The sequence below is a fragment of the Urocitellus parryii genome, chromosome 3 (genome assembly GCF_045843805.1).
Source record: "Urocitellus parryii isolate mUroPar1 chromosome 3, mUroPar1.hap1, whole genome shotgun sequence".
Classification (NCBI taxonomy): domain Eukaryota; kingdom Metazoa; phylum Chordata; class Mammalia; order Rodentia; family Sciuridae; genus Urocitellus; species Urocitellus parryii.
In genome coordinates, this window is record NC_135533.1 from 9,190,779 (window position 1) to 9,262,867 (window position 72,089).

The window sequence follows — 72,089 nt, forward strand, 5'->3', positions numbered from 1 at the left end:
ATTTAAGTTGAGGTTTTCTGAATGCCAAGGAACAGTATAAAACCCAATAGTTAATACAGTTTCTATTGTTAAAAAAGAAATATAAATTCCCAGGAGGTATAGAGAGTAAGGGCTCAGTAATCATTGATTTATAAATAGACAAGTGAATGGATAATTAACCTGGAAAGCTATTCCACCCCAACTCAAGCCTCTCACCATTATGTCAGGCATGACAAATCCTGTAAATCTTTGCATAGATGCCATTGGATCACATGATAATTCATGAACTGCTCACCAATTTTGGTCATGAGGTTTAAGTCAGCTCTATCAGTATGCATTTCAAAGTTAGGCATCTGACCTGAACTCTTGTCCACACAGAAGAAAACACAACTTGAAGGTGGGCTGGAAGGAAGCTGAGTGTTTGAAGAAGGCTGCTTCAAGCATACACATTTGGGTACTTCACAGGGCTCTTCATACACCGCCATATTTCACTTGATAAAACTCTGCCTCAGAGTTGACTGTCATTTTTAGATGGTCACCTGTTCTGTGACATTATGGGCATTTTAATCATTTTATATTTTGTGGTGTAATTGAAAATTTTAGTTTTGACTTATGAAATGTCCAATATCCGCAATAAAGAGAGGGAGGGAGGGAGGGAGGGAGAGAATTTCAAATTGAAAATAGGTCACCGAGGAGCATTATTAACATTGATGCACAAAGTTGGTGCTGCAGGAAAACATCAAGGGGAAAAATGACATTGGAACTAGAAATAGAACGCAGAATAGAAAACACCTGTACTCCAGCATTATTAGTTTATATTTAGTCACTGTTGCTCTTTTCATAATTCTGTGATTTTATGTCTCAACTGTCCCAGACACACGTTCACCTTAAATCCAGGACTTTTTCCGGGAGGTACCATTGGTTGGCTTCCGGATCACACTGTCACTCTTCTTCCTTGTACTCAATTTGCATTGCTTCTCCTGCAGGTCTGGCCCAGGCTTTCTTTGTTACTCACTAATGGAGGATAATAACTGCTTATTTTCAATCAGCTAATAACCTTCCTGGAATCATAGAAGTTTTTAAAAATACTTATCCATGGTTTTGTCTCCTATTATTTTTTCTCTCATTCCCTACTTTCCAACCTTTTGACATTTTTGCTGTTCTCATTCCACCCTCAAGGTTTTCACACCATGCCTCAGTCTTTGATGCCAAAATAGAATGAGAATTTTAATGGTTATAAAACAATCTGTAATGATGTAATCACATTCTTACTCATGAAGATGTTCTATAAACCCACTTAGATACCACATTTTGAACAACCATGCTTCATTACCGATTCCTCTTTTCTGAAGATGATGAGCTAAATTCTTGGTTCTTAACTGATTTCTGAAAACATCTATATCAGAAAACATCTGCTTAATATATTACAAGAGTGACATCCTTGCAACACTATTTAGGATCTTTGTTGGAAAAGGTAGTGGAGTTAAATTTCGTGTTTCTTTCCTTTTGTGCATCAACATAAGAATTAAAAACAATCATACACATAATTTTGCTTTGGGGGCAAAGATATTTGGATTTGAAACTGATAGAGTGATATTCTTTTGGAAAGCAACCATTTTTCTCTAAGTATCAAATATCTCAAGGTATATTTGTTCCTCAGAAATGTTAATGGACTTTCATAATCAAATAAGTCTGGAAAATTCTGGGTTTAAGAAAGTTAGACTGGTAAACACAGGTTATCACAGAGCTATAAATAGGCTAACATGTTTGAGAGTCACAAAAGGGCTTTAGGTAGCCCTAACATGGGTATTTCTTAAATGCATCTTACCTCAGAAATTCATGGCCCTGATTATGTGCTTTAGACAATGCTACTCCAGATACTTGTTAACATGGGCCAAGAGAGATTACTCACTGTTATCTCTTTTACAGTATTTCATATATAAATATCATATTACTTATGAATTGCTCTAATACACTCAAGGTGCACGGTATGTCAGCATTATTTTTTTTTCCTAAATCATATTATGATGCAAAATACCCATGCACTGAAATTAGCCAAAATTTCAATACTTGTCATTTCTTAGGCCTCTTTTTGCCCCATTACGTGTAAAGCTGGACAGGCCTGATCAGTTCCTCCTGCTGAGGTGCTATTTGCTCTAAGTAGTGGCTCCTTTGGCAGCATCCCTCCCTGCATCAACACTGCCTGCAGGGATGGTTGCTAGGGTTCCAGATTCAAAGTGTCAGAGATGGTCAGAGCGCCTCCCCACGCAGGGCGAGCCTCTTGCTCAGCAATGTGTATGTTTACCCTTTTGGAAAACACTGGTTCTTATAGCCCTAGTCCAAGAGCATCAAATGGCCTTTCTTCATTTTGCCTTGCATCTCTCCCTTCTTTTATTCAAAATATAGTAGCCTTAGTACTTTCCCTTTGGACAATTCACCTAATTGTCTAAAACACAGAAACAAATTCCCTCATATTCTGTCTTGACTCTGTCTAAAACATGAAAGATCTGTTAACTTTTTACAGAAGTGAGGTAAAAAAAAAAAGAACTCTTTTCTCTGAGGTGAAAACACACACACACACACACACAAATCACAGAATAAAGTATGCAAGAGACCAATTAGTTAATTATTAAATGTTCAATCATGTTATCTTGATATGTAATATGGTGTTCAGATACTATGGTATCATTTCCACTTGCCCAGAGAAGAAAATATTTGATTAGTTTGATGAATTTTCTGCTCTCACTGGCTAAATAAAAGACAGATATAAACCCTACATTGATGATCCTATAAAAGGAAAATGTGAACATCTACATCAAACATCTATTTCTCATGTTTTTATGAGTATGCAATGTCCATATGTTGTCATATGGACATCTATTTGTTTTACAAAAAGAAAGAAAACAGATATTAAAAAGTGACTAAATATGTAGCATTCCTACTGAAGGCTTATAGAACAAAGACTTACTTCCCCTTATTAATTCATGTAGGACATTTTTCTCCGCAAATGAGAACTTTATTTACAAGTTTATATGTTTTTAAACATGTAGGCAGAATAGTGCATATAAATGCTGTTCTCACTCATATTTTAAACTGTTAATATAACATGAATGAATATTGCATTATCCAGTGCATTAACCCATAGGTGATAAAAATAAAAGTCTCAAGTTAAAAAAAAAAAAAGTAAGTTTCAACACAGAAACTATTCTGATGATTTTGGCTGTTAGGCTTACACCAGATGGCACTATTATTTTTTGAGTTATCATTGAGAAGTGACATAGTGCATGGTCTGAATTTCAAGCTTACGCAAATATAGAATACCCGGAATAGTGACATTTTACAAACACACCCAAACACTCATACACAAATTTTCACATGACATGTGGATCAGAAAAAGTTGATGGATAATTAATAAAGTCAAAAACTGGGTACGCAAACATCCATATGCTAAAGCCTTTGCTGATTCAGGTTTTACAAGGTAAAAAAAAAAAAAAAAAAAAAAAAAAGCAAGATGGGGGAAAGAATTTTCTGTGCTTTCAGCAGAACCATGACTCTGCCTGCTCCTCAGTAGAAAATCTCTTTGTACTGTATTCCTGGCTTCTGACTGGCTGAGGCTTTCCCAGGTGACTCTGTCTGCAAGCCTGGAGACACCACATGTGGAAAGTGCAAGACAGATAAAGACCCCGGAGCAGCAGTAAGTATTAGAATAGAGGTAAATACCCTGGAACCCTGTGTCCCAGAGGAGACAACTTTGACTATTCCCTGTTTTCTATCAGGATAAAGGCACAGATCCTTAGACTCCAAATTGGCTTAATGGTGCTATATTTATTATTTCCATCTCACATCTCCACTCCCCTGCCAAATAAAGTTCCTCCCCTGGAGTTCTTGTCTCAAGGATTGCCAAATGAAGCCTGGTCTCTAAATGAATGCCAACGGTGAGATCAGTGAGAGATTTGGGTGCGACATCTACTTTTCAGGGACCTAAACAGAGAGCAAAGACCAGGTTTGGGAAAATTCCTCACCCTCCCACAATATGCAATTCTGAGATTCCCAAATAAAGAAGAAGAAGATGGAGGAGGAGGGGGAGAAAGAGGAGAAAGAGAAAGAGAAGGGAAAGAATAAAGCAAGGAATGAAGAATAAATGAAGTTACCTTGCTTCTCTACTGCTTTTTTTTTTTCTTATTTCTTTTGTAGGTTTGATCCCTGACCTCTTAGGACATATTTTCCGTCTCTGTATAGTCATTTCAATGTGCTTCCAAAAAAATCACATGTCTACTTTTTTCTTCTCTCCTTCCCATTTATACTTTTCCAGCCCTACAAACAGACTATATGGAAAGAGGTGCTTTTCCATATGTTTGCAAAGGCTTATTGTCTACAGATCCAACTCTCCTAGAAATAAATACAATTCTTTACCAGCGTGATGTTTTCACAGACATGCTAAAGAGGAAAGCAAAAGGAAGGACAACTGACCCCTTGCCAAGTCAGAGGATAAAATGCTCAGTTTCTCAAGGAAAACTCTAGGGTAGACAGCAGTGCTACCTGGTGAAGATCCCAGTGTAGGTACATGGTTGATGTGTCAGAGCATCCTGCGAAAACTGAGGTGTGAGTTTTCAAGTTTTTTTTTTTTTTTTTTTTTATATTTCATTACATTTACCATGTATAATATGAAAGGCTTCTATTTCTCAACTAGTGGCTTGATGCTTTAGCATGTTTTGGAGTAGCATCTGGCTTGCTGTTAGCTTTGAAAAGCATTGGTCTATTCATAATGTAACACATTTGTTTAGGAGGTATAATATAGTCAGATTATTGACAATTGTTACATTCTGAGAATTAAAAACCTAAGATACACCCACTAGGAAAGAGTCAAATCTATATAAAAGTTTTCCTTTCCTGAACTCTATTCTCAGATAAATTAAAAACCCCTCTTCTTGGACACATTTGGTAATTTGAACACACTACTGTTCTGTTTACAGCATTTTATTTCAGATTATTTTTTCTGGAAATGGTTGCAGAATGAGTCAGGGTTATATACTCTAATATATAGATTAGGTTTAATAACATTACAACCCTCAATTTGATTACATTTTAATTATTATATAATAGCATAAGAATGGATAAACTATCTGGGCTCTTGTCTATCTGCCCCTACTAGACTCTAAGGACCAAGTCAGCAAAAGCAATGATATCTGTTTTCTCTGAGATTCCAAGTGTCCTTATGGTGCCAAACACATTGCAATTACAGAATAAATAAGTTTTGGAATGTATGAATTAATAAATACATAGAGTCATTAATAAGAGAGAATAGTTTTCAAACAAGTTTATGCCTTGATTTTATAGTACTTATATAAATAATGCAGAATGCACTTGATGGCATGAGCCATATTCATCAACAGAAGTCTAGAAACAACACATTCTTATGAGCTGATGTTGAAGATACATATTTGACTCAGAGAAAGAAATGATTCTGGCCCAAAGACTCAAGAATCTTCCAGGAGTTGTCCCTTCAGGTAGTTGGACAACATATTTAAAATTATACACATTTCTCAGTTTCTGATACATCAAGTAATCTACAGTTCTTAATTTATTTTTCTATAGTATTTCCTGGTTTTTCCATGGGAAAAAAATCTACAAGTCATGCCAAAGAATAGATTGTTAAATGCAATTTTATGTATGAATTTAAAAACAAAATTAAAAATATATACATAGATAGGCTGAGGGAATTTTTATTTAAAATTGATATTTTGTCTTTTTTAAGATATATACTTACTTTTGAATCCAATTCCTGTGAGTCTTTTCATGAGGAAAATCAACTTCCTTAATCAATTATATAAATTTTGGTAGCTTAAGTCCAGACTCAAGAGCTGTAGAGAGTCTGTCTCTGGAACCCCCTTGGAGAGAGGATCAGCCAGATTCTTTTATATTCTCTGGGACCTTAGTTTGGGTGTACAAACCACAACAGAAGGACAACTATTTTATTTTAAGGCTATGGAACAAAAGTGGGAATTAGAAAATAACTGTGTTCTCATGGTTTGTTCTGGCTTTAAACTAGCCCTCTTACTGCATTAGTACTCAGGCATCTTGCAGTACAATTATTTAAAATGCCAAGCTGAATAGCAGTCACTCCATGGGCAGTCCCTCTCCAGGAAGTTCCTCCAGCACAGTCAAAACATCTTCACTCTCCTAACTCTCACCCTGCCCACCTTATCTCAGTTTTAAACTGAGAAAAGTGCATGATGCAAAGATGGTACACGCATCCCAGATGAACCCCCTCAGAGCACTTATAGCCTGGTCAGCATCTTCTCCAGTGGAAGAGCTCTGCTCAAAAGGAAACTAGTTGTGAATAAAATCCATCCGCTTCAGTCTGGAGGAGTCGAACAGGATACAAAGAATCATTGACCTATTGATTGGTCAGTAGACAAAAGAACAGTCTCTGCTGGTTATACTTAGTTTTTCTTCCTGACTGCATTCATATGTCTGTACCTTGCCTTCTCTCAAAGCCAGCAGATGTGTGAACAACCAAATACTGTAAGTAGATTTTCAAAGCTGAAAAGCATTCACCAGAGGATGAAGTGACTGGTTGCTAAATACGGGATTGGTGGATGCTGAGCTCGAGTGGAACCAGTGGCAGCAGGAAGAGAGCCCTGGTTCATTCCTGGTCTCACCAAGAAGATTTGGTGGAGGGTACTACTTTAGCTTTATCTAGTTTCTGAACCAAAATTTAGATACACCCAATTTTTGTGTTTCCATCAAGACTTGTTAGAGAGACAGAGGTCCAGTTTCCTTAATCCATGGGTATCTCCATTGCCTGAGATAACTCAGATGAATCTCTATCTCTTGCAATCATAAGAGCTTAAAGAACCCACTAATAGTTGCTAATTATTATATACACATACTGTTCCAGATATCTTCTAGGATATTTAAGATATATCAAATATGTTTTTATTAATATTTTAAAATATTCAATCTTCACCACTGCATAGCTATATGGGAATTGCTTTATGTGACTTGTGCATATGTATATAGATAATAATATGGGAGTCAGCATTCAAAGCCATGGCTACACTATTCCAAAGACAAACTCTATTCAGCAGTTAGAGACAATTATTACAATTATTTTTTTTTCATTTTCATTTACTTGAATTCTTCCTTCTTCATCTATTCCAAGGAAGGAAAATTTAAAACACGTTTCCTATCTATAAACTGTAACCTAATTTAATACACTGATTAACATGGAGAAATGTGATGGGGTATTTCCTAGAAGTGTGTAAGATAGGATCAGAAAATTTCTAGACAGGTGCCAGATTACTCTTCAGTCAAAAATGTGTTTGCCCTTGAGATTGATCAAGGGTAACATTAATGGCTCCCTGCTCCTGCCAGGCATACTCTGAAGTACAGCGAACCTTATGACACTTCCTCATTACAACAAAATTTCTAATGCCAGAAAAATTTGTACTCTTCCCTGCATTAGTTTTAGGAACTAGAGTATCCCTAGGTTCAATCCTTTGGTTTGAAGTACCTTCCAGTTGCAATATACTAAGTCTAATCTAAATTTTTATTATGTCAAAATTCAACAGTATTACTTCTTAAAATTTGAGAAAGACTCATTTAATCTTTTGTTTTCAATGAAGGTCTTCTTTTGGAAAAATGCCTTTTATCCTTTTTTTATTTTTCCATTTCATAAATGTTTATTTTTCTTTTTATTTATGTTTGTGGAATTCCTGAGAGATGCCATGTGCTTGCTGATTTAGTAAAGCATAACAAAAATATTCATATTTAACCTTTACCTGCTGAATTAGGTTGAACTTTATTTACCTTTTGAAAGGAATAAAAGGTGGGCAGTAATGATTTTGAAAAGAAAAAAAGTATTCAAGAGTAGGAACTGCAACCAAACTAATTTAAATTTTGATTGTATGTGTCTCATTTTTAAATTTTCAAAGTGAGATTTTTTCCTACATTAAAAATGAAAATCTTTATGAGTTAAAAAGTGAATTCTTAATATGGAAGTTTAATATCAAAAGATGAACACCAGATGTAGTAGTAGCAGTGCTGGGAGGTGGAGCTTCCACAGCTGTGACTGTATAAAAGTAAAAGGTTTTATGTCACTGCATATTCTTCCTCTAGGGACAGCTCACTGCATTCTATCAGGTCACCACATGCAGCTCTGGCTGTAACCCTGCTTCTCCAGGTCTCTCTACCAGGCAGGGTTTAGCCTGGGATGCTGTCACTCAAACCACTACCTGGAGCAGGAGGGCTGCCACGGCAAAGCTTTGGGAGCCAGGTCATGAATTTGCTACCCCAGTACCAGTGACTGTCCTCTACAGTAGTTATTGATCTTAAAAATCAGGCCCTCGAGGAAGATTTTCTTTGAAAAAAAAGTTATGGCTTAAGACAAACAAGCAAATTTGTGTACCAATGGATAGAGATCCTTAGACTTTTTTTTTAACATTCTTATAAGCCAAAATTATTTTTTTTCAGATTTTGTCACCTGTCTTTTTATTGAGATGAGGGTAAAAATGTGGTAACGTGACTATTCACTGAATTAATCCTATTCAGTACTTCCATTATTGAGTGCTAGCCTTCTGTTTTTCCTTAAGAAAGTCTACTATGAGGAGACAGGCTGAGAGATATAAATTTTTATGAATATTAATCTTTTTAAAATTGTGTAAAATGGTTCAGTGACCTAATAGATAGTTTTATTATACTGATGCATGTGTGATCCTAAAGATAATTATATAAGATTAAAATCCTCTTCTCAACCAATCAGAAAGGAGATCAAATTCATTTTACAATCCACAATAAACTTTGTGGATGAGAAATTGTGCTATTAATCTCAAGTCCAATGACAGAAATAAAATATTGTGAATAAAATTTTTCCTTGTGCTTCATAAGCAAAAAAAATATTGTCTCTATTTACAAGAATCATTAAAATGCTGTATTCATTATTTATAGAATAGAGCCATAGGAAAATGATGAAACAATAAGGAAATTGCATAAGAGATGAAGTGTGAATCACATCTGTCTACGACAGGAATTAATGTTGGTAATATTTCCATAAGAGAAAAATGCTATAGTACTCACACTGAATAGATCTGGAATTTCAGCAAAGATTACCTGTGTAAGACTAATGCATGAAAAACCTATTTGTAGAAATGAAAAATCAAGTGAAAATGTAATATCACCCAGCATTTACATTTGCTTTTATCAAGACTGTTTTCTAAGTCCTTTTCATATACTAATATAGGTAACCTTTATTATAACTCTGGTTTTCTACTATTATTGTCCACATACAACAGGTAAGATGACTGGAAACCAATGAGTTTAAAGAATATGTCTAAGTTAGTCACCTAGAAAAGTTAGATTGTTTGGGGTTTTATTTAAGCCATTTATGTTACTAAATTGTTCCATTTGCTATTATCATTTAATTCTCTCTCTCTCTCTCTCTCTCATCTGTATCAGACACTTATCTCCAGTTATCTCCTGGTGGTTTGGGTCCCCACCCCCCTACCCCACCCCAGGTAGAGCCCTGTGTTGTTAGCTTTTCATTTCTGTGACCAAAAAACCTGACAAGGACAACTTAGGGGAGGAAAGCTTTGTTTTCAGTTCATGATTAAAGAGGTTTAGCCCATGGTTGGCTGAGCCCATTGCTCTGGACTCAAGTTGAGGCTGAACACCTTGGCAGAAGGGCATGGTGGAGAAGCCCTGCTCCACTCATGGCAGCCAGGAAGGAGAGAGAGAGAGAGAGAGAGAGAGAGAGAGAGAGAGAGAGAGAAAGAAAAGAGGAAGAAGAAAAGGAGGAGGAGGGAGGAGGAGGAGGAGGAGGAGGAGGGAGGAGGGGGGAGGGGCATAGGGAAGTTGAACCCTTTCAGGACTTCCCCTGGGTGACTCACCTCTTGCAGCCATGCCCCACCTGCCTAGAGTTATCGTCCCATCAGTCTATCCAGTTAGGCTACAGCACACATAATCTAGTATTTCATCTCAGAACCTTCCTACATTAACATAGAAGACTGGGGACACTTCATATCCAAACGATAACAATATCCACACTTTGTACGTCTCTAAAGGAATCCTGTAGACTTCCAACACTTTCCACCCAGACAAACATTGATATAGACAAGCAGTTCCCTTCTGGAGCAAAGACAGAGCATGTGAATTGTGGGAAATGTAAAATAATAATGATAAATAAAGTCAATTTTCTCTTTACTGTCACCCGGGATGACAGTTCTGAACTATGTCAGTGTTACAATCCACATCTCCCCTGAGGATGGATGCTCTCACAGCCAACCTCCCCTTCAGCTGCAGCAACTCTAACCTGCAATTTATGCCAAGCCTTCTCCAGTATTGCTGATTTCTTCAGCAGTTGTGCCATGTCATCAGCCCAAAACTCAGAGCTGTCATAGTTGCCTCTGCCCTCTTTATCATCCCTGAGTAGTCAACAATCACAAACTTTCACCTGTTTGATCCTTTCTGTGTTTCTGGGGCCTGCTCTCTGCCTTCCACTGGTTATTTTTATTAATACTTGATTTAGGAACTCATCAACATATTTTTTAAATAATTTAGACCCGATTTCCTCATTACTTAAAAATTCTCATGAATTGAATTTTCTGTATTAGAAAAGAAGAAGAAAAAAATACAAATTACTTACAGTATCAATAAGAGTCAGCCAAGGTAATGCTTTTGTCTATCTTCCTGTAATTTTTCTTTTCCCCATTTTTTTTCTCCCTTTCCCAGCCCATCTCTCTCCAAAAAGGATATTTTATAAAATTGGACTCAGACTTCAGATCTGGTTTGGTTGGCTGCCTTTTTCATCCATTTAGGTTTAAATAACTAGCAAAAGAATTCAATGAAAATGACTATATTTTGTTTCAAAAGTAGCATTTCCTAAAATAATGCCATGAATGTGTGCTCATTATAGAAAAGTGAGGAAAATGAAAAATGAAAAAGCAATTCAGAATCCCCCAACTATTTCACTGTACTGCAGCCAAAACTTCCTGTCACCGTTTCTCATCAAGATTACTACAAATTATGTCCTCATTTGCATCCCTGTCTCAGTCAATGTTGCTATCCCCTCTCAACCTGCCATCCACAGCGTTTCCAGGGTGACGTTTCCAGTTCACCAATGTGATGGGGTCTCCCTCCTGCACTGCTGTCCTCAACTCTCTGACTTGCGGGCTGTCGGGATTTACTATGATGCCAAGCTTTCTCAAGTAGTGCTCCTTCCCTTAATTTGCTTCAGTCCTCAACCCAGTGGGAGTGGAAGGAGGCCTTGTGTTGGGTGAGGTTAGGAACCTCAGTAGGTCTGAGGCAGATTCACAAGCTAAGATTGGCTCTCCACAGCATGAGAGTACATGACCTAGACATTTCCTGTTTTAAGACTGGTTCTGGGAAATGAGGTCAGAGCAAAACCTCTTTATAACCCAGTCCCACCCTTTTTAGCCAATCTCAATTTTATCCAAAACTCAGGTACCAAGGATGGGACTGTGCTTTTAAGTACTGAGGTGCCAAGAACTCTGAATTTATGATGGTAGCAAATGTCTTAGTAGGGTCTCAACCTGGAGCAGACTTTATAAGATTGTTTAAAACATGCCAGTTTTGTACCACAGGCATATATAATCCCAGCTACTTGGGAGACAGAGGCCAGCCTGGGCAATTTAGGAAGACCCAGTCTCAAAAGAAAATAAAAAGAGTTGAGAATAGAGCTCAGAGGTAGAAAGTGTCTGGGCTCCACCTGCCAGTACCCCCCTCACACACACACACATACTAACAGTGACCTCCAGATTAAGTGACTGAATGAGGAGATAGAGTGTCACTTCAGAGGAGCCAGTTTGCTGCTGTAGTTCTCATCACACGTGGGGAGGACAAGAGACAGGACAGGACAATACCAGGTCAGGAAACATGCATTCCACTAGGTCAAAGCCTGAATGTGTGTGGGCACTGACAATGCCCTAATTTCCCAGTCGATTAGTAGACCTGCAGGAGGAAGCTTCTGAGCTGGTCATAGATAGATACTCAAATTTAGTTTCCAAGCTGAATGCTGAGTCTTCATCTCAGTATCTGTTTTCGAGAATTTCCATTGATACTTGGTTTATAAACAGCAATCAAGTTGACAGTCCCGTGCAGTGTAGACCTTTAACAAGATTTTTTTTTCAATTTAAAGAGTCTATGTAAGTAAAATAATTGTACTTGAGTTTAAAAAATTCCTCTCGGGTGCTATATGTTTTCCAGCATCTTTCTCTATATACCTGGCAAATGAAAGCAGATTTATTTTTATTTGCCATTATTTGATGTACTTTCTGTTTTCAAAAACTACTACTCATGGGTGTTTGGACTTGTATTTTTATCTAAGTCTCTTTGGTTTATTTCATTGTTCTTCATTTTGTTTAAAAGCATGATGTAAACTTTAAACAGTATTGCTAGATATCTGAAGTAATTTTTAGCTTTCAAAGTGCCTTTTTAAAGCCATTTATTTTTTCTCCCTCAAAAAGTGTTCTTATACTTTTAGATTCTTTTTTCTACATCTACTAATGAAAAAAAATCAGTAATAGGATTCCTTATTTTTTCTTTTCTAACCAGAAATTGATTGATCAATCACTAATAAAAAGTATCATCATGACAAGGGAACATTTAGATTATTTTACATAATCCTACCAACTTAAAGCCCACTTGGTGAATTATTTTATATCTGAGATGAGAACTCTCTATGGATATCAAAATGAAATATGCAGAAATTATCCATTTTTTTTCCTTTGGCACTGAGAATTGAATCCAGAGGCACTTAATAATTGAGCCATAGAGAAACATCTCTAACCCTCTTTTATATTTTATTTAAAGTTAGGGTCTTGCTGAGTTTCAGAGGCTGACCTAGAACTCATGATTTTAGTGTCTCAATCTCCTGAGCTTCTGGGATTACAGGTGTGTACCACCACACCTGGAAAATTATCCAATTGTTATTAAAGAAAAAATAAAACTGTTCCTTGAGATCCAACTAGTTACTTTTTACAAGGTAAGAAAAATTAGGGTTTGGATGAACATGTGATATCTTTATTGTGTTAAATAAAAGTAATAGTATAACATCTTGTAAGAATAACCAGAAGCACATGCCACAGTTCATTTCCAGACCAGCATATGGTCCCTCTTTATTCTTCTGTCATATAACAGGTAGAGATAGAGGACGTTTTCTGGAAGTGTGATCTTATGGTATGGATATGAGGTTTCCTCTGAAAAGCTTGTGTGTTAGAAAATGAAGGAGTGTTCAGGGTGAAATGAATAGATTATGAGAACTGCAAGCACTTCAGTGGATTAATCCATTTGATGGATTAATAATTTAGAGGGATCACTGGGTGGTGACTTGGGCAAATGTGGCATGGCTGGAGGACATAGGCCACAGGGGTCTGCCCTTGGGGATTGTGCTTCATCCCTCCTTCTCACCAGTGCGCTCTCTGTGTCCCTGGGTACCATGAGCTGAGTAGCTCTCCTCCACCACATCTTCCCACCATGATGCTCTCCTTCACCTCAGGCCCAGAGCAATGGAGCCAGTTGACCAGGGACTGAAACCTCTGAAACTGTGAGTCATACTGAACTTTTCCTCCCCTAAGTTTTTCTTGTCAGGTACTGGTCACAGCGACAAAAGTCTGACTAACACATCTGACCTTGGCATAATCATGACAGTGAGTGTACTTAACGGCTTCTTTACTCATGTGAGAGCTCTGATTGGAAATATCCTTTAAAAAAGTGAGGACCCCAAATAAAGTCATGCATACAATTCTACCAGCCCCTAAAGAGATATTCAAAAGAACAATTTGTGCCAAAGTATATTATGTTCTGGCTACCGATACTGATGGAAGGAAAATGGTTTTTAAATGTTTAACAGATGTTCACAGGGTTTACCATTATCATTACCCACAAGCCATTCTACATTATGTAAATCAGTCTTTGAATGTAAGACATATATACATGTTACATTTTGCATTATTTCTATTTGGTAATAAACTCCAAAGTCTAAGAGCTAGGTTTGTCCTTTTTACTCATAAGGATTCTTTATTATGACTGCTATTTTACTTACTTTCTTTACCCATCTTTATTTGATACATTATAAGAACCGAAATAAGAGTGGGGATGCACAAGCACATTTTTATCTCATTTTGATTGCCAACGTTTCATCCCTCTGCATTCCACCTAGGCTTATAGTAAACATTATTCGTGGAGGTTCAGTGAGAAAACCAGACTTCTCCTTCTCACTTGTCCATCAGACTAGACACAAAAGTGCTACTGCCTCATCCCTATCTCAGGTCTCATCTAAGTTAGTGATTAGGGCTTGACATTCCTGCTACCCCTTGAAATGTTTCATCAAGGACCTTTTTTGTCATCTTGAGCTACAAAATCTGTCCCAGGAAGAACTGTCACGGCAATTCTACTCACTTCCCGCAGTTAGATGCTGATACATGTGAGCAAGGTTGTCATTAGCATGTTTTGTATCTCTCTGGTCTGGACACTGTGGCATGGAATAGAGGACTCTCCACGGACTGGCTGGTTCCAACTCTTGCCCCTGTTCCCAGTTATGTGACAAGAGCAAAGTGCCTACATTATTTATGCTTCAGGGTGTTCATCACAGCCTAGAGGTCACAGGTGAGTGTGTGTGTTCATGTTTTCACTAAGTGAGTGTGTATAAAGCATTAATGCTGGTGGCTGGAAAGTTGTGAGCACCAGACAACATTATATGTAGTTCCAATTGTTATTATCATCTGAACCAAGTCCTCTGATGTGGGTAGTGAGCCACACAGGTCCATGTCCTAAAGTCTTGATCCTAAGGTGCCACTGCTTGAAGGTGCCAGAAACTTTTAGAGGCTGGGTCTAGGGACAAAACCTAATGTCTTAGGGGGATGCTGTCTAAAGTGACTGTGTGGCCCTAACCCTACCCGTCAATCTGTCTGCTCTTACTTATTCTCCTACCATGATGTGCACCATCCATCACCCTCACCAGAAGCTAAACCAATGGGGTAGTCTTAACTTTGACTTTAAAATTTCAAAATAGTAGCTTAATAAATCTCTTTGACTGTATAAATAGACTGTGACAGGTACTTCAGTATAGTGATGGAAAGTTGACCAAATTACCTTCTCACTCTTATTTTCTCAATTGAGAGATACATGTGAGGAAGGTTGGGTTAGGGTTAGGGTTAATGCTTGACATATGAAGTTAATAAATACACACTCATATTATATACAGCAATGGGCATGTGCATTTATTTACATGTTACCTCGCACACAGAGCCTGTGCGTGAGACCTCTTAACTATTCCAGTTGCCACTATTTTCATCTGCTATGCTTTCCTTTTAACTTAACTATCAAATTCCTATTAGATATTCAAAATGTACCTCCAGAAATTCCAAGTTTATTTTTCCTAATACCATTTTCCAGGCTCCTTCCATCATTTAACTATAGCATATGATATGATACTTATAGAAGATTATAGAACTATGATACTTAGAGAAGTTTATAGAAATTTGGAAAGTATTCAGTTATTATGATTTGAATTCATGTTAGGAAATATAGCCATGTTCAGAGGTAAAATGATTAGATGATGAGAGCTACAATCTCATCAGTGGATTGATCTTCTGATGGATTAGTAATTTAATGCATTAGTGGGTGTTACAACTGGAAGCAGGCAGGGTGTGGCTGGAGGAAGTCGATCCCTAGGGTTGTACCCTGAGGTTCCTCATGCACACACTCTCTCTCTTCTTCCTAACTACCGTGAACTGAGCAGCTTTCTTTCACCCTCCCTCTGCCATGAAGCTCTGTCTTGCCTCAGGCACACAACAAGGGAATTGGCTAACCAATGACTGAAATTCTTTTACTGTATGTCTGGAATAAACTTTTCCTCCTCTCAATTGTCCTTATCTGCTACTTTGATAACAGCAATGAAAAACCGAGTCACACATCTGTCCTCTTACTGGTCTGTGGATGTCTAGAAAATAGTTTTATTTGTGTTATTACCCCAGAAGTGTCTGCTTATAGCAACATGTAGAAAAAATGACTTGCTATTCACCACTCCTAGATAACTTAAGCATTAAAAAGTAGGCATTAGGTACAGAATTAGAGGTCAAGATTCACAAATAAAAGCCCTACCTCTGTCTCTTGGCATGCTGTAAAAAGACCCCCTCTTTCCTTCTTTTGTCCTCCTTCTCTCCATAAGTTGTTGAAACAAAATCATGAACCTGGCTGCACACTGGGCACTGAGGAGGTATCAATAATAAAGGCATTGCTGTCTTTTCCTTAAATTAATTAAAAACTTAATTTTCAAATACTTTGAATTAAATTGAGGAAAATGTACATTTAGCAATGTAATTCTTCTTTGTTATGTCACAAAAAAACACAGTCTTTGGGGAGACATTAAGTTGTCTAAAGTTCTAATCACATTTGCTCTTCTAAAATTAATATTGTGTTAAATGGGCTTTCACACATTATTTTATTTCAGTAACTCAGTAAGCTGCTAGATGTTGAACAGTTTCATGGAACTGATGCTCTTTTTTTATATTGTACCTGTGATTTTACATATGGGATCCTGGGCCCTTTATCTGATTGGTAAGAATACAGGAAGAAGAAATAAAATCATAAAGAAAATATTTAATTCCATGAAACTTTTTCTTAATAAAAGTATTGATTCTTATGGATTCAGATTCCAGATCTATAAGATAACCAATAATCCTAATGTCCAGCAGATTGAGGGTCAGATTGAGGATCTAAAACAGAATAATTATATTTGATCTCCATATGAATTGTTTCAGTTATTGACTTATGTGTGAGCTTTATTAGGAAGGAAACAAAGAGAGGAAATTGTGAGAACTAGGGAAAGGAAAATCCCAAAGAAGCCAATGTCCCAAAGGAGTTAATGTTGTAGGAAGGAGAGCTAGATCTTCTGTACAGAAAATACTTGTAGTGATACGGTCCAATGGCAATGTCTAATCAAACCTCAGACATAAGCTCTAGACCAGACGCTGGTTGTTCACTCTATGGGACTAAATTCTGAAAAATACTGAAAGCCCAGGAGGAAGATAGTGAGAATACAAGAACTGAAATCTAATCTCATATTCTCTGTTCAGTTCCAAGTCATTTCTACTAAGATTCTGTATCTGGCAGCTTTTTTAGCTTCTAATAATCCCAAATCTCAGACAAATTGCCTCAAATGCTTTTAACTAAGATTTTTATTTTAATTTTTTAAGATGTTTAAAAAAATTCTAAGTAACAAAATCTTGCTATTATTATTCATATATATATATATATATATATATATATAATTATACATTCTACATTATATAGTTGATATTTTATCAACTACTTTAATGATGTAAGAATTAATCAGAATATTGATTCAAATGTGAAAGCATATTAGATAATATATAAAACAAGTAATGATTAAGTTTTACTATGTGTTTATTAACTTTATATGTCAAGCACTGTACTATTTGCTTTGTAAATGTAATGTAACTTTAATATTTTTATACCAAGAAATACTAAGCCCTGAGCAGTTAAGAAAAGGTTGTAGCTGAGACTTGAGCCTGACCTATCTAAATCCAAGCATTTCCCTTTCTGCAAATACTCTACTTTAAACAGTAATATCGGTGAAAAATACAAAACAACTTCAAATTGTTTTGCACAAATTGATGTTTTGCACAAACTACCTAAAATTGTTACTAGAAGCCATTACATTTTGAGGTTGCATCCCTAGTTTTTTGAAATCTTCATCAGTGATAAACATCTTATACCCCTGTTGCTGTATGCCCAAGTCAAAAAGAAAACATTTAAATATATGAAATTTTATCTTAACAAAGTTGTTAATTCCTTCAGAATTATAAAGTATATAAATGAAAATTGAGATGTCACTGGAAGAGGAAAAGTCAGAATTGCAAGATGTATTGGTGTTGGCTCACTGTCAGCAATCTTTGGGGACTTGGAGACCCGGGATCTTGTCTCTGCTAGGCCACTAATTAGGTGTCATCACCTTGAATAAATCACTTTTCCTCTCTTGGGCTTTTGTTTCTTCATCTGTAAAATTAGGAGGCTGTACTAGATGGCCTCTGAAGTTCCCTCCATATCTAAAATTCTATCAGCCATGATCTGTAGAGAGTACTCGTCTTATCGTCATAACTTCTATTGTAAAAATAATGCCAGCCTACTAGACTGACACAACCAGCCAGGATATGAAAGTATTTTAGCAAATGCCAAATCATTAACTGTGACATTATTGGTCACGATGTGGTGGAACATTCTTTGGAAAGCTTCTTTTAGTAATCCAGGGTGCAAAAAACATCATTACATCATGAATTATGCAAAATGATGACTACTGACACATCATTATCTGAGCATTTTGAAAATTAATGTGGTCATTCCTAGAAAAAGAGAAACCTCATTTTCTAGTCCTCTGCCTCCTCCTGTCCTGGTGGCCTAAAGGTGCTAATGCTGTGTCAATTTATATGATTTCCATTCTTATAAAGACGGAAAGGTTTGCTATCATTAGCTATTTGTTTTTACTAACTAATTATATGTTTTTAGAGAAATGGAAACAATTACAGTAAAGAGTAACCTGAGCCCACACATCTCTGTTTTATACTTCTTTTCACAGATAGTAGTGCAAAGATTGTTTTACTTTATCAATAGTACTTTTAAGAGTAAAATTCTGGAGACCAATCATTTGCAGAGATAGAAACATGTGCAATTTATTGTTTTACACCTTCAAATCACAAGAAGGGCAGAGGCAGGACTGGCATTAAAGAGACCTCCTGTGCCACTAGGACTCTTGTTTCCCATTATTTGTATCTTAGCCCCTGTGAATTTCTGACTCATTCTCCTAAAATTTTGTTGTTTAACATGTTAACTAGGTACAGAGCTGTTTAAATTTAAAATGAATCAAATTTATGTTGTTCAGTTCCTTGGTTGCATGAGTCACATTTTAAGTGTTAGAAAACCTTCTTTTTCAAAATCAGAAGACTTGGAAGGAAGGCAAGAGAAGGGACTGGCTGCTTCCACTCAGAGGCTGTGACCAGAAGGGAGGTGGGGGAACAACACTCCAGGAGATGTGCCTGAATAATTCCCTTCAATGTGTGGACCTGAGGTGTTACCACTGCATCCACCCATACAGTCTGCAATAACTGTGTTTTATAATGATGTTGCATTTCACCCACGCCAGAAGTTCTCTCCTGTTCCTTCCCTCAGTCTCAACCCCTCACCCAGAGGCAACACGAAGATGACATTTTCCACCAAAAATCAATTGTGCCTCAGTATTTTTTTTTTCACAAAGACACATGTTATTTCACAGGACAACAGATTGGAGTGCTTAAAAGCATAATTTCTTGTAGAGAAACTTGAGTTTGATTCTCAACTCTGATCTTCTGGAGTTATTCATTTCCCTGAGCCTCAGTTTTCTCCTTAATGAATAAGGATAATTACAGCAGCATTTCACGTGATGGTCATGAAAGGTAAGTGAGGTAATGAATACAAAGGATAGAGGCGTAAGTCAACGTGATGTTTGAAACGGTACACAAATTCAGCAGATACTAGCTCTTGTTTTGATATAATTACAACAGTGTCAAGTTTCCTATTCAAGAACCTTTACACTTCTTCCTGTCTGTTACAGAATAAGATTTATTTGGATTCTTCTCTGATCCAATGTGAAGAGGAACAATAGGTCAAGTTTACCAATCCTTTTAGATAAAAGGCCAGGGGGGTCATGAAAGGAAAGTTAAAAATGAAAATCTCCCCAAATCAAATTAAAGTGTAGCGCTGATGATGGTTCAAATTCCTATGATAAAACGTGTGAGCAATATCAGAATTGTTGAAGTGCAGAGCCCAGTTTATGAGCCTTGGAAGAACTTCACAATAGCCACTCCCCGAGTTTTATTCCACTGGTTTTATGGGTGACTTATCAGAGCCCAGATTTTCAATGAAACAGTTGACAATATAAACCAACCTCCTATAAAACAACTCTAGTACAAATCCCATTTTTACATAATGCAATTTAATAGACCTGCTGTTTTATGGGATGAGAGTCACTGGGTAGCTTGTGATTCCAAGAGTTTACCCCGGAGTGGGAGGCAGTCCCCAGTTCTGTACCTTAAGCAAAAGGAAAAGGGAGTCTCTAGGGAGTGAATCAGCAGGGGGTCCTGTGAGAGGAGATGTCTGGGCTCTGAGTGGCCTTGGCTTGGCTGAGACTGGTCCTCAGGAAACAGATGAGCCAGGCTGAGCTGCAACTGCTTCTGAAACGCTGGTTTCAGGGTATGGAAAGGGAAAGAAGGGCTATCTGATCTGAGGCAGGTTTCTGAAGTACCTATTTAGCTACTGGGTCACAAAATGGTCTGTCAAAATGTAAAAATATTTTTTAAAACACTTTCTAGTCACTAGTCCAGAATAAGAGAAGCATGATTATATTAGAAGAGGAGCCTTATAATATATTCCAGAAGAATTATTATATTAAGAAGCATTATTATATTATGAAGAGGAGCCTTATAATATATTCCAGAAGAATAGTCCACAATCAAAATTGCTGTGGCAGAGGCTGATGGTTCTCCACTCATGTTACCCCTACACCTTGGTGACCTCCTCCAACTCTGCTTAACTTCTGAAGGCAGCCGGCCTCTGCACTTCTCCCCAGGACTCTTGTCATAGAAGATCACTTTGCTACCTGCATGTCAGCCTAGATAAGTCATGGAATTGACACTCATAGAGCAGCCCTCATGGAAACCCCCACGGGCTAATTTGATTTGATGTGGAGCTGCCCCCACTTCTTGTCCTGCAGGTGACATCGCTCCTAGGCACCCATGCCAGCCTGGTTCAAGTGTCCCCAGGGGGCTGAGCTCCAGGTGCCCTTGTTCTCTGCTGCTTTGACTAAGTATCTTCCCTTCCTGTCCTCCCTTCCCCATCTCCCTTCCCTGGATCCCCATGATGTTTCCTGCAACTCCCAGATGAACTACCCATACCTGAGTCTTCATCCGAGGATCTGCATTTTCAAGATAAGCATTCTTCAAATGGTAAAAGGAAGCACCCTTATCAAAGCGTTTGTGATATTAGTTAAAAGCAGAGGACAGGGAAAGGATGAGAGAACAACTCACTCTCAAAAGTCCCGCAGCCTTGCTCACTGATTCTCATTAAGAGCAGTGAACATTTATACAGTGTCTTCTATACATAACCCATTTACCCCAGATATTTTATAAGATCATAAACATAGTGAATAAGGTATTGCATTCCATACTGGAACTTCAACAAGTTTTACCAAGTTCCTTCCCAATGTAAGGGAACATTTTCTTTCCTTTCTTGGGATGACATTGATCCTGATCCCGATCAATGTCATAATATGGCAATTCTGCCAGAAAAACTTTTCCTGGGATGAAGTTCAATTGTGTAATGATTTTCAGCTTATAAGGGTTTCAAATTACCTTGAACTAACCCTGAGAATAAGGATGGGTTAATTTCATTTTTGAAAGAATCCTGAGATAAAAGGATACATCTGCAACTGGAAATATCCTTCTTATAAAAAAATGATGTCTGATTTTTAGAGAAGGATGATATTTTTTGGTTGTTGTTGTTAAGATAATAACTTTAAGGTAAAGGCATTTTTAATGAAAAAAAAATACATGTTTTGGAAAGGTCTATTTTCCAAGTTAAAAATTCGATAATTTAATATGTGTTATTTTTACAACAGTTTCATCTCACTGGCAAAATTTAGGCATGTATTTCAAGTTTACAAGCCAGAAGATTCTATGCATTTATGGCTACAAATCTGCTCTCCATGGACATAATATTTATGCCTCTGTGACATGCATCATTTGACTTGATGTCTGCTTAACCGAAATGTGATGGGTTGACATTATCAAACTGAGCAGATTTTCTGTAACCTTAAGCTGAATGTTCTTGTGTGTATACAGAGAGTGGCAAATGAGAGGTGTGAAGAGGCAGCAGATGCTGTCACATAGGGTTAGTCCAATATCATCATTAACACCCATTTGGGGATAGCAAATAAGTCAACTGGAAGAAAATAATTACTTGTATGAATATTTAATTATATTTTTTCTACTAATAGTATTTTCCTGGGTCACTGCAATACAGCTTATTTCTGGCAGGAATGACCCTGGTCCTTACAAAATAAAAAAAAAAAAAAACTTTAAAAAAATTTAAGACTCAATTTTTTGTTAGATTATTGCAGATTGAAGGACAATATAAAAAGTAAGTCATAATTATTTGCACAAGTCAGGGATAATATCATCTCTAAAGTAACAACGTCAGTTCCCAATGTATTTTATTTCATAATTTGAATATCATTCTGAAATGCTAAACATGCTTAATATTCATTGATATAATAAGTATTTATTGAGTGTCTCAGTGTGTCATGCACCATATTAGTGACTGGAGTTGAAAGACAAGATAAACGTAGATTTTCCCTTCTGGAAATAAAACCAGGCATGGAAGGTGCCATCAGTGCTGAGTGATCCATGCAGTGACAGTTGCTATACAGAAGAGATATGTTGCTTCATGAATTTCTTGGAGCCATACACTGAAGGGTGGTTAAAATCATGCTGATTCATATGGAGCACATAGTGTGCACAGTGTTGGGCAAGGTGCTCCTCATGATCTCACTGACTCCTCAGCATCCTTATGAAATATGCATGGAAGTGGATTCAGGTTTGTGGGGCTGGGCTTTGTAGAATATCCGAGACTTCAACGTATTACTGTTCAATTCAACAGATTTTTGGAAAAACATGGTGATGATGAGGGAGATGGAGAAGGGCTTAAGCCAACAGAGAAAGATGGTGAGCGCAAAGCCAGGGGTAGGTCCACACCAAAGGAAAGTGGAGAGGGTCCTCCAATGTGGTCAACTTCCTGTTGATGAAATTGCTCAGTGGACACCAACAGGGGACCCAGTGAGACAGCCACTTCCATACTGGTGCTCCAAATGGAGGTCCAATAGAAAAACTCAAATACAGAAGTGGACATGGGGAGAGAGGAGGAGAGAAGAAAGGAGGAAACTGCAGGCACCGTAAAAAGAACAAGCCAAAACTTCCCCACTGGGTCCCTGGCTCTGAGGCCCCTTCACTTTGGAGAACTCTGTCTCTCACTCTTGCTTTCACAGTAAACCTACCTGCTTGCTTGATGTCTTTGTGTCCTGTTCTTCAGTTCTTGGCTGAGCAGTGACAAGGAACCCAAGAGCCCTTAGACAGGAACAATGTGAGCATGTTGTGTGAGCTCTTGCAAATGGAACCCCGAAGTTTAATCTTCCTTGGCTTCACAATAAATCTTCCTAGCCAATTTTTCAGATGAGGAAACTAAGCTGACGTAAATTTTAAAATAAAGTTTATTCTGTGGAATTCAACAGACTGCTGACTGTCAGAAGAATCAGTACCATGGGACTCAGGAATGAAATCCTCTAAATTCTATGGTATAACATTGAAGCTATCTCATTGGCCAGCTTAGCTGACTCTAACATTGATTGACAGGTGGAATTAAGTTCCTTTTACAGATGCAGACACAAAAACTATGAAGTATTAACCCTTATTGTTAATATTTATCTCTGTCTTAGGGAATGTAGCTCACAAACCATGATATTTAACTAAGATTATTCAACTTTAATAAGATTATTCAACCTCTACTCTATGATTAAAAATGTTCTACACTAAAATAGTCCTACTAGTCATATTGTTTAAATTTCTGCATAATTGCTTGAATAAATTAATTTATGAATTGCTCAAAATGTAACAATATTACATACTCTACTAAAGTAGGTAGATGTATTCTAACATTTGATTTCATTTTCCCGTGGCATTGCATAAAGGAAAGACGCTAGTGTCATTGGGTCAAGTAAAATAAGTTTTATACAATTTTATCTATCTAGTTTTCAATACTAATGTTTCTATGATATTTAACTCAGCTGCAGAGGACCAAGATACTGATCAATATCTGTAGCTTATGCCCAGAAAACTGCATTGAGATTTATGGATACTGAGGAAGCATAATTTAAAATTACAAAGAAAGTTTCTTTTTAATTTTGAGGTTTGCCAACAGAGTTGGACATGTATTGGAATTTTCACTTTTAAAAAATGATACCTTTATATGCACATAAACAACTCTGCTGAAATGAAATTAGTCTGGGAGTGGCAATTTAGATTTATAGAAGCAGGTACTTTAAAAATTAATCAGTCATTCCCAGTCCTTGATAAAAGTCAGGGTTTTCCAAGGGCACTTCTCTAATAGCTGTCCAGTGGTGCAGGGTGCTACACCATTGAGAGCACTTTAATCTTCTAGACCAAATCAATGAAGAATACTGTTGAACACAAGACAGCCTAGTAATCATACCATCCAATGCTCCAGTTAACCTCAGTACGAGGGAGATATTAGCAGGCATCATCAAATAATCAATTTTAGACACCTGGAAGAATACAATACACTAGAGAGAAACCAAGCATTCTTTATTAAGAGCATTTAATCTGTGACTATAAGGGTCCCATGCCCTAAATTTGTTGGGGTAATCTATGTTTCCTAACTATGCCAGCTCTTTCTTCCTCACTATTTTATCTACATTATCATTACCACAATGAATTTGAAGCCTTCCCATCATTCAAGGTCAAATTCAAGTTCAATGCTGCATACATAGCACAATTACATGTGTTCTTTTATTGCTGAAAGAAAATTTAACTAGTCATAAAAATACTCGATGATATTACACAAAATATTCTGGTTAATTCTAGACCTAGAGCATGACATCTCATACTCAAAATCAGAATAGTCTTAAAGTGTCAAAAGGCAGATTACCTGTTCTGGCCTTCACCAGTTGTAATTTCAAGGGTATACATTTATTGATGCCACTGAAATACTCCTTAGTTTTTATGAAAAATTTGAGTTTACTAGACTAATATCTATATTCTAAAGAAGAATGTTCACTTTTAAAAAATGATACCTTTATATGCACATAAACAACTCTGCTGAAATGAAATTAGTCTGGGAATGGCAGACAGACTGAAATCTTTTACAAAAGTCTAATGCTAAATTAGTCTCTAGAATCTTCATACTGATCCTTAAGGGGATTTTATTCAAAATCCAATTATAAAAATAACTTGCTGAGTGATTTTAGCAAAACTTCTGTCTATGTCACAGGTTTTTTAAATGAATAAAGTCAATAATTAAATTAGTATTTTAAATATAAGTAAAAGGGCAGAAAGATTTTTGATATTTTCGAGTACAGTGCCTGGGTTGCTATGGTAAAGAATAAGGCATTTTGGACAACTGGTTGAGCATTGCATAAAGAAGAAAACTTACTGTACATGGTCAGGCTGCAGTGGGCTCCTCAAGATGCCTGAAGGTTTTGTTCTCAAATACATATTCCTACCGCCTCTCCCTCACCCCCAGATCAAATCTGTCAGTGTTTTGAAATAGTTCTCAACTTCTCAAACAGATATTCTAGATAACTGCTGTCAAAAAGGCATTGCCAGATTGATGAGCATATGTTCTCTGGGGCTCTCATATCTGCATTCAGAACTTGCTCTTCCTATGACCACTGTGTTACTTGGTGCGAGTTCACTATACCCTTTAATCCTCTGTGTTTCCATCTACACAATAAAGACCAGTATTTTAAGTCAGTGTGAATCTCAGTGAGACATTACATGCATGCACTTAACACATAAGGATGATTTCAGGGAAATATGAGAATGATGTGCTTCTATTTTTTTCCTGAAAGTTTTTCCTCTCCAAGTTATTCACCTTCAAGGACTCACAGGAAACATACTACCCCAGGAAAGAAGGGATCTATTCATCCTAGAACAAAGAGGAAATTGGTTGGCTTTGAGCATCAAAGCAATTCCTCACAGCAATAGAAAGGTCTTGAAATCCAGGATTTACCTGTGGAAAATAATTTCCTAAATTCCTTTAATTCAACAGAACATATCAAATGATAAAAATCTGCCTGACCAGATCATGTAACCCAGAGTAGAGGAGAAATAGGGTTTCTATCCCTTCTTGCCCTCATGGAAAGAAGAGCAGAGATGAGGAACTTGAGTGGTGAGATGGTTGTATCTTGGTACTGCCTGCTGCTGTGCTGGAGGGAGAGGTGGCAAATTGGATAGAAGAGAGTATACCCTGGTGTCTCCTTTAGGATCTGAAAGAGAGTAACCTCATAGGCTGCCCGCCACACCCACTGGCTAAAGTTGCTGTCAGTAAGTGAAAGCAAAAGTGAATGTGGTTAGGAGAATCAAGGCCTGAGAAAGCATCACAGGATAGCCTAGGACACTTGTACAAGGTGATGGCCAACAGCCTCCGTAGGTCCATGGACATCCATTAGGAGAAGGGTGGGGAGGTGCTCAGTCAGATGCAAGTCTCGGGTTCAGAATCCTACAGAAAAGGTTTCCATGGAAAGGAGAGATTGACTAACTACAAGCAATGCAGATGGCAACTGAATGAAGCCATGAGTCACCTTCTGAGCATCAGGGTGGGGCCCCGGTATCAAAAGGAGGTGCTCTGACTTGCAGGCTGAGAGCTCTGGAAGGACTAAGTACGACTAGATCATTATCCAGAATGATCACATTCACATACTTGAGAAGCGAATGGCAGCAGAAAGATCCTAGAGGACTCTGGGTCCACTGAACCTCCAGAGTCAACTGCCAGCACCCACCTAGGGACCAAATGACACAGCAACTTATCTGGAATCAAGTGGCAACTGGCCCATCTCCTTGATCTTCTCTGTGACTAAGCCACACATTCCTTTCAAATCCTACTAGAGAGAACAGGGAGAGAGAGGGGCTAAGTCTGAGAATATTCAATACTAAGAGATTTTGCGCTTGTCAACCTAAATAATGTACAGAGAAAGATTCTCCATATATTAGGAAGCTTATTTGGGAATAATAGAACATTGCAATAGGAATGCATGTGCCATAGTAAACCAGGGGTATTTTGTTTGACAGTCCAATGCAGATTACCCAATAGGATTAGATTTAACCACCTGCACTTGCTATATAAAAGCGGTGGGGTTTGCTAGTGATATGAATCATATAAGGAAAATCATAATATACTATTGATACAGTTTTCTCCACTGTTTGCCAGAATACAACAATACAATAACACAAATAATGCTTGAAATAACTTGCATGGGAAAGCATATCACCCCCACCAACCATTGCAAGACTGACAGAAAACCAATGTTTATCAAGGAACAGTGGGCCCAAGTTCACTGCTGCACTGTGAGGGTAGACACAGGCTAAACTTCTGCAGTTTGTTTTTTCATGATCACATATCATTTGTTTAATATCCTAGTCATTTCATTTCCATACAATTTTGTTCAAGCTTGAAAAGCTAAATGATTATGAACGAGACCACTATCCCACTATTTTCATGTGAAACCCAGCCCTCCAGATGAATAATGGTACGCAGTATATGGAGGGGTATAGAACTGGGTATTGTTTGGAGGAAAAAAGAAAAAAAGAAAGCAAAATTTTATTTATAGCTTTAGGTAAGGGCCTTAGTAACATAAACAATGCTAGGGACCTTACCACCAAACGATGAAAAATAAAAAACATGTCAATTGATTTCACCATAAAAGCTGCTGTGTACATCCATTTTATGGAAGCTGCTTAGAGATTAAGGAGCCATCACTCTGAATAAAGTCGACCTTGACCTCAGACATCTGAAAAACTACAAGTTTAAATTAGGATGATGATAATTTTCCTCAGGCAATTTTGAAAAAAGTGTAATTCAGTAGCTAAAATAGGAAAGTTGGAAAAAATCTTTCAAATATCAGTTCTTAAATCAACCATTTCCATGATGTAAAATCAATGATCATCACCAGGAAAAAATTGGTAAGTTCTAACTTTTTTTCTGAGGGTGACATTTGTGTTATAAAGCTGTACTTTCAAGGTTTTCCTTTTTGCTTTATGGTATTTCCATTTAGTTGTCTGTATTTTTTTTCTAGCCCAAATTTTAGTAGCAGTTTTGTGCTGGGGCTCATATCTTGATGAGTTTGTAGTAATTCTCACAAAAACTTAAAGTGAGTATTCTTCAAAATATTACAGTTCTAGAAAGGTACGTGGATCACATCCTTGCAGAAACTTGAGTAGTTATGGTTGAATTGGCTTGGCCACCTCACAATTAGTGGGAGAAACTTAAAGAGATATTATAAATTTAGAGACCAAACCCTCCAAAATTTGTAAATTAATTTTTCAATACTAACAGCACTAATTATTTGTTAATATTTTACAGTTACAGAATTGCTCTTACGGGAAGAGTTTTCAAGGATGTGTGTGTGTGTGTGTGTGTGTGTGTGTGTGCGCACGTGCATGCATTACATATATATAATAGGCAATTGTATTTTCATAGTCACACTGAATTGCAGTGTATATAAAGACGTAAGTTCTGGAATTTTTATAAGTTCATTAATAAAGTACTTTGAAATCACTAGTGATAAAATGACGATGACTAACAATGCTTTGTTATTGATTTGTTATATATACATACATATATGGGGGCAGGGTAGATTAGGGACCCTTGACGCAGGCCAAATCTCACCTTGATTAGTAGAGCTGACCTGAAGCTAAGGACCTCCCCTTCATCTTGCCCCTGAAGCTATCAGAAGAGTAAACTTTCTGAAGTGGAAACATCAAGAACCTGTTTTCAAAACGATTGCCCAATCATTCTGAGAAGCATGCACAGAGATGCCCTATAATAAACCAGAGGGAAGAATCCCTTACTAAGACTTCATTTATATTACTTACATATCATGAGTTTAATATAAAACCCAGGAATGAGCATTAGGTACATGGAAAATAGGCATTATGGGCAAGACAGAGGAATCTGTCAATCACTCCTCACTTAGCACAAATCACTCCTAGTAAAAAGTTCACCAAAGATGAGCAAAGAACTCAGAAGCACATATAAACCAAAATCCCCTCTGAGTCCAAAGGGGGATGTCCTTGGGTATCCTCACTGCAACCCCACACCTTATCTTATTCCAATAAAGTCTCTTAACTTTTACTCGTTGTCTTACTGAATTCTACTCACCCCTGCACAACAGCCATCATCCAATCACCCAGATCCCATGACACATATATTTTAAAAATTATATATACATATATATTTTTTCTGGTTTGTAGGACCTGCTAAAATCATATTAGATTCATGAGAGATGAGAGAAGTCTAAATAAAGGCTTTTCAGCTTCTAGTCCAAGGCTGCAAAAAACAGTTAAATATAATTAAGATTCCAGTAAGAAATGGTATCTAAAAGCAAAGTGATATCATTTTTTAAAATCAAGGATATTATAGTTTAATACACGAAGTTTCTTAAAAATACACACAAATAGAAGTCACAAAGTATAGCTACAAAGTATAGCTGAGAATCAGAAAACATGGTGATTTAAAATCTGTCATGGGTTGACAGTGTGAATTATGTAAAACACAAGGATTGGCTTTCTAAAGTATAGTGGGGGTTGGCCAAATGGACCTCTTTTTGAAGCCCCTACCATGGTAAAATGAGCTACTTGGCTAAGATGTGGGTGGAAGTTTCAGATTTCATGGCAGGTCCAGAAGGTTCTAAAAGCAACAGATCATTCCTCAAATCAAGTTAATTGTGTTTTTCTGTTTTAAAATGTTGACCTACCCCACAGGCACAGAACACAGCTGGGATTTGTGTACTGCCTAGGTATTTGTGTACAGCTACGGGGTAGCTGATGTTAAGTAGGTACAGATGACTCAGGAGGATGGAAGTCAAGGAGAAATCAAAGGTGAAGGATTTGTCCCACCAGTCCAGTAAGAGACGGTAATCTCATGGACATGCAGCCACACAGGCATAGAGTTGCCAACTTGCAGACTTGTATGTGATTTGTCAAGGGATGAGGGAAGTCTAAATAAAGGCTTTTCAGCTTCTAGTCCAAGGCTGTCTCTGGGCCTCCCTGATAGCTCATTTCCAGGCATATAAATGGTACTAATCTCACCTGCAGAGAGAGGTATTCAAAGGAGCTGAGTTTCAGGGATTCATTACAAAAATCTCCATTTCTTCATTTCTGGTTGACATATCTAAACTGCAGGAAAGACTGAAAGGTAGCTAATGTCTATGATGTAGGATCCTGTTCATAGCCGTGGGATACGTTCAAATACTCTTGGACAGAGTGACACAAAAAAATCTCAGCTGTATTTGACTTGGACGCATCTCAAACTGAACAAGTACACTAGGTTGAGGCATCTTCTAAAGAACTGACCTGTGATAATAAATCTCACATTTTAAATTCCTGTTTATTAAGGAAGGTAACACACGGCGGGCAGAGCAATGACAAGTCCCAGTCAAAATGGCCGTGTCCCAACTTTGTCCTGGAGTTTCATGTTCCAGGGTGAATTAATAATTCAATCTTCATGAGCCATCAATTCTAGTCCCCCTTTAAAAGTTTGGCAATGGTCCCAGCTAATTTCATTTATGATGTGGATTTTTTTGAGACCATGAGCATTCAGAGAGTGAAAAAGGGCAAGCCTCCTCTCATTATATGACTGTGTTTCTGTTCTTTTTTTTCCCTTCCAGTAATACTTTATTGATTTATTAATCAGCAACAAATCAAAGGGTAAGGACATGCCATTTCCTCATTAATTAGTCATAGGAACAAGCAACACTAATCAGTCTTACTTCAACTATAAATAATTAGTCTTCTTTATTTCTCTTGAGAAGAGAGTGAAGTATAGAAACTTTGATCATGCTTTATAAATTTTTTTTCACAGAATGAAAATATATTGTCTGATATATAAATTTAAATACATAAACAGAAAATATGTTTTAGTGCTTAACAGCTTTTATTCATGACTCAGAAGAGTTGAATTTTCATTAGCTTATGTGTGTGTGTGTTTTGTTGTTGTTTTTTTTTTTTTTTGACATCCGGTTGCTACTTTTTTCACCCCAAAATGAGTCTGCTACAGAGAAAGAGATCTAAAGAACTTAAAGTTCTACTTAGGATTTTACTGAATTATGATAACTTTTTCTACATTAAATAAATTTTTCTACAGCTTTGTGATTCTATTCTTCAAACAATCCTTCAAGTACTTACTCACATTGGTCATTCATCGAATCTTTATTTGGTAGCAGTGCATATCACTGTGCAAGATGCAACACTGACTTTATAATGTTGTATAAGGTGCACATGGTTCTAATAATAATGGTCTACCTTCAAAGAGGGGAAAGTGAACCTCAAGCCAATAAACATCAAAATAAATGCATTATTATAAATTGAGAAAACTTCTAAGGAAAAACAATTACTTCTATTTCCTAATAGTGACTAGTTTTGAGGGTTTTCATTACCCTGCTTGTCAAGTTAGTTGACAACTAAATACAAATATTCTTTCTCACTAAAATACATCTTAACAGATTTCTTCTCCATTCTTTTACTTTTATTTAGAAAAATAAATTGCTCAAGAACCATTTTTTGCCCTCCATCTGTACCTGACTAAGCTGATTGTATTACTGTCCATACTGCCATCAACCAAGTTTTAGCTTTTATAAAAATCAACCTCTTTCCACTGAGACTAGATTCACCTCCAGACTTGGCTGTTTTATGCTCAAGTCCTGGGAGAGAATCTGCTGCTCTTGACTCACTGGTGAGGATAATCAGTGTCCTTCAGTGCCCAGAGCAGACACAGCCCTACCTGGGTACCGGAAAGTGCGGGCTGCTAGCCATACCTCCTCCCTCAGGGAGCTGGTCCCCCCTGTGCCCGACTATAAGCACTTTTTTTCTCTTTTATAGGGCTACTCCAAGGTTCTGGAGAAGGGAAAGCTCCCAAAGCAGACTGACCTCATGAGGGCCCAATTGCTCAGTAGAAGTGCTGTGAAGAAGACAGTCTGGGCGGGCCCTGGTGCTTCAAGTGTACGGAAGTAGGTTCCTAAAATGCTTTAACACATGGTAAATAACATAAAATGATGAAATAAATGTCTTTCAAATTCACTACAAACATCATCAGTACAGGCATTGCACAAATTATTGTGAGGTATCTTCCAGTTGATAAAATACAAATTTGTATCTATTGTTTAATTTAAACTCATCTCCTAATGGCATTTCTAAGATAGAAAGTCACCTAGCACAGTACGGCATTGCGCTTTATTTTCTCCTAAGTATAAAAAATATTTCTCCACACTCAAGTTACTTGCTCTCATGTTGGGAGTTCCACTAGAGATTTTAAAGCAATTTAAACTCTATAACCCAGACTTCTGCTTTAATCACTATTATTAAAATGACTCTTCATCTGTTATTTTGAACCAAGCAACCAATCTCTCTCTCTACCTCTCTTTCTCTATCTTTTTTTCTGTGTGCAGTGGATTGAACCCAGAGGCACTCTGCCACAAAGGTATATCCACACCCCTTTTTATTAATTTATTTTGAAATAGAGTCTCACTAAATTGCCCAGGCTGGCCTGAACTTGACATTATCCTCCTCAGTCTCTCCAGTAGCGGGATCACAGGTGCATACCACCATGCTCAACTTCTCTCTCATGTTTTTGCTGATAACCATATTTTTTTTAAAAAAATGCTCATTTTAAATATGAATTAAAAACTTGATTTTCCATGTTTAAAAAAAAGTTTACTGGAAATTTTAAAAAAGTTATATGATCTGACCCATTGGTAGATAAATGAAAGAAAGGTAATAGAAGGAAGTCAAGCAAAATTGATGGAAACCTAATATCAATCTCCGCCATTTATACGATGTTATTTGAAAGAAGCTAACTAACATTTATGTAAATCCTCTTTAAACCAAGAATGTAATTTAAATAATATTACCTTACACTAAGGAAACCTAGAATGGAAAGCATTTTCATAACCATTTAGAGAAAACTAAGTCTCCAATGACAGTTGTTAGGGTTTAAAGGAATCTCTGTCCTATTGCAATACTCATTTGCCCCCATTGCACAACATGATACATTCCCCTGTGTTACCAGCTATAGAATGGTCTAAAAACTAAAAATCCAAGTTCATATGTAGATACATGGTGTCACAATAGAGTAGAAGATAGGGTACATGTCCCTGGAAGCCTCCTCTGGAAAAAAGAGAAGGTCTGATGTTTTGATGATTGACTTGGTCAGTGCTGCTTAGTCAAGCAGCAATGCTTTGGGGTGAATACTTAAGAACTCCTTACCTTGAGATCATTAACATGAATATCCTCTATTAGTTAAAAATCTACATCTTTGTGAATAAAAATTGATGCAACTATATGCCAAAAGAAGTAATTCTAATTTTGTATTTTGTTTAAACATATAGAAAGTTCCATTAACTCAGTATATTGGAACAAAGCTTAAAATGCAGATAGAAACACATTTTGTAAAGTTACTGCCCCAAGTTGGTGATTCATCTACATGGGAAAGTTTCATTGGTGAGACTTAGCATCAGAGGAACATATGCATATAGACCCATAACTTTTATATTAATAAGTTGTATACTTAATTTTTAATTCTTTTCATCATTTTCACCTTGTGGCCAAAATAATGTTGACCAGGAACACCTCTTTAAAGTACTTCTTATGAAAAGAGAAATGGTGCATTATATTCCTGACACTTAAGGTCAAGTACAGAAGATGCATTGTATATTAATGTACCCAATATATCAGACAAGAAGTTAATGTCTTCCCTCCCTTTTGGGTCTAGAATATTTCATAAAACTATTTTTACTTTCTTCACTATGATTAATAGTATCCCAGAAATACTCTGTCCTGACAGAACATAACGACAGCTTTGATATTATATGAGAATCATGGAGGCATTAATTCTCATTATATTTGAAATAATACATTTCAGAAATGGGAAATAATTTCACGTATAGGTTTCATTCAGCACAATATAGTGTGTTATTTTCCTCTAGGAATTTATTCAAGAATAATGATTAATTGTTGCAATTTTGGTTGAATTACTTGAATTCTTTAATGCATTCTTCCACTAAAAACTTTGCTGGAGCAGTTTGGCACTTTAACATGAACCAGCTATGACTGACATTCACAACAGAAACCTATTTTGCAGTTTTTTTTCATCTGGGTCAATGATTTTAATTTGCAATGTGGCCTTGAAAAATACTGTTGTTAATAATGTTTAAAATATGCTAAAATAGAACTTAGCTAAAACCAAATGCAAATAACAAAATAGATAGAGGTCATTAGATTTTCTATTAGTGGATTCTAATTTTTTTTTAATCTGTTTTTTCTAGGTTATTTTTCCTTGCTGGTAGCCTTGTGGGGAATCATCACAGCTATGCTATCCTGGACAGAAGTCCCTCTGCAAAACTTATCTCAAGAAATATAAAAGATATTCCTTAAGCATATATATCCACTCACCTTAAATATTATAAAATAAAATCTCCTGACAGACCTAAGTTTCAACGTTAGACATTTCTTCATCATGGTACACATACAACAGCTGGATCCATTCCAACATGAAATTTCACTTGTAATTTATTCCATAGGGAAAAGTACATGGTCTGAAGGATACAATTGTTTTTACCCTGTAAACAAGTTCTTCTTCTGTATTATATATTTTATTTTTAATACCTCAATTGAACATATTATTTTTTGCACATAATTTTAATTTCAAAATTGCTATATAATTCATTAAAGGTACTTGAATGCAAAGATAAGTAATAGGGTGCTGTTAGTAGTTTCCACTCCTACACATGGTCACATTCAAATTTTTTTTAAAAATCTACTGATTCATTCTTGTTTCAACATTCTAAAGTTTCTAGAATAGTCTTTCACTCAAAATGCATAAATATGTTTGTCTAAAGTGGTTCTGCTCAGCAATTTAATAAATTGTGCAGTCCACAGGGAATACCATTAATTATGTAAAGACTGATGGGGATTCATTTACTTCGTTTCTTTCTGAACCACTTGACTTGTCTCTATTTAATTAAACAATAATAAATGTGATGGTAGGGAGAAATTATGCTGTCAGTGAACAATACTAAATATGTCCCTGGAATAGAGAATGCCATTTTAGATGTCTTCATATTTAGAGAGAAAATCAGAGTAAGATCACTACAGACTCTTGCCCACAAGCCTAAACCTTATTGACAGGTATCGTCCATCATATGTTCACTCGAGTTTTGAGTTATGGAAAACATTGAGAAGACAAATAACAATCACTGCGTCAGCACATTCTTTTATTTCATCCCTCGCAGAGTCCATTTTCTTTCAGGGAAGCAGATTCCAGGCACTTTATGTAATCTGTCTTGCTTCAGTACCAAAGTTGGGCCTTGTTTACAAAGCCCACTGCATTGCATGGTGAACTTGGAATATCAAAATGTTAAAGATAGGCTCCCATAGGGACAGTGAGTTAATGTAACAACCCACCACAAAACCATTAAAGTCACATAATTGTAAACTGACATTTGTAACAAGTTACCAATTTAGTTGAATATATAAAATGTTTTTACTGTAGAGCTGAAATGCTTGAACTTTTGTAACCACACAATCCATGACCATATTAAGTCACCAACACCAAAGGATTGCCACAGAGGAGGTCACATTGGAGATAATCTGTGGATCTCTGGCATTAAGAACTGCGGTGGTTTTTGTAACCTTTCTACTCTGGTTTCTATCTTTGTATAATAGTATGTAAATATCTCCTTTGGAAAAGATATAGTTCAGGCCTACTCGTATTTATAACACAAGCAAAACATTCATACCAGTGCATATAACAGAATACCAGAAACTGTTCATAGGTCTTCTGATACACATTAACTCCTCTCTGACAAATTTTTTTAAGACCAAGTTTCAATCAAGAGTCAGCAAAAGCAAAGATATTTTATCACATGGAGAGAGGCGGCACAGACACACTGACACAGTAGTAGATACTTTTGTAATTTTCCCTTCAGAGTTAATCTCTTTTTTTAAAGTATTATCAGATTAATGAGTATTGGAATTGATCATTTAACATTCCCTTGAAATATAAATGAAATGATTCATAGAAAAATTTCTGGAATTTTTCCCAATATGTTTTATTTATCTTATCATGACAATATTAAAATCAATATTATGATGCCTATATAATTTTACCAAATAATTAAAATTTGATACATAAATAAAAGTATTTTGTAAGTTTCAAACTAAAAAAACCCAAATCATAATTAATTATATTGAATAAACAAGCTGATTACTATTTACTGTTGTTTTAATTTTAGAATTTAATGAAAATTAAAACTTTCACATAAAACAAGCAAAGTCTCACAGCCATACAATAAATCAGAAAACAAAATTTTCTAAATAATTGAAAAGATTTATCAATTGGACATACCACAATATGTTCATTGTGTAAAGTAGAATAATAATCAGTATTAAAAGGATAATTGATTTAACATCCCAATTTTCAGAGACAATGGATGTCAATATTTTGATATCGTTATTTCTGGTTCTGTAATGTATATTTTCTGTACTCATAGTTTAGCTGGTTATTGCCATACAATTTTATATGATAATAATATAAAACATTATAGCAGATTTCATATATTATTATACTTGCATTATGAACAAAATTTTAGTAGCTACATAAGACAACATCTACACATATTAAATCTACCAGACAGCTCATAACTTGTACAGATGTTCTCCATTGTTAAATATTTTGGATATTTTAAATAACCATGTCACAAATGTGTAACAATAAATTCAGGGGCATAGATTTCTTTATATTTGAATCATCAGAAATGGAATTACTGCATCAAAGTTGACATTTTTTATGGCTATTGTTGCACATCATTGGGTTTTTAATATTAAAATTAGAGCTAGATAAAAATGATGCTTTCTTTGAATATGAGGACCTTACCAAGGGAATGATCTAGTTTTATCCTTGATAGGAAACTTAATTCCCAATAAAATTTTGCCATCTGTTAAATATAAAAATACCTTAGCTGAAATCAGATAATATGGTTTATGGATGGTGACCAGAAAGAGGCTGCTATTATTGGTATCTTTTCATGTAAGTACAAAACTGCCTGTGGCAGCTTAAACAAATATCTTTGTATGCTATGAGTCCCACAATTTCTCCGTTAGCAACCTCTGCTGATAACTACAAGTAAAAAGATGCAGTTTACCCAGAAGACACAGAGGTGCACATCTGTAATCCTAGCCACTCAAGAGGCTGAGTCAGGAGGATTGCAAGTTCAGGGACAGCCTCAGCAACTTAATGAGACCCTGTCTCAAAATTACCAAAATAAATTTAAAGGGCTGGGGATGTAGCTCAGTGGTAGAACATCCCTGAGTTCAATCCTTAATACTGAAAAATAAACAGCCAACCAAAAAAATTATATAATCTACATAAAGTCAAGTTCTTCATACACAAAGGAGACCATCAGGATTGTCACCGTCCACCAGCTACAGTACAGAAAGTCTGGAAGCCAAAGTGAACTTGATTATTGTGTAACCACCAACCTCTCCATGCTTGCTCTAAAGAAAATCTACAGTCAAAATGTTCTGCTTGTTTCACCACTTTAGGATTCTTTTTATAATTAACACAATAACTTGTGACCAAAACATAAATTCAGGAATAGAATTATATACATTCTACAAACTATTAACAAGACCAAAACTACATATAATTCCAAATAATTTAACTGAGGTCAAATATCAATTCACAGTTATTAGTAAATATCTGATTGACAAACCCACACGCACGCACACACACGCACACACACATTCTAAGTGAAGATGAAAACTACTTTATCTGCTCCATTTGTAATTGTTTTCCAGGATCTATTTATCCTCTTCTGCATTTATTCTAATATGTGCTAGAAAAATCCAGTGTAGAATAAACTTGCAAAAGAGCCTTAGGTGTAGGCTGACTGTATTGCTCTAATGCTCTCAAACAACTAGCAGAGTGACTGGCACCTAATAGCTGCTAAATAGACATCTACTGAATGTCAATAGTGTTTAGTAGACATCTACTGAGTAAATGAGTGGTTGGGATGTGATGTTTGTTCTTTGTTAGGACATTTAACCTATTTTCAGGTGTTTTGACATGTTGCATTTAATTTACCCATTAAAGCGCATTCCCTGCTGGTGCCATTCCATGTCACGGTGCCTTTCCCCTGGAAAGTACAGATAGATGTGGAATGCTTCACTTCTAAACCTGATTTTTTTTCCCTTTTCTTTAACATAAACGCCTTGTGCATTTGAGTTTTCTGATTCACTGATGTAGTGAGAAGGTTATATCCCCTTCTCCAAGCAACGAAAGTCCTGGCTGGAGGCCAACTACAAAAAGTGGAAAACCCCATTTTGCAGAAATTTGATGAGGACAGTACCTGAGTAATGCCATAGACATGTCTCTTGGTTTCAGACATTCAGAGTTTGTTTTCATTGGAACTTGTCTCTTAACCCGAATTGTCCAGGCCACAGAAGGACATTTCATTCATTTTTTTTTCTTATGTAATTTTCATTTTAGTTTCAGTGACACGGTGAGAGGCCACACTAGATGTGATTTACCACAGTAATAAGTTTATGCTGGGGGATGAGAGAATGAAATACATATATTTTAGGGTAGGAAGGAAAGAATGGAGCAGTCACTGGGAGTAATTTGGAAAGATGCTATTTCTTGAACTATCAGAAGTGGCATTCAAATTGACCTATCCTCAGAACCCATTTTCATACATAGGGTAGGATTTTTGAGGAATAAATGAAAAAATTTCTGACTAACTTAGCTAGACACTGCTTATGGCTGGGGTGGGGGTGACTGTTTCCAAATATTGAAACAGAAATATTAGAAGTTCAGTTCACAATCTTTCAGGAAAAAGTAAAAGCACTGAAAAGCTTTCTGCAATTAATATGGGGATCACTTATAGCGTCAGGATTTTGCTGTGTCCCTTTAACTGTCAGATTCTTCCTTCTCCCTCTATCTCTATTGGCCCACGGCACTGGGAGGGGCTCCCTGAGAAAGGGGGAAAGGTCAAGGAGAAGCTAGAAGAATTCACTCTAAAGGCAAGGTAAATTATTAGGGGTGAGACACAAAAAAGGAAAGGAAAAATGAGATATTTTTTTTCCCTTACAGTTCTGCACAGTGATAAAAACATAATTCTAATGATTTTATTCACAAGGTAATAAAAATATAATCCTAATTACGCTCTTCTCAAGGTAATGTGTCTTCTTTTTTCACTTCTGTGTGTCATACTAATCACTTCCACCTTTGACCTCTATCTTTCCTTCCTATTTCCTCTGGCTGCCATTTTCTTCTACGTCCCACACTGCACAGTCTTTCTATTTTATCCCAGCCTTTCAGACCCATTCCTATGACTGGACCCATGAATTGCTATCACCTACTTAATTGGACATGTTGGACCAGTGCATTATGACTGATAGTGGGTAATCAATTCTCATCTATAATTTCTCCACTAAAATTCAGGTTGGTATTTCCAGCCATAATCAGGTCCTGTCCGATTTTCAGGATTGCATCTCTGGTGGGTTATGTGTTACCAACAGGTATCAGAGGAGGGAGCATTTTTCAAACATGTTTTAAAGAAAGAAAAATCAACAGACATGCTTCTTGGTTTGGTGGATAAGAATAAGAACCTACCATCATCATTGTGTGAAGAATGAGGAACTGGTCAAAAACTGATAAGCACGGATATAAAAGAGATTATGAATTTGCTTGTGTTGACTAAACAAATATAGGATAGAGGTTAGGGAAACTAGTACATTTTGATATGCTAAGAAAATTTTTTGAAGGAATAGATGACTCTTTGGAACTTAAATACGTACTACTAAAAATTGCCAGGAAACCAATTGAATTATTGTCACTAAACAAGTGCCTCATCAAAATACTATCTTGGAATTCACACGTAGCACCAGAAAAAAAAAAATGCTCCAAATTAGCATTTGCATAAATGCATAATTAGCGTTAGCACAGAAACTAGTTTGAATGAAAACCTGAGTATGCTCACACCCAGAATTTCTTGTTTTCTTGTTGGCTCTAATGAAAACTCACAACAAGAGTGTCAGAGAAAGGTTATAAATTTGACAATATTGTGGGAGTCTCCCCCAAAATGAAAACAGGTTAAGTGGAGATTTCACACATGCTTTGTGTAAAATGAAAGGTAGAAGATATATGAGGATAGACGGTGGAGCTATTGTAGAACCGAGGTGACATGAGCCAGGAACGTTAATTTCTGTATGTTAAAGCTAATAAGCCTGCCATTACCACAGCAACACCCAATTAAACAAATGGGCAGCACAGTTCCTGGGGGGCCCATAGAGTTTAGAACACATCTATTATTTGGGAGCTCAGACTGTCAAATTTTCAATGCACTGACTAAGCTGTTCACTTTCAAGTTACTCAATTGTTCAAATCATATATCGAGCCATAACTCTTTTAAATCATCACCATTTTTTTTTGCATCTTTAAGTTAAACCTGACATTTTATGAAAGGTTGCCTTTCATTATTTTTCCTTATATTTCCAAATTGCAACTAAGTGTGGTATAATTCTGAATTGTAAGCAAGAATATACTAAAGATACCAAAAATCTCAAGAAACCCATTTTTATTAAGACATCATGTTTTCAAGGTTGAACCATGTGTGGGTTATATGAAATTTAATGGTAGAGAAAGGAAGTAAACATGCTGTCAAACTAGAATAGTTACTTTTCCTCTAAAAATGTAAAGCAGATGCACATTTTGAAGAATAAATCAAGGATTAAATATTACCTTCATGTTACACTTAAATCTTATGTCTAATATATCTGGAAACAAATTAGTGAGTCTATAATTAAACCTGTAAGTTTTCAGCACATTTTAAACTAGAATCATGAAACAAAAATCTGCAGGTACTTTAAAAGCTGAAGCTCCCAGTCTAACTCACTGAATTAAAATTCCAATCACGCTGTCACACCTTAATTAAAAATAAAAAGTTCAGCAATTACATACCTACTTCGAAGGTCAGTTTAACTACCTATCAATCTTCACAGGAAGCTGCTTGAATTTATTTGATGAAAAGACTTGGCAAATTTTAAACTCATGCAAGCGGACACAATGTAGTAGGTTTCTATAATACTTCCTCTGGTTTATCTTTTATGATATTATTTGCTCCAAAGAACAAAACTGAGTTTAAGAAGCTATTTTTATTCTCTAGTTTTTATGCTATTCTGAACCCGATAACACTTTTAAAGTACTTAGTTTATTCTAGGCTACACACAAAAAAAATTAGAAATTCTTGTCAGCCTATATAATATTACAGATCTTTCCTTTCTTCTCCAAAGGAGAACATTTTCTACAGTGAACAGCGACCATCTCTGAAAGAGACAACATTCTTGAGGAAATGCAAGCATTTGATTGTTGAAGAAATTTCATGCAACAGTGTTCCTGAATGTTCTGCAGGTAATATCCTGCAACTATGACACTAAAAAGAAGGTGAAAGTAAACTGTCATTGGTGGAAACAGAAAGAATTATGTAACAAAGAGTACATGAAGTAAAGAAATTGTAGAATTTCTATTAATACTACCCTAAATCTTTTTTCTTTTTTGAGAGAGAGAGAGAGAGAGAGAGAGAGAGAGAGAGAGAGAATTTCAATATTTATTTTTCAATTTTCGGCAGACACAACATCTTTGTATGTGGTGCTGAGGATCGAACCCGGGCCATACGCATGCCAGGCAAGCACGCTACTGCTTGAGCCACATCCCCAGGACATAAACTCCCCTAAAACTTATGGGTACTCTTGTTGTATGTCTTTCTCTGTGTGCATTTCTATCTGAAATTCTTTTTTTATGTTTGTTATTCAATGAAAATAGATTCCTCACTTTTGATAAATGTTCTCTAAACTGCTCAAGTATTAGTAATTTCTCTACATGCCACATCAAGTCTTCTCTTTCCTCGGGTGACATGGTGACCTACACACATGTAGCCTAGCTCTTCCGATAGGCTTAGGTGTGTCTTAGTGCTGACCCTCTGGACAGCATTTCAAATCTTCTGTATTTCATGTGATCTCCACACCCCGAACAACTCCATGTTCTCGACTGGCATTGATTTCTTTCTACCTGTACCTGTGGTTTTCAGTGTATATGTGCCAAGGATGTGTCACCTATTGTGATGAACATAAACTGATACCATATAAAAAAAAGTCTATCTTCATTTCATTTTACTCCTGAAATAAATAAGGTGATGTCAAGGAAATGTTCTTTCTCAATGTTCATTTTAACTTGGCCACAAGTGTAGGAGGTTCTCTGTCAAGTGACTTTTAAGTTTGAACGCTGTGAGGTACATTACTCACTCTGCATTCAGATACCACAATGGTGTGTAGGCTTTCTATATTCATGTGCGAACTTCTTGTTCTTACAGAATTCAAAAGGTTGGGAAAGCAGGAATCAAATTTCATGAAAACAGAGACCTATAGAACTGGCATAGCCCATGAGTTCTGGTCTAGAGGAGCAGCAGTGGCTGACAGCTGGGGGCAGATGAGTGTCTTACTAGGGTGGGATCCACACACTCCTTGAGGAGGTGGTCATGAAGCAAGCTCAGGACTTCAGTCTTTCAAATCATTTCTTACTAATGAGGTTCAAATCATTTCTTACTAATGAGGTTCTGGAGGTAATGTCCTGCAATAGATATTATACTAGGTTCTGGGAAACCTGCAAAAGAAAATATTTTACCTTTAGTTAAACAAAGCTCAAAATGAAGATTTCTGAAAATATCCTACTTTTATGTAAAATTGGATTTAAAGCTTTTGTTTTGTTTTATTTCGTTCTTGCTACCAGGGATGGAACTCAGGGGCACTCAACCACTGAGCCACATCCCTGGCCCTATTTCATGTTTTGTTTAGAGACAGTTGCTTAGCGCCTCGTTTTTGCTGAAGCTGGCTTTGAACTTGGGATTCTCTTGCCTCAGCCTCCTGAGTCTCTGAGATTACAGGACCCGACTGGATTTAAAGTTTTGTTTGAATATAAGAAGTTCAAATATAATGAAAAAGTAAGGGATAAAGAACACGCTTTCCAAACACTGGCACGATTCTGAAGCCCATATTGTGGTCAGAAAGCCCAGGCTCTGGGACAGTGTTCCTCAATAGATCTCCACTGGCAGGAGGGCAATGGGAGTCCTGGTGTTTACCAGGCTGCCAGGTCACCTCAGGGACTGGCTGCTGTGGTTTTGAAGAATATGATTTGGCACCGTAAGGCTTTTAGTTGAGTAAGTCTTGAATGCTTCCAAATTTTAAAGCAGTCCAAAGATAACAAAGAGTCTTTGCAAAACACATCTGAATCTATAATAGAGTATATCTTTTAAATATCATTGTCCATAAAAAAGAGAAACTGCGAGCAGAAGGAGGGGGTCTGCTGAAAGTTACAAAGAAGCCATTGAGTGGAAAGTGTTAAGAAGGAACAAAAGCAATTTTGGACTGTGTTCATCATTATCACACTCTCCATGTTGGTTCACTATGTGCTGTTTCCTCTCCTCTCGTTTTCCTTTGGTGGGTTTGAATGTGCAGTATTCTCTGCTTTATTTACTGTCTGGTGTTTCTTGTTTGTTGGCTCATAAATGGCACCTGATTAAATTTTTTTCTTTGGTGTAAACTATTTTTTTTTATCAAAAGAAAAATCAAGCCATCCTTAAAAATGCGTTCCTTGTTCTGAGAATCAATTGCATACATAATACTATAGCAAGCGGAGGAAGTTTTATCTCCCCAAGGCTGGAGACACTTGGAAATGTTTGTAACAGCTGTTTTAGAGAAGAAAGGATAAAATGAGAATGTTGGAGAATTACTATTGCTGTATTTTTTATTCTAGCATAGTTAGCTAACTTGGTTTTAAAGTGACAAAATGTAGTCCAAAGAGAAAAAAAGAAAAACTCACACATGAGGATTTACATTTTTTTAAATGCCTATGGCATATAATTTTACTAACAAAAACCATAGGTTTGGGAAATGGTTGGCAGGATATTTGGGTGTAAATTTGAGGTCTTCCACTCCAGTTCCATTTGTTTTCCCCCCCATTACATTTTGCTTCCTGTCATAGTAAACATTGACTCAGAAAAGGCAGACATTTTTGATGTCTGCAGGTATGTTTTCAGCACTGTTAAAGGATGAGGTATCAGGAGCTTCAAATAAAAATGATTTTAGGAACACAGAAATAAGTTATTATGATGTCCACATAAATGAAGCTCTTTAGGCCATGGATTAAAAGCATGGGCTGGCCTCCATTTAAAACTTTTATAGTTTAGAACTAGATTTACTAAAAACTATTTAGATTTCTGATTTAGCAGAATATTATAAAACATACTTTCGGGGGCTGTTTGAAAATTTCATGTTATAAGCATGTATCATTTTTGAAGAATTGAATAAGGAGATGAATCTGATTTTAAATGTACTAAATTATTAGTGAACAAAAAGAATGATACAGATACACATTATGCACATAATGAACTTGACTATACTTCTTCCATGGTAAGTGATCATCTCACACGATTAAACTCTCAGATTCTGTTATATTATTTGTAATTTGTTACTTATTTCACGTGTTTATTAAAACATGCATTTTTTTCTACCTTGTACAACATACAGTGGACATTTACTTCTCTGACCACTAAATTTTAGAATGTGCATTTTAGAGAGACTATAAACAACACTTTCCACGTTCCTAAGGAAAGATCAGTCCTTTTCTGTCTTTGAATGAAGAGCTGTGTCACACCAAGACTGTGAGCAGGAGGATTTCATTGCCTGTGATTCATGTCTGATGTTTCTCCTGGACGTCAACATGAGTGTTAAAACATTGCCGTATGTTTCCTTATTACTTACAAAAAAGGTTTCAGAATGTTCCTCAGTTACTTCTCAGAATAGGAGTGGGTAAATCATGTTTTAAGGTGGGGGCAGGAACCATGACATCTCCTTCTCCCGCTGAAAGATGTTGCTATCACTGGGGTAACGCAGTCTCAGTCAAGGTCTACTGCAATGGTTTAAAAAAAAAAAAAGAAAAATCCCTCCTCCCAGGATGACTTGCTAACATGCAGGAGCCATCCCTTTGCTACAATTATCACAGAAAAATGTAAAAACTCTCACAGAAAAGCTCGTGCATCCTTTACTGTATCTCAACATTCTTCCTGAGAGGTGAGGCACAACATGCCAGTGCTAATCTTTGTTCTCTATGGAGAAATAAAGCCCAGGAACGGTAAGGAGCAAGACTGCAGGGGGATGCCAGCTCCTGACTTGTAGGGCCCTGGCCAACACCCTTAACCTATAAAAAGCAGTAGAAATAAATGTTCAGTCTCCTAATTAACAATCAAATCCATAAAGTTTGCATCAATTTCCTGAGGTCTGAGAAGAGTGTCCTAAGGAAATGGCTGCCTTGAAGTACTTCTTTATTATTACCCTGCACTATAAGTCAGAGTGCTGTCCTTAGTGTCTGTGAACATATGTTCTTGGAAGATTAGCCACAAAATCGCAAACTTATATGAGAAAATTACTGCTCCATTAAAGTAATTTATGGGATCATGTGCAGAAGAACCATTAGATATGGCAACCACAGTGATTAGACAGTATTTCATATTGTTAAGAGTGTTGTACATGATAAACTCTCAATAAAAACAGCTGTAAATTACTTTCAATTGAAGTGTGATAAGGCTTCAAATGATTACATTATAGGAGCACACATGTTCAAAACTTGCATCCGAGGGTGGAAATTCAAACGATTTACCCTGAATTTCAAGGACCCTCACTCAATCACACCTGCAAAACGTCACCTCCAGGACCCTGTCTCTCCTGCGCTTATTTGCTTTGTAGCTAACAGGTCGAAAGCGATGATCTGCTCTTCAGCTTTCTCTTTGACCATGTCTCAGTACATAAGCCCATCTCATTTTAAACTGCTTTGTGTGGAACAGACATTTTGTTTCTCTCAGGCACTCCCTCAGCCTTGAACTAGCTCTAGCTTTCCCCTAATAAGCTGTGGCTGGTGGTGAGCATTTTAAATTAAGATGTGAATGTCACAAACTGGAATGCTTACCAAAGCCTTGATTAGGTGTATCTCTGGGAAGTTATCTAACTTCTATAGACTACAGTATCCATCATCATCCTCATCTTCATCACAGCTAATAACTGAGCATTTGCTATGGGAACAATGTAAGACATATTAATATGTGGCTCATTTAGTTCTCTCGTAATTATTTTGGAAGACAAGCAATGTTATTCCTATTTTTCAGATGAGTGAATATAGGTCAAAGCAGGGAACCCAAATTCCCTTACATTAGGAATTAAAGGTATTTGAAATTGATGCAATTTTCTTTTAATGTTTTATTCTATGATTATAATCAGTCCAATATCCACCTACATTTCTTGGTATAGTGATTAAAGATGCCTTTTATGCTAAAGAAATTAATAATTATCATGACACTTCATTACTAGAAAAACCTTTTAATGAATTTAAGAAAACTGGATGCTTTCAAATCTCCATGCTCAGACCTACTCTCCAAAGATGGATTCAGTTTATACACAGGTGGTTTCAATGTGAAACTACAGAGTTGAAGACCACTGATCTCACATGGTTATGACATTGCTCCTATGGCTAGAAATAATGAAGTGGAGATGTCAGATTGACTTCTACCAAATGCAGCTCTATAACTCAATGGTTTAGTGTGCTCTGGTCTATTCATGTGTTATAAGATGAACTTGGATGATTCCATTTTCTGTGAGTATCCTGGCTGCACAATTTTTCAACCACTTCAACTTCCATGCTGGGAATAATTTTATGTGACTTATATGAGAAAATTACCAGAAATAACATTACTTTGGCACAACAGCCTACAATCAGGTGAGCTCAAAAGATATCAAAGTTTCCCCAGAAGACACTAACATGTCTAAGCAATAAGTTTCAGGATACCGAAGAAAATTTGATAAAGGAAACTTGGCATTAAGATTCTTCAAGTCGGATTTTTTTTTTTAAGTCCAAGTTCTACCATTAACTAGCTCAATGTATTCAATTTCATTTCCAGTTTCTCCACCTGAAAATTAGGAGAGTTAGATTCCGTGACTGCTGAGGTCTCTGGTAGCCTAAATATACTTTGAGTTCTAAGTCAGATGGTACAAAAGGTAATTAGCATTCCATAATTGGTCCACCAAAAAAGATCACTGTGCTATTTTAAATCTCACATATCAAATAGCAAATATATTGATGGGCCAAATTAAATGTTAATCACTACACAGAATTCCTTCTGGAATCTTTTGTTATGTGTCCCTTTCAATGTAGATATTTCAAATAATTTCATTTTGTCATTTGTGATACATAAACTGATCTAGACTTTTCTTCCTGTATTTCATTATAAGATGTTTTAATGTATCCTTATCGTAATAGGTACTGTAAAATATTAAGACTATAGGAAATGTGTGTTTTAAAACTATCAAAAGCTACCAGAGGATCTCTGCTCACTCTGGTAATGGCAAATCCAGAGGAGCACTGAAATAGACAACCAGCAATAAAAAGCATGTTGCTGATTTGTGGGAAAACCATCTTGCATCTATCATTATACTTTACAGGCCAGGGGGCTACTTGCTTCCCCAAACTCCGGGCTTTGTTCTAGTAAAGCAGAAGATCCACCCATGGTGAGGCTGAATAAGAGAGTCCTGTGCTGACCATGGAATTCCTCAACACACAGAGGCCCTTGAAAGGATTTACAGAAGAGGGAAAGAGGAGGGAGAAGAGAGAGAAAACATCAATGAGAAAATCTCAGGAAAAGATGGGTGAAGAAAGAAAACAACATATAAGGCAAATCAAATTCAGCTGGAGAGAAGGAAGTCACAGGGTCAGAGACAGTCCCAGGACTGTATGTATAGGGTCTGATTATGTGATGTGAATGATGTAGTTTTGTGGATTCTATGGAATTGTCCCCTCTCTGTTCTGTGGATAATAACCTGGGCTATTCTGTGACAGTCCCATGTCTTCCTCTGCTGCTCTCACTGGGTTAATATCACTCACTACTGCTAGTGCAAAATCTGCAGGGAGTGGGCCAGTTGTTCTCTTCCACTCACATGGAGGTCTGTGGCTGCTGACCCACCTCCCATTACAGCAGAAGGGGACCTCCAAGGTTGCAACTTCTCCCAGTTTCTTTCATGTTCCACTCACACTACCAGAGTCTGCTGGGTGATAGATAACTTTGAGTGACAGTTACACTGGCTCACAATCACTCTTCCTTTATGAAAAGACCCTCAATGGACTTCCACTACAATGTTAGCAATGTGACTTCTAAAAAAAATATTTCTATGGTATGGCTTATGTTAAGACCTTTCAATCTGAATGAATACAGTTCCTTTGCAGAAGAAGTTTTAAGATGAAGGGCTAGCAAAGTAATTCAGGGAGAAAGAGGAGTATAGAACCAGGATATAAGAGACTAATTTCCTGCCCTAGCATGGATGTTTATTAAGCTCACACACTACAGGTAAGTTATTTGGATGCACTGTGTATACTGTAATTGGGAATAATGTAAAATTTATGAAAATGAACCACACAAATATTCTCTGGAGAAGTTACCGAATTTCAAAAATAGAGAAGGCTATAAACTTCCAGGCAGAAGAAACATGTCACCTATGATACAAAATGAAAAAAAAATCGAATTATCATAAATTTGTCTCCTGTAACATTAGACACCTGGACGTAAGAGAGTTTGGGCAGAGAAAAGAGAGTGACTGAGGATTCCATACCCAAATTGACATTTTACATAAAGCAAGGGAAAGTCAACTTCAAATACAAAACACACCCAAGAAACGAATGAGCACGAGTAAGTCACTGTGATAAAGGTGAGTCCTTTTTAAGTCTGTGTAGGTAAACTATGTAAGGAGAGTCAATTAACATGGACTCTATATGTCAGCATCTACATTCAGAGATATTTATCAGGTAACAGGCATCATTTCATAAGCACAACTCAAATCAATTTAAAATGTGAAGTTCTGGAAGGAAAAGGCACAGAAAGATACGTATAACCGGTAAGAAGAAAAAATACAAGAAGATACATTTTCCTTCAGTTTGTGTTGGTGTTGTCATCATTTGAGGGAACAGAGGGGAAAGTAAGATTGAGGTGCAATTCCCTCTTTTTTTCTGAAAACTTCAGTAAACACTGTTGAGCAAAACTGGGCAAATGGAAATAAGCTAGCTGGGATATATCTATACTCTTCAAAGTAAAAGCCTGTATACATGTTATTATACGGCCCTCATTGAGAGTCTGCTTTGCTGATAAAATATAACCATTAACAAAAAGATGACTATATGCATTTGTATACCTATTAAATAAGAATTGTCAGCACAGCAAGGAAAGTGGAGAGAAATAATTTGACCACCTCTCTCTTGGTCTCATACATTATGTAAATAAAAATGTATGAGTAGAAAAGATGATTTGTAAAATAATTACTGTTTTACTTGAAGAAATTATATCTGAGAACTTACTTCAGAAAGGAAATATTTATTCTAATTACAGGTGCCCACTCAAGATTTACAAAAGTCACCCTTCGTAGGCCCCAGTGGGAAATTCAGGATATACCTAAAAGAAGAAATCATGCAGTCCTCACTCTTGAAAAATATGACCTGATTAGATTGAGACTCTTTCAAGTGAGATGAAATGAGAAAGAGCTGTGGTATTGATGTTTGAAGCTCTTGAAAGTTTACTAAGTGTCTTTTAGGCACCCTCTTCATACCAGGCTTGAGACTGGTCTCTGGAGCTAGAGTACTCACTGTGTCCCAATGTGAGCCCTGGGGGTCACAGTACATAAATCTCTAGTAGCATTTGCAAGGGTATCCATGTTGTTCCTGTTCTCAGGGACACCTTCCCCACACCGCCCACCCTCTAGAAAGCGGCTACTGCAAAGTATTTTTGACTTTAATGAACTCCTGGTCTCTAGGCTAGCTACTCTGCCATTGTAGGGTAAAAAAAAAAAATCATTGCTACATGTAGACAGGTATGGTCAGATTGAGCGTGTAATTCGGTCTGAGTTAAACCTACTTTCCCTCCCAGGCTTCGCATCAAAAGGAACATTTTTTCAGGTGTGTTTTTTTAATCAAGTTTCAAACAATCTCAACAGAAAAGCTTGCTTTATATGTTAGAACACAAATGTGTTGTGCATAAGTGAGATTTAGGCTACATCATGGAGTAACAAGAGGGTTGTGGATTGTCCAGGGAAACTGACCGTATTGATAATATTAGATTTATGACACTCTGTGTTCTGAATGCAAAACAGCACCCCTGTGCAGGCATGAGTTTGGAATATGGCAATGGAGCAATCTCTACCTTTTTTATTTCTTTAATTTGTAAGCAGACTTGACATAGTAAAACATCACAGAATGTGGGTAAAAAGATACAGTAACATTTTCAAAATAATAAATAATGCAATATTTCTGATGTTATCTCATTCAATTGATAGCATTTCTATGAAGCACTTTGTTGCAATTATGAAGTATTTACATAAATGTTTCATCCCTTTCCTGGTTTTCTTTGAAGTCTAATGTTTCAAAACTGTCTTCTTTCAACTACAAAGGAGGAATTCATCAAGATAACTAAATTATCATTCGAGACACAACACTTTCCCTTTGTGAAGTATTCAGCAGCTCCAATCATCCTTCATGAAGTACCAATCTCCACCCAGGAGACTGTAATTCAGGATTTCATGAAGGCAGCAAGCCTTCCATGTTATTGAGCTGAGGCCAGGATAGAGAACAGAGCACAACACAATAACAACAATTAAAATACTTTCCATTAACTAAGGCATTCTCTCATAACGCTCATCAATTAATTAATCCCTAATGCAATTTTCCATATTAGCATTGTACAGCCTTTTAATTCCTCACAGTTGATTTCAGGGTTTAGGATTATGTACTCTCGTTCTTTGGAGTCTACTCAGTCTCCTTTCTATTCACCAATGTCCTGTGTACTGCCAGCCATTTAAATTATTTTAGCAGTCTTGTGTTCCATTGTTGTGGCCCTATTTAAATATTTATCACTTCCTCCTCAAGGCGTTTCATCAATCAAACCATCAATTAATCCTTGACATGTACCTTTATTATGTTAGACATTCTCAGAGTTGCAAATTAAGTACAGAGGCTAAGTTCCTACACTCGTAGTCCATGATTTTTGTTTTCAGGCATATCAAACAGTTGGTATGGGGGAACTTGATGCTTTTCTCTGGCTGGGATCTTAGGAGTCGAGCCCAGGCTAATAGATTAAAGGACAAACAAAATAAGGAGACCTTGAGCAACATGGAAAAGTCCAAAGACCAAGTCCATAATCTCAGGTGGAGACACACTCCTGTGCCCAAGGTGGACATAAGAACCAGCTCCTGTAGATTACAAATCAAAGCAAAAGATTCAGAACCAAAGACTGGGGATGATCGTAGAGGTATGACATGGTATGACAGAGACAGGGTATATGACAGAAAGCCTTAGAGGAGAGCGGTGGGAAGAGTATTGCCAAGAGGCCTGAGTGGGGCTAGAAAAAATGTCAGGACTGCAGGCCAAACTGTGATGCCATCAAAGTGGCCCAGCTGTTCTCCACACACATTGGGGACTTTGTACACTCTGATGGACGTAGTCCATGGGGAAAATGGCCCCGGGTTTATGGTAGGGTTTATGGTAATGCAGTTTCTTGTGGTGATAAAGTCCCTGGATGGCGGTGACAGCAAATCTGCAGCAGCAGTGGCTGAGCCAGCTGCTGGTTTCTGAGCACAGCTCCCTTAATCGCAATGGGCTGTTTTTTTTTTTTTTTTTTTTTACTGCAGGGCGTCAGTTTTCATCAGGAGATAGGGCTTACCAGGGACAGCGAACCCCAACCCCATTGTCAAACGCCAAGGAAACCAACTGGAAAATCTTGAGGCTGCAGGAATCTTCTAACCAGCTGGTTTAGGGGCAATGAAGGAGTGAGTTCAGTTAATGGAACCCCTGGGAAACTGAGCCCGTGGAAGCTCTGAATGGTGGAATCTGGTTCTTCCACAGTTAAGAGTCTGCTCCTTGGGCTGTGGGATGGAGGCCATGTGCTGAAGGGCCTGAATCCTCCTCAGGGAGGGGCAGTAATGGAGATGTTGGGCCTTACCCATATAGACAAAGTGAGAGTCTTGAAAAATGCAGGTTTTGTAAAACAATGTCCAGAAATGTCAGTCCAGGAGGCAATATTCACAGAACACTGGTAGCAGTTGGCTAAAGGATTTCATTATGGGTGATGCATGTGTGATCCTTGGAGAGGCATGTGACTAAGACAGAATTGGAGCTCTAGAACAGGGAGAGCTGATTGGGTGTGTGAAGCTGAACCAGTCATGGGGTTGTGGAATCAAGTCGAGTAAAGATAGACTTGGGAAGGATGATTTTTGCATTGAAAAGGACAAATTTGCTGGACCAGTAGGGGAAAAGGAGCTTCTCAGGGGAAAAGGAGCCTGTTCAGTTGGTAACAACGAAAATACATCCAAACAGGGAGAAGCTTGTGTTTGCAACTCAGGGGAAATCCACTCATAGGAGAGCTCTTTTTGATGTTTTCTGAGAATCAACTCTGTATTTTGGAAGAAGAATGATATGCCAGAAAGTAAAAAAAGAAAGAAAAGAAAAAAGAAAAAAAAATTCTCCTCCTTGCCAAGGAGATGTACTTGCCATTCTCCTAAGAAAAGAAATGTGCACAAATAATAGTACACATATCCTAAAAATTTTGAGTTTCCCAACTTCATATTAATTTGCAGGAAGGGAACATCCTGTGGGGATGTTATTTAACATTAGCAAAAAGACTATTAGGCTAATAATGGGCCCCAAGTTGGCAAAATCAAAGAAGCAAAAAGTAGCAGTGCACTTTCTTGGTCTCTGGAATCATAGATCCTCACAGGTACAGCTCCTCCCCTTCACAGTTACTCTTCAGCTTGCGGGGGGTGGGGGGGGGATGCTAAATGTTTTAGATTTAGGTTTCATTTCTTTCCCTCTGCATTTTAAAGTAAATTTTGTTTTTCCTGTTTCATTTTTGTAAGCACTGGTTACTATATGGATATTAAAATAGACTCCAGAAATAATAACAAAGAATTGGAATATAAGCTCTTGGCTATCCTACAGGACAAATAAGTCTGGTTGGAGTGTGTCAACACATAGAAGAGCATTAAATCAGTTCCTGCGAAAGGTACATTTCTTTGAGTGCCTTGAAGTTAACTTATGAGAGAGCTGATGTGATGGGCAATTTACCTTTAAAGCCTGAGTCCTTTTTATTATTATTATTTTTGTTGTTGTTGTTTGTGGAACAAGTCTTATGAAATCCTTTGACCATAAAATGTTATATATACTCATAAACAAAACCTTGAATTTCAGAAATAAGGCCAGTCTTAATTTTGTCATTAACCATTAAACCACAACAAATTCAATATAATAGTCACTGTGAATGTTTAACTTAGCAGCAAAAATATATTTAGTCATTAGTACTTCCTATCCTGGACTGCTCTGTAGGGCTAAAAGGTCTCTGAAGGCATGAGAAGAGAGCACTATTGCAGGGATATGGAAAGTTAGTTAAGACCTCAGGAGAGGTAGGCTTGAGATTTGCTTGCAGAGATTACTCCATTTAAATTTAGTGTTATTGTTATTAAAAATAATAATGAAAATCCCCATTGCATTTTACCTTAAATGCCACCTGGGGAAGTTCTCCTGTTACTGATGAGGATGCTGAAGCCAATGACGATCAATACCCTAGCTCCAAGCTCCCAGAGGTGCTCAGTGCCACAGCCAAAGCCACTGCTCCACCTTCTCATGCCCTTATATTGCTTATTTGGGCATCCTTAATGCAAAACTAAAGGAAATGAATCACACATAGCATGACAAATCTGGGTGTCTTCATCATGTTGTTCTCAAAAAGGTGCTTAATGACTTGATGACTGTACATTTTTGAGAAGTTGAAGTCATAAAATTTGTAATCACTAAAACAAGTGCAAATGATTCTTCAAAATGCATAGACTAAGCTTTGGGATGTGTGGAGCCAAGCAATCCTCTGCCAGACTGGGAAGGAGAAACCCAGAAACCTGGATCATTGCTTTTGCCCTATGTCCAGTCACCTCCTAAGGATAGGACATGTGGACCAGGGCTTGAACTTCAGAAGAACAGGGTTCAAATCACCACATTTCTACTTATTGCCTTTTGACCTTGGTGAAATCCCTTAATTTCTCTGAACCTTATTTTAAAATTTTATTTTAATGCATAGAGAACTGATAATGATATACAACTCTAAAGGATGGTGGTGAATACCCAAGATGGACAATTTAATGATTGGTGTTGGGGGGTAGATGAGGACTCCAGCTAGAGACTCTTAGCAGCTATAGGTGAAGATATGAATTTTAAGTTATCAGGGAATATGGGGAGAAAGGATAATTTGAATAAAATAATCACACATGAACATTGTTTTTTTAATTATTAAGTTTTCAATGAAGTGGTATCTACACAGCATATGCATATTGCTGGATTGGATATGTAGTTCCTGCTTATTTTACCTTAAAACTGAACAACCGTCAAATCTAAGAAAAAGGAAGGAAAAGAAAGGTGAGAAGAGAAATGGAAAGGAAGGAAAGAAAGTGGAGGGAAAAAAAGGAGGTTTAAAAAGGAAAGGGAGAGGGGAAAAAGCAAGGAGAAGATGGCAGAGAGAAAGAAAGGCGGCAGATATCTGATGAATATTCACAGGAGCTGGAACTGGCTGAAGGCAACATTTATAATTGCAAGGCTACTTAAAATCTAAGTACCTAGACAGAGAGCCTGTGAATAAGCACCATTGTAATTATTAAAGGGAAATAGCTACAAAGTCTCCAAACTGTCCCTGAGGGTGTTTTTCCTGTTACTTATTCTTTGTGCCAACACATCCAACAACATACAGAGTTTAGTGCTTTAGCTATCACCTTTACAAAGTTTGAGTAAAATCCTGTTGGTTGGAGTGGAAGAGAAAGTGAAAGTGAATCAATCTCTCTCTCTCTCTCTCTCTCTCTCTCTCTCTCTCTCTCTCTCTCACACACACACACACACACACACACACACACATACACCTCTTGTTTTCTTGCTAAAATGATTTCATACTGCTTTAAAGAAGAGTGAGTGCAGAAGCATGCACATTCTCACACACACACACACACACACACACACACACACACACACACACACACCACTGCTGCAGCAATAGAAACATACCTTCTTTATGTTTTGCTTTTCAGCCATTTATTCCATTGAAGTAAAGATTATCTTCCTGGTACATTTTCTTTTCATCTTCGTCACTCACCTACATTCTATGATTATTAATTTTAGCAAAGCTTGGAGCATTTATCCTTCAATTTGGAAACCATCACTTCAGACTATTCACTCCACTTGCCAATGGCGGTTTGCCCAACAAGTTCACTTAATCTTCTGGATTCCATTTAGCTCACTTGCAAATGAAGTGGCCATAACATCCCTAGGTGCCTTCAGGTTCCTGACACTTCATGATTCTCTGAATACATACTGGATCACCTTTGTGGGCTGTGTTTCATAAGTGTACAGAAGCCTAAAGTGTATAGGACACTGTGGTTGGGGAAGTGCATCAGATCCTTGGCCAACTAATTTCTTTTTAGCAAACTAAATATTGCAGCTGCTTTATGTCATTTTAAGTTACATTTCTTTGGTGTTGAAAAATATCCAGCTGCTCTATTTTCACAATTATTGGAGGGTCAATTTCATCCTCCCATTCCATCATTATTAGGATCCCACTTTTATGACTCCATGCTCCTAGAATCTAGTCATGTCCATTTTCATACCCACTCAGACTGCCTTGGCCCCATCTCCAATATGTTTTTCTAATTATGTCTTTTATTACCTCTTCCAAAATCACCCATTTCTCCCTCTCATCCCCTCATCCCTATCTTGCTACAAGTTTCAATTTCTCTAATTTAGCTTTTGTTAGCTAGGTGATCAGAGGAGCAAACTAATTAAACTAATTTGAAATGTAAATGAATGACACATCATCACCTGTTTTGTTTCAGTCAGGGAAATTTGCATTGTATAAAAACCTCAGTTTTACCTTCTAGATTCATTTGTTCATTTATTGCCACTAAATCATAAGCATACTCCCAATCATACTAAGAAATTGACCTACTCTGGAGGTAAGTTTACTTCATGGGAACCTGGTCAGATTAGCGGAGGCCTTAATTGTGGCCTTAGTTTTTTAGATCTTTAAACAGAAGCAACTGTAGGATTAGAGGAGCTGAACTGAAAGAATAATTTTGCCTGTCTGTTTTTCTTTAATTTAATTGTGGTTGAACCATCTAACTTTTAATAAAATCTTGACTATTTTTGAGGAAATCCTTAACAAATATTCATTTTTCCACATTAAAGTCTGACCCCTAAACATTACAGACCTAATATTACCAAGGAAAATTTAAAGATATCAATCATATAGAACTGCACATAGAGGGCTAAAGGAATATATCTAGGTTATCACTTCCACACGTAGGAGAAATTTGCAAATTTTAATCAAATATGCCCAAAGTTAATATTTTAGATTGTATGGACAAATATCTAATAAGAAAGCAGCAAACTACAACATAACTTGTGCTTTGGGGAATGTTTCATGAATCTGATATGTCAAAATTAACAGTGGCTATGATGAAATTACAGACTAGTTTAATTTATTTTTTTTTGTCATGCTGAGAATCGAACCCAGGACCTTGCACACACTTGACAAGTCCCCCACCACCAAGAAACAACCCCAACCCCAAATCACAGATTGAAATAATATCAAGATATTATTGTAAAGTAATGTGGGGATATGAGGAATATGTTATTGGGGGCTTATAAAATGAGATAAAGCAGAGGACACATACAGACACCCAACACTTCTACACCACACACAATGAAAGCAAAGCCAGGCTGAGGTGCTTTCTCCTTCAAAATGGGATGCTTCTAAAACTGACAGAAATGGCAAGAGGGCATTCTCTAAGTACAGAGGTAGAAGTAAATAAATAGACACAGAAACAGCATAAGAACTCTCCCAGTATGGTGAATACAAAGCAAAGCAGGTCCTAAAGATTCCTTGGATACAAAGAATATTATTGTACAAATATATATTCTTATGTGACAGACAGAATACTTTGAAATTATTTTCATCATTGGAGGAGACTGGGAAGTGAACCTTTCGATTGGTTTGCTTGTTTTCCTGTCTTGGTATTGACGTGTAAAAAGAAATCCTGTATTGACAGAACTAGATAGGAATACTAAGATTTGAGGCATTCTTTAGAAGTAATGGCATAACAGCTGCTCTGGTTCAGTTTAGCTTCTCACTGCTATTGTTTGGTGATAAGAGCAAACTAAATGAATACCCCAAGAAAATTACATGGCATTATTGGAACCAATCCTAAGAAAATGCCAATTCGAAGAGATTTGTGAATTCAAACAAGTTGACAATGGTTCGTTTTCCAAAGCTGTCTCTTGCCTGGAATACAGCGCCCTTGTTGATGCCTAAGGTTTTTAAGAACTATGAAGACATTGAATGCAATGCTAGAATTTCTTACACTAAATCAATAGAGCCAAAGAACTTAATCAAGCAAAGCAGGCTCTCGGGGAGGTCCCTTTGCCCTTCAATAACATCCAGATCCATGATTTGGGAAAGACTGTAGACTTTAGAGTCACTCCAAATTTACAGCTCTGAATAAGCCTCACGAAAGAACTACAGAGTGCAAAACAAGAGTGATGAGTATTGAGCAGAAGGGGGCTGGAGGTACAGGGCAGAGTCACAGTGGGGACAGCACAAGGGACCCCTGCTGCTCTGAGGCAAAACCAAATCAACAAGGCTCCTTCTAGAATGTCTGATCTGAGCCCATCACCTCCTGGGACCTGCCTGTCCTACCCCATGACAGCCTGAGACCACCTGTAGCTGTAGCTGGAGGCACAAAACTTCATTTTAATTGGTATTTATTTCCTAGTAGCAAATCATCAGGATGCCAACGTATAATCTTTCCTCAATATTTTTAAGGCTAATTTATCAAATTAGGACAGACTATGGCAAATTCAGTTATGAATTACCTAATCATAAAGCAAACACATCAGAATGAAGGGTTCAAGAGGCCAGGGAGTTATCTGCATCATTTGTATCTGAATTTCCAGCAGCTAAAACAGTGTATGGCGTGCAATAGTCATGGTGAATGGCAAGTGAGTCACACACACTCTGATACAGAATCCAGCATTTTAGAAAATTTATACAGATTTTCAGGAATTTTAGATTTTCTGATTTTCATTCTCATTATGATAAGTGTGCATTCCTGTTTCCTGGCTTTCTAAAGGACATCTAAATTATTGGTCAACTTATATTCCAATCACTGGTAGCTAAACCCCTTTCTTTTATATCCTACTCTTCTGAAACAAAATTATTTTTCCTTATTTCATACACTTTCTTTATAACTATAGTACCTACAGGATAATTAATATCTTGTTATCTTCCCAAAGTAACTCATAAGCATTATGATCCATATATGATGATGGGAATGAGTTACCCTATTTTTTCTAATTATCAGACATATAAGAGTCTTCAATACTTATAAGCATAATATCAGCCATAAAAATAATTGTGTCACAATATGTCACAAATATAGGATTTTATATGGACAATTTATTTTATGATTCATTAATAATTCTTAGTACTGTTGATATCCACAGAGGATTGGTTGGTTGCAAGATTGGTTCCAGAACCCCTGTGGTCATCAAAATCTAATGATACTCAAATCCCTTTTATAAAATGGCATAGCATGAAATATAACCTCCACCCTGCTTTCCATATATTAAACCATTTTCAAATTACTTAGAGTAACCCATATAATGTAAGCCCTGTGTTAGAAGTTGGTATTTTGTGTTGTTTAGAGATTAATGACAAGAATTAAAGTCTGTACATGTTCAGTGCAGATACACTTTTCCACACATGTTCTCCTATAGTTGAATAAATCTGTGGATGTAGAAGGTGGGGATATAGTGGGACCAATTGTACTTTGTCTTGTATGAATTTTGGAGAAAGTCAAAATGTTTTTTTTCTGAAGGATACATTATCATGTAAAGTATATGTAAATTTCCCCTAAGGTAGCCATGACTCTGGAAGTAAGAGACTGAATTAGGAAAACTGCCCATGCTTTTTAGTTCCTCTAAACACTTTCCATAGCTCCTACCAGGGACATGAGGCAATGTGGTTAAAGCTTTGGCATCTATCATGTTAAATGAGGCTACGGCCAATGAGGCAACAATAAAAGAGGAAGACAGACAGACAGACAGACTGGGGAGACTGGAAGGATGGAGAGAGGGAGAGAAAGAGAAGAGAATAGCAATTGTAGTAATAGGAAGTTCAAACTTAGAACTAAATGAAGGTCATACATTTGGAAAAGAACATGCAAATGGAGACTAAAATGTACCGATTCATATAAGTCTAATAATACTTACGCGATGAGTATTTCATCCTGAGTCTCTAAAGTTTTCTTAGTATGTTTTAGTCATCCATAATCATTGAGATATCCCTCCCCCACTTTCTTGGCAGAATCTCAAATTAGTGGTAACTATGTATCCTAAATGAAAATCAGAAAGATCATACTTTTCTGACATCAGGCTTATTCAGTACATTTTTGCCTATCATATGAAGATGAATCATTAAGAGCTAATTTTACCCCTTGCCGAATGGCCTCACCTCATCCTTTCTCCCAATTTGTGGCCTTGTTAAAGGATTTATGAGACAGAAACGGAAAACTGCACACAGAGCCCTCATCCCTCAGTCCTTCCAAGTACCTCCGAAAGGTCCTCACGTCGGGCTCCCAGACCTGTACTTGGTCTGGGGGCTTCAGTCAGCTCCATCAACCTGGGCTTTCAGCCTTAGCACTTCATATTCCCCAACACCACCATTCTTATCCCTTCAGATTACTCTGGGGTCCTCGTTCACTGAGGCCATCCTCTGCCTGGAGATACTTTGTCATTGTTGTTGCTCAACAGAATGATCTATCCATTCCTTGCTTAACAATCTAGACACTTCCCTTCCTCAAACAGCTGGTTTCAGCCCATAGCTCAGTGCCTGAAGTACAATAAATTAAAGTTTAATGGATAAGGAGTAAATGAATGAGTTTGAAATCTGTGCTCCATGTCAGCCTGGATTTATAATTCTGCAGCACAATTTTAGCAAAGCCACAATGGAAGAACCAGAGAACATATATTAAGTGTATAGATTTTTAATTTTTTCTTGTCTAGGGAATATGAAATTTACAATGATTCTCTACTCTAGCTGATTAATTTATAATTATACAAGAATTTGGGTAAAAAGAACCACATTACTAAGCCCAAAGTAGCAAATATTCCCAACAAGCCATGCAGCTGCTCAGAGCCATGTACTGGTAATCTAACTATTTTGGGGTGTAGTTTTATCAACAAATGTTAAATCAATAATCATATCCCCTAGTTTTAACTAATGGGTTAAGTATGTTTGTATGTTGGGAATTTTCCATATAATATACTAAACATTATTGAGCAAATTTCAAAGGCCCAGTTCTCATGGAACTTATTATGGAAAGGTCAGAAAAATTACAGGCTATTATTGCAAAAGTAATCATAAATTACAGAAATGACAGAAACTTTGAGAAGTGCGATTAAATTTGTCAACTATGTTAGGAAACAAGTGTCATATGGCATCCCAGATTAAAATTTAGCCTTATATGCTAAAATGCACATATATATTTATCACGCTATAAACTAGATAACCACAATATAAACATAGATGGGTGTATTAAGAAAGCAAATAGGATCATATAATTTTTTCCAGATTGTCAATGTTCATATAAGAAATAAATGGAAAAAATCAGATGGGAAACATTTGCAGAAAAGTAAAACTGGAAATATATTACATACACACACACACACACACACACACACACACACGGCTGTCCCTCAGTATCTGTGGATGATTGGTTACAAGATGCCTGATGGATAGCAAAATCAGTGCCTGTTCAAGTCCCTTATACAAAATGGTGCCAAAGGACATCATTCCATATAATTTAGATTTTGTATACTACCTAATACAAAGTAAATACTATATAACTAGTCATTATATTGTATTGTTTAAGGAATAATGGCAAGAAAATGTCTGCACTCATCTAGTACAAATGCATTTTAAACATATTTTCAGTCTGCAGTTGGTTGAATCCCATGGAGGTCGAATCCATGTCCATGGAGGGTTTGCTATCTATGTATGAAACTGTAAACTTGAAATTCAATCTAGAGAAGGGAAGTTCACTCTAGTAATATGGAAGCAAATAGAAAGGCTTAAAGTGACTGAGCCAAACTAAAACTAAATGCCACATTCTTTGTACTTAATTCTACATCAGTAACAAAAATCTGTTTTTAATACTTTGAACAGATGTACTTCTACTTGTTCTCTTGAGAAGATCTTTCATTGTGTTTTTAATGCAGATAAGACTTCCAAATGTTAATAAGAATTATATTGGATTAAAAAAACTTTCAATTATTTTTTAAAAGATGGAGAAACTTAGATTAAACAAGTTTCCGTACATCAGGATCTCTCAGGTTCGTTGATAAATATCAGAGAGCTTCTTGGGACTATAGACTCAGACCTTCCCAGACAGGAGCTTTCTTGCTAAGCATCTTGCAAAAAGTCTGGCTTTTCAAAGAGGATGTATTAGAAAACACTAAGACAGTTTTTAAAGGAGAGTTTTGAAAAGGTCCATTTATTTCTAGCAATTGTTAACACTATCCTATACATAGTAGCTAATTAACTGTAAGAGTTCCCCAATTAGCCACGTAGAAATGAAAATACATAATGATCAGAACATAATTCATTATTAAAGATCTAGGGTGGTGGTAATCAAGAAGTGTCAAAGAAAATATTTAAATATTTTCTTGATTCAAATAGCTATAATTGTTGATAAAGTACAATCAAGAAGTAGGAAGGAAAAAAATCTAGAATTTTGCTGTCAAAAAAAGAGAATGAATTTAATAATACATTGTTGGTGGGACTGCAAATTAGAACAACCACTTTGAAAAGCAGTATGAAGGTTCCTCAAAAAATTAGGAACTACCATGTGATTTAGCTATCCCATTCCTTGGTATTTATTTTTAAAAATCATGTTGTAAAGCCACTTCAATGTTTATAGCAGCACTATTCACAATAGCCAAATTATGGAACCAGCCCACTTGCCTGTTAACAGATGAATGGATTAAGAAAATGTGATATATATATATATCTCCTATGATATATATATATATATATATATATATATATATATATATATATCCTATGAAAATAGAGGGGAGATCATTGAAGTAGAGGAAATGAATTGAGGGTAAGTAAGGAGGGAGGGGAAAAGGGAGAAACTGTGGAATAAACATGATCAAATTATTCTAGGTTCTAGGTGCCTATATGAACATGCCACAGTGAATTTCACCTTTATGCATCTCTATTAAACATCAATCAAACGTGCAATAAATAAATGAAAGAAGGACAGTAGAGAAATGGTAAAAGGGGAAGAGAGAGGGGGAGGGAAAGAAGAGGCACTGGTGACAGAAGTGGAGCAAACTGTATTCCATGTGTGCACAATTAGGTCAAAATTAACCCCAATATCATTTTATCTATGATGTACTAATAAAAATATCAAAAATAGAATTTTTGTTATAATCAGTAAAAAGCATGATCTATAGTTGGCTTATTGATTTCAATTTAATTTTACGTTTTCCATAATGATCAGCCATCCAATTTTGAAAGAAATGTGATTTAAGAACATCTAAACTAGCTACACAAGCAATAGGGATTTATTTTGCTGATTTAATCATATTTAGCATCAGAGTATTATTCAAGAACATCTTTAAAAACTATATTAAATTTTTACAATGCTCACTAAAAATGTGGTGAAACAGTGTAGGATGCCTGTGCAGTGTATATTAAAATAAGACTCTCTCTGGGCACGGTGTAGCACTTTTGGTAATCCCAGCAAGTCTGGAGGCTGAGACCAAGTTCAAGGCCAGCCTCATCAATATAACAAGAACCTATCTCAAAATTAAAAATAAAAAGGACTGGGAATGTAGGTCCATGGGTAGAGCACCCCTGAGTTCAATTCCCAATACTGGAAAATTAATTAATTAATCAAAAAAAAAACCAACTTTACTGACCCTTGGCACTGCTGCCATGCTGGTCTGGAAGGCTTTGTGCTGTGGGGGACGACTGTGTACTGTAGAAAATTCAATAGCATTCTTGGTCTCTGCTCACTGGGTACCAGTGGCTTCCTTCTTCCCCTGGTTGTGACAATCAAAAGCCTCTATATTTAAATATTGCCAGACACTTCCTAGGAGGCCATTCAGACCAGCTTAGAAGTATTTCTTCAAACAGAAAAAAACAAATATACTCACAGAAACAAATTGTAAGAAACACAAAGGTGGCAGGTGCAGACAGACAAAGGACATGAGCAGACACCAAAAAACAAATATTGTCTTTCAAAGAACAGGCCAGTAAGATAAGGAGAATTGGAACATTCTTTTCAAGATTTGTGGGATGAATGAAGGGACAAGGCGGGCTCATCATGTTATGAACAAATGATGTAAGATAAAAATCAGTGTTGAAGTTGAAAAAAATCTTAATTTCAGTTACGTTACTGTCACAATGCTATTGATATCAACCCATCATTTTAAATATATGTGAGACATTTAACATTTCGCATTTGAAAATAGTTCATTATTAAATTTATTTATTAGACATGCTTTACAATATTATTTCCATGGCATTTAAGAAAAGAAAAGAAAAAAAAAAACTTTTCCTTGTGTTAACAGAAATTTTGGCTGGTCCAAACTCCAGAACTGGTTGATAATGCTTGATATAAAAGGCAACAAGGCAATTTATGTTCTTTGTCCCAAATTATTAAGCATTTGTAAACCCCTTATGCATAGCCCTTGAGCAAATATTATCTGAGTCAATTAAAACAAAAATTGACCCTATGATGATTATAATTAAAGCCAAGTTTTTAAAATGATAAATAGGATATCATTAAACTACATAAAATATTTCACTATTTTCATATGTCCTTGTATATATAGTTGCCACATATGATTCATTTGGTACATTCCTCTTCTTGAACCTCTAAAGAACTAGTATCTAAGAAATAATCTCAATCAAGAAAAGAAAATTGAATTTATGAAAGCACCAAAGGCAAGTATTACTCAACTATAATACAAAATATAGTTTTGTCCCAAATAGTTTTCTTTCTCTTCTCAGTTATTGTTTGTCTGGAGAGATTATTTAAAGATAAGGGATTTGAGCTTGTCCACTGACAGCCAAATCAGTAAGACTTTTAATGGAAAACTCTACTCAATATAGCAGAGAATAATGAAAAAAACAAAACAACAAATCAAAAATAATCCCCCTTGTTATAAACATGAATATCCACATGAGTCATTCCAAAATCTCCTTATAAACTTTCTTGTCAGGTAGTTTTGCTTATTTACATAGTTCTGAAAACAATCACTTCAGGTTTTAACTAATGTTATACTATTTTTCAATCTTTCTATTTTTTAATATAATATTATTATATTAATATAATATAATATAATATATAATCTATTTTTAATTAGTCTTCTAAACGTTTTATTTTCATATGATGTAACAAAAAATTATTTTTAAGAAACATTTTTAGCAGTCAATCCTTATTTTTTAACAAAACAAATATTTCTCAGGTATCCAAAAGATAAAAGAGAAGTACCAGAGGGTATGTGGAGAATAGGAAACTCTTCAAAACTGTTGGTGGGAATGTAAATCTGGACAGCCATTATAGAGAACAGCATGGCAGCTTCTCAGAGACAAAAAGAGAGCAGGGAAGCCATCCAAGGATCTCACCTCTAGGTGTGCATGTTGTGGAAATGAAATCACATCTCCAAGAGCTCTGCACTCATGTGTTTGCAGCAGGAAAGTTCATAAGAGCCAAATTAAGTAAACAACCTAAGCATCCATTGGCAGGTGGATGCATGAATTGCAGTGTGTGTGCATAAATGAAAATAAATATTTATTTCCAAAATATAAGTATTTCATACATATTACATATGTATTCCACTGTGCACCTACATATCTTCAAGTAGTGGTATATATGCACAAAGGAGTATTAAGCCATAAAAGATGGAAATTTTGTCATCTGCTACAAAATGAATGACCCCAAGAACATTATGTTAGGAGAAATGAGCCAGACACAGAAAGATGCGTACCATACGACCTCAATGATATGAGGAATCTGAAGAACTAGAATCACAGAAATAGATCAGAAGAACTGGACTGGGGGCTAGGGGGTGGGACATGGAAGGCTGGCCAAGGATTGAAAACTTTCACTTACACCATGAAAGACCTTAGGGTCTGATGTGCCAGGTTACCGATGATAAGTAATGCTATCTCACATTCGTCAAAGTGTGAAGGAAGTAGATCTTAAATGTTGTCATCACAGGAAAAGAAAAGTAGTTATATGAGATTATGGATGTGTCAGGCTGATTGGATAATCATCCTACAATGCCCATGTATAAGATTCATTATTTTGTGCCCTACATATATGCATTTCATTGCCAATTATAACTAGTAAAACTAGAAAAAAGTATTCATCAAACACTTAGTGTTTGTCAGGTACTAATTTAATTTGACATGTAACAGTGGGGGAAAAAAAGGAAACAAATATATCTAAAACGTGGCTCAGCTCTAGTGCCAGACACAGTTAAAAAAATGTTATGCATACATCATGTAATTTAGAATGATACATGGAAAAGAAAATGTAGAGGAGAGAAAAGTGCTTAATTAGGTATAGGTCTTATTAAAAAGGGGGATGTTGCTGGGTGCAGTGGTTCCCACCTGTGATTCCAGTGATTCAGGAGGCTGAGGCAGGAGGATCCCAAGTTTGAGGTCAGCTTCAGTAACATGGCAAGACCATGTCTCAAAATAAAAAGAAAGAAAGATAAAGGACTGGGGATGTAGCGCAGTTGCAATGGGGTTCATTCTCCAGTACCCCCAAATTAAAAAAAATTAAAATATCATATTTCAGCAGATAGTAGAAGTGATGATGCATTAGCATGAGGTGACATCTGGGAGATTCATGGCCAGTGCAAAGTCCCTAAGGCTCAAACAGGGATGGCAGGTTTAAAGGCCTGGAAGATCAGCATGGATGGAGCGGCAGAGAAAGGGTAAAACAGAGGTGATGAGGACAGAGGCAGTGCAGGCAGTTCATAGAAGTCACTTTAGACACTTTGATTTTTATCCTAAGTGGACAGCTCTTTCAAGGTGTTAAGCAGAGGAGTGATATAATTTGACTTTTAATTAATGAATCACTCTGCTATGTGGAAGGCAGTTCTTAATGAGAAAAGGCTAGATGCTTGCAAACCAGAGAGAAGCCTTTTCCAATAATGTAGGTGTGAAATGATAATGGGTTGGAGAGGGCCAAAGAAGTGGATAAAGTAGAAATATCTGAGCTCTAAATGTTTTTAAGTAGGTCCAATAGAATTCTCCTGCCAATTAAATATAGACTCTAGAGAAAGAGGTAAGTCAGGGTGACTTCAAATTATTGGATTGAAAACTTAGAAAAAACTGCTAAAATCTATGGCAGGGAACGCTAAGGATAGAGCATGCGGTGGCAGAGGGCAGATCCTGTCTAACAACACTGGAAAAAACGGCAAACGATAGTTTCAATGCTCAGCATCATGTACAGGTGAGAGAGTTCTGAACCTGTAATTCCATCCAGATATGAATTCTGAGCATGCGTTTTTGACATCAAATCAAATGCTTCTTCATAGATAATCCATGACCATCTCAAATTTCCTGTGTCCAAACAAAAACTCAGTCCTGTCCCCATCAATTGTGTTCCCCCTCTGGCATTGATGACATCTTTAGAAGAGAACACTGACATTATAGTTGTACCTGAGGAATGTCCCAACATCATCCCAAACTCCTTCTTTTCCTTAACCTCACACATCAGATGTTTAAGCATCTCCTGACTAGGTTCTGTCCTTCCTTGATACAGATTACTCCTGTACTATTTCTTGCTGGAGTCATTGCAGGGGATCATTTAATACCTCAGGACATAACAGCTCCTTGCCATTAAAGAGATTATTATTATTTCTTTAAGTTTCCTATAAAGCATTGTTGTCAATGAAAGAGTTTCACATCTCTCCCAATTTGGTATGATTCTTTATTCTGTGCTCCCATAATATCCTGACACGTGTCCGATCAGCATCATTTATCTGTCATATGTTTCATGTATGAATAATTCATAGTAAAGCTAGTACAATTAATCTTCTGGATTATGGATTTGAGGCTTGGTTGTGGCACAGGCTGGAGGTGAATTGGTAATTGGAGTTCCAGGAAGTCCTCTCTTGTGGTTGAGGGTACAGAACAGCCAGCGACTGCCAGTTGTCACTGCCAGCTGAAGTTCCTCAACTCTGTGACTGGGAAGAGATTTCCCAAGGTCTGATTCTTCCCCACTTCAGTCATTTCACACATCACTCACTCCTATTTCTGACTTTTCACTCCCCACCCGTGTCATAGCTCTTGTACCAGATTTGAGCTTTGACCAAATGGTTGTCTTAAGAGTTCATTCTTAGCCAACCATTAAATCCTAATTCCCCCCAAATTTCTTCTCTCCTACAAAGAGATTTGCTTTACTGGATCCTATTGCTTCTGCCTCAGTTCTGACCTTATTTCAGGCAAATGCAGACAACAGCCCAAGGGGTTTCAATTGCATATGAATATCTACAAGTTTCTAAAAAATAGTTTTTGGATTCACTAGATTTCTAATTGATTTTCTAGTGCATAGTGAGAAATGACCAGGATGCAACAGTTTGTATTGCTACACTTTTACATGCATTTTATTTGCACCATGATTTAAGCTGATGACATTAGTATGAAACCTTACACAATGCGATTGCTACTGATTATATGAGGAAATAAATTTCAATTTCCAAACAAATTTACTTTTGGAATTTATTCCTTCAGAAGTAAAGGGATAGATTGGCCAAAAGAGGGACATATGTGAATATTCTCTGAAATATTTTGCAAAACTATACCAACAAATATATGCAAGTAGAAACTATAATAATACAAAGAAAAGCAAGATTGAATGAATCATTGATAAACAATTATGATATGTTGATAATGATTATAGCTTAATACGGCTTCTACAAAAATGATATTGCTAGCTGGGCACGGTGATGCATGACTGTAATCCTAGAAGTTTAGGAGGCTGAGGCAGAAGGATCCCAGGTTCAAAGCCAGCCTTAACAAAAGTGCTGTGCTCAGCAACTTAGTGAGATTCTGTCTCTAAATAAAATACAAAATAAGACTGGGGATGTGGTTCACTGGTCTAATGCCCCTGAGGTTAATCCTCAGTACAAAATAAATAAATAAATAAATAATAAAAATAATAATGATATTTCTAAATGCATTAGAAAAATATTTTTGTGAATTATAACTTTCTAACTTTTATTTTATGCTATATTAATCACAAGTGAAATTTTTATTTAACAGCATATATGCCCAACATTATCTCATTTTATGACACTATGAAGTTGGTATTTTAATTAGATATATATATCTACATTATATATAATACATACTTTATATATGTGAGTATATACATATAATTAATATATATAAATATATATATATATATATATATATATATATATATATATATACTTGTAAAATCTGGAAAATCTGTAGGACCATTTAAACATGATTATATAAGGTTTTGTTCTTTTTTTAAAGAGAGAGAGAGAGAGAGAGAGAGAGAGAGAGAGAGAGAGGGAATTTTAATATTTATTTATTTTTTTTTAGTTTTTGGCGGACACAACATCTTTGTTTGTATGTGGTGCTGAGGATCGAACCCGGGCCGCACACATGCCAGGCAAGCGCGCTACTGCTTGAGCCACATCCCCAGCCCTGGTTTTAATTAATCATTCAAGATGGTTGATAGAATGACTAGAAATGTTTATCTCTTGATAATTAAGAGAAAAAAAGATTATTTTCTAACATATATAAAATCTTATACATTTAAATTTGAAAAAATATTATCATAATTTTTAAAATAACATTGCTCTATTTTTTCCTACTATTAAGACTGTTGAGTATAAGATACACACAATTTAAGTATGACATCTTTTGGAATTATTACTGATTCATAGTAATTTCATCATAACTGATTAGAAGTAAGAAAACCTTCAATTTCTTCTGTGTTTGTGATAAATTAAACATTAGGCATTTTGCTTTAAAAGCATGTTCTGTGTTTTATTGAATATTGCCAAATTCTTTGAAAAATGTCTTACTAATCATATGTTATGTTCTCCAAGATACCAAAGAAAGTTGAAAAAAGAAATAAAACTCACCCACATCACAATAGATTTTCTACTGCTTCGCAATCTGGAATTTAAAGATAATTATCATACACAATAGTTTTGCAAGGGCACCATATTTTAATTTTAAGCTGTGAATGTTACAGAAATATGTAAAAAGAGCCAAAATGTTGTTTCGCAGATGACTAATAATAATTCTTTAGGTGTGTATAGGGTTTTAGCTTATAGAATTTTTATACACACACACACACACACACATCCCCAAAATACATTGCTGATCATTTGAAAGTTGTAATATCTTCACTGAAAATACTGGTTTGGTCCCATCTACAAGATTAGAGATATGGTCACCAGCGAATTACTAGAAAGATGACATCTAAAAGCAAAACATTCTTTTAAGCATACTTAGAAATATGAGATGAACTTAAAATTCATCACACATTTTGTAAAACTATGTGGAAGATCTGAATGGTAACCAACAGGAGTCATAAAGAAGAATCCATGTTCAAAGTCATCAAAAAGTCACCCAACATGCAAGTCCTGCAATCAAGCAGGGAGTAGGCCTGCTTCCTTAGTCAAAGGAAGTGGGAAGTGGCCTCAGGAGGGCCTTCAGGTTCCCCGAGATCTCAGAAAGTGGCTATTCAGAAAGTGGAAATCTAGTCCTGCACTGGGATCTGCTCCCACCAACAGTAATGAAGGAAACTCTGTAATTTATTAGTAGAATGCTCTACAGAACATTGTAATGAATGATCGCACATGTACACACTTACATACACACATGTGCAAGCATACATCCTGACTTCACTATATAACTTAAAAATTAAGAAATAATTCATGTCTTCAGGGTCAACTTTTCTTAGAGTAATTACATGGATGAGATATGACCATAAAATGCCTATGAGTTAAGACTGTTTTAAATATGATGGTAACCAAGTCTTAAAACATCTTCAATAGGGCAAATGTGACTGCATTTATTTTATAGTTTAAGAAAGCAAACCTTACAAAGGGGAAATCATTCATGGTATACAGCTATATGATGTTTTAAAAGTTCAATGTGAACTAAATATTGACTCACTAGTTTTCAGGAAGCATTTTAAAAATATTGAGAAAACTTTAAAAATGGGCTTGGGAAACCTACCACTAACTCTACCACATTGAGAGATGTTTCAAAGGGGCAAACATGATAGCTATAGGAGTGTGGGCACCAAGTTTCATTTCCAGGGAGGAGACTCCTTGTCCCAGCCTGCAGGAATAGTGGGGGCAGCATGACCTGCTCTCCGAACAATCACCCAGAGTCCAGAAGAGCTGGCCTGGGTGCTAGGCTCCTTCTGGTCAGTTCTAATAATCACCAGAGATAAACCTTTAAAAGAAGACCATTCCTAAATTAAAACATTTTTTAAAATAAATCAGGGGATGATTTATCTCTTTCATCTACTTATTGTCCTACAAATATACTTAAAAGAGTCTTTCATTTAAAAAAATAATTTAAGTATTTCCTGGAGAATGTAAAACTGCAACAGAACTTTTATACTGTAAAGCTATTTGCTATGGACTCTTACTTACACTCAAGTGGCTTAAAGTTATTATTGAGGAAAAGTGCAGAAGTGCAGAGTCTCAGATATTACTAAAGATTGCAAAGATCTTAAAGATGTAGATGTATGGAAACTTCAGTTTTATTTCTTATGACTTCATCTTAGGTAGAGTAAGGCCAGCATACTGTTAAAAAATATTAATCTTTTAGACAGAACACTTTGATTCACTCCCCAGCTTTACCATTTGCAACCTAGGACCCCTCCATACCTCCGTGTCCCCACGGGATTCATTCCTTTTGGCTGATTTCAATGACCCCTTCTAGTTTCAAAAAGGACCTCTATAAAACTGCCACAAAGCAGTTATTACTTTAACACAATAAATAAAGAATTTTTGTGTATAAATAAAAATTCAAAGCCATGATTTCTCATGTACAAAAATTAATATCAGTACAAGCTTTTTTCATTTTTTCAAGAATATTTTTCTCTTTTTTTTGCTAAAAATAGGGAAATACAACATACTAAACTTAGATTTGACATTTCCCCATCCCATATATGTTAGCAATTTTCACCTCTGATTCTAAAGAGGGATTGAGTAGCTGATGTACAGTGTCTTTTAATGCATTGATATGCTGTTATAACAGAAAATGAACAAGAGTTCCCCATCCTTTCTCTTGTTCTCAGCGTAGTTATGCTAGTGTCAGGAACTGCTTAGTGGCTCTTAGGTCTTCTCACATTTGTTTTGAGAAACTAAACATTTTGCCCATTTAAGACACACTCACCATCAAGGATGATCTCAGATTTTAATTAAATGTAGTTCTTTCCCAGATAATGTGGGAAGAGTTATCCGGAGGAGCTGGCAGCTTGAGTTCTAGTATGATTGACATGGAAGACAGGAATTTTTTTTTCTATAATAAAGTCATCATTTTGTGTAATTACTTACATGGTTTCATTTTTTTTTCTTTTTAACCTCTACTTCTCCTTGCAATGTTTCCAAGAGCATATTCTGCAGATTTCGTTAAGCCTGAATAACAATCCTATGATTTGAATTCAATTTGGTGTGCTTCAATTCAACAAATATTTGTTATGCCCAAGTCTATCCAGGACATTATTAAAGGAATCAATAGTATGGAACACAACAGATTCCCTGATTCTTAGAATTTATTTGAGTTAAATTTTCTAGCGTTCCTGGCCCAAAACCAACATTTTATTTTGGGATAACAACTGCACAGAGCTTTTGGGGGAGTCAACTTATATTAAATATGTTATATCTTAAGATAATCACCAGTGACTGAAAATTAAAGCTACACAGTTTTGCTACTTCTTCAGCTC

At 36.5% G+C, this 72,089-nt stretch overlaps 1 non-coding gene across 1 annotated transcript; it reads left to right on the plus strand.

The window, feature by feature from the left end:
* Window positions 1-31,487: 31,487 nt before the first annotated feature.
* LOC113195532 (small nucleolar RNA SNORA3/SNORA45 family) lies at window positions 31,488-31,610 on the plus strand. Its single transcript, XR_003302419.1, has one exon. It is a non-coding gene; the product is annotated as a small nucleolar RNA SNORA3/SNORA45 family (small nucleolar RNA).
* The last annotated feature ends 40,479 nt before the right edge of the window (window positions 31,611-72,089 follow it).